The sequence below is a fragment of the Ochotona curzoniae genome, unplaced genomic scaffold (genome assembly GCF_017591425.1).
Source record: "Ochotona curzoniae isolate NIBS_2020 unplaced genomic scaffold, NIBS_Ocur_1.0 scaffold_4701, whole genome shotgun sequence".
Classification (NCBI taxonomy): Eukaryota; Metazoa; Chordata; class Mammalia; order Lagomorpha; family Ochotonidae; genus Ochotona; species Ochotona curzoniae.
In genome coordinates this window covers 72,462,834-72,533,077 of record NW_024467122.1, presented here as the reverse complement: position 1 = coordinate 72,533,077, position 70,244 = coordinate 72,462,834, and the positions used below count along the sequence as shown (strand labels likewise).

Here is a 70,244-nt window from a genome sequence, read left to right as displayed (position 1 = left end):
TCACTGGGAGGGGCTGGCAGATCAGTGGCCCTGGAGCCAGCTGCCAGGATCTCCAGGGACAGGAGAGAGGAACCTCATTGGGGGAAGGAGAGGATAAGGACAGGGTAAAGAACTTTCTGGGCTCAGACATTGCCCATTCACACCCCAAACCTGTGGCTTCCCTCTGCTTAAGCTGCTCCCCAAATCCTACCCCTTCCTCAAAAAGTCAGCACACCCTGCCTGCCGCACGTCCACAGTGCCACTACCAGCATTACGGAGGAGCCCAGGGCTCAGCCCCAATCTGCCGAACTTCGGTCAATGACACTGACAGATGCACCTGCCTCGCTTTCTCACTCTGGATCCATCAGGCTGAGTTCAGGACAAGCGGGTGTGTAATCCACAGAGCATATCCGAGCATATTCAAGTCCTGGCAGGCTCCTGACCACAGCTTCCTGTGTGAGAGGGTCCTGGGAGCAGCAGTGACAGCTCCATGAGGAGACCAGAAGTGACAGGAACTGAGTGCCCAACTCCTGGCTTCACCCTGGGGCAGTGAACCATCAGATGGGAACTCAGTCTCTCTCCCTCCCAATAAATAAAAAGTGCAAAAGGAAAGGGGGAGGGGAGGAAGATAGGGACAAGGAGGAAGGGAGGAAGGAAGGGACAGAGGAAGGAAGGAAAGGAGGGAGAGAAGAAGGAGGGAAGGGAGAGGAAGGAGGGAAGAAGGGAGGGAGAAAAGAAGCGGTAGCCACAGGGCAGCTTCCTGCTTTTCCCTGGGCTGGTGATCTCACCCCCACTGAGAGGTGGGGGGCTCAGCTTCTGAAGCAGTTACACCCTGAGGAAGTGGAGGTGGAAGCTGTAGAAACGGGGTAGAAACCCAATGGGACAAGATGGTGTTGGCTGAGCCATGGCCTCCTGCAGGGCCAAGGAGCCTTGGGCTGCAGACAGCTCAGGCCCAGGAAGCTCACTGCTTGAACTCCGAACATTGGCAAAGGACCTTTGAGATACGTGCAGAGAATGGAATTGAGTGCTAAGTTTCTTTTCAAGATTTTTTTTTTAAATTGGAAAAGCAGATTTACAGAGAGAAGGAGATACAGAGAAAGATCTTCCATCCGATGATTCACTCCCCAAGCAGCCACATCGGCCAGAGCTGAGCTGATCTGAAGCCAGGAGCATTTTCCAGGTCTCCCATGCAGGTGCAGGATCCCAAGGCTTTGGGCTGTCCTCTGCTTCTTTTCCAGGCCACAAGCAGGGAGCTGGATGGGAAGTGGAGCAACTGGGACATGAATGAGCGGCCATATGGGATCCCAGCAGGTGCAAGGTGAGGACTTAGCTACTAGGCTGCTACACCAGGCCCATTAAATTTCTTTTGGTGAAAAAAAAATGCTCGCCATCCACACAGAATCCTATTTCATAATATACATTTTCTGGGGTCTTTCTGGAGACCCCCTCATATTTGGGGCCACCTGGAGGACAGCTGAGAGGAGCCAGTGTTCCCAACTGCCCAAGAGTGGCCGGCTGGGAATACATCCCTTCACCACGCTAGGTAAACCCATCATCTCCCTGGAGGGGAACACAGCTTGAACCCTGACCACAAGCATCCAAGTATCCAGCCACGGTGGCACACAGGGCTTCGTCTTGGTCCTGTCATTGCAGGGTAACCTTGGCAACTCACTGGATCTGCCACTCCCCCCTTTCCTGTGCTAGATTGAGTTCCATCTCTATACCATCGCTCTCTGCGTCTGGAGCAAAACCCTGGGCTCCCATTAGTCTACCTCCTTGGAAGCAGCAGTACAAAAGAGAGCCACTTGGAACTGGAGCCCGGGTGGCGAGTACCAGGAAACAGGACTGGGCTCCGTTCCCACGAGGGGTGCAGCCTGCAGCTGGGATTACGGGCCGCCGCTGCCGCCTGCCCGAGAGAGGCTGCGCTCTGGTCAGAATATTAACACTCTGCCTGCGTTTTGGCGTCACTCCTGATCGCGACCAGAGTTCCAGAAGGATTATGCAACATGCATATTTATGAGACCAGCCCAGACAGAGACCACCACATTTTAAAAGATGCAATTATCTCTAAAAAGTTCAGCTTTATTTTCATGCTAATGAATACAATATTTTTAAGCAAACCTAATTGGTTTGCCTGGGCTCCTGTAAAAGCTCTCAACTCATTAAAGCTCTGAAGTCCCCCTTCAAAAGGGGCCTTGGAGGGACCTGGGGAGCTGGGAGGGGCTGGCGCCCAGGAAGCCCAGGAGAGAGGTGGTGGGATTTTGCAGGCTGTGTGCACACCCACCCCCTCATCCCAAGCCCTCTGTGAGGCTGCTGGTTGACAGAGGTGCTGCCGGGGGGCCACCCACCCTGCTGGTCCAAGTTCCTTCCACTGGCACACTCCTGTCCCCACACTCTGGGATTCCTGGTAGTTGCTGCAATTCCACCCAGAAAGCCAGGGGTGGCGGGGGCTGCGGGGGATGGTCCTACAAGTACAGCAGGGTGGGCTTTATGCTGGGGCAGGGAGAGGGGCTGCCTGGGCTGCGACCCCTCCTTCCCAGACAATCCCGTGCTCTGCTGTCACCTAGTCTGTGGCTCCTGCTTGCACACTCTTGTTTTCTCGTGAGGAGCCCTTGTGCGTTCTAGTTCATAGGTCTGAGAGGTTCACCAAGACAAGTCCATGGACACCGGGCTTTCGGGAACAAAGGGCCACCTCTCTGCCTTCTGCCACCTCCCCGCTGTTTAACCTGATTCCTCCTCTTTCATGCCCACCCAGGGTCTCCCTATACAGTTCCACAGGTTGTACACTGTGCAATGCAAGGACCTGCAAGACTAAGAACCTTGCCTCCCACACCTGGGAGTTCTGCAGCCCTGCCCTGCGCCTCTGCCTTCTACAGAGCCATTTGGGGATCTCAGGGCAGACTTTCTACAGGAAAGGTTTCTGGGGTCCAATCTGAACTTTTTTTTGCTTGACTAACTCCGTGTAATCACATCCACCGGCTCAGAGAGGATCAAAGACCAGTTGAAGCAAAACAGAAACCAGAGGGAAACACGAGGAGGGGCTGAGCCCAGCTACAGGTGGACAGGTAGGCGGTCCTGTCCTGGCTCAGCCTCTTCGTGACCCTGCCCATGGAGGAGGAAGTTGGGCTGCTGATCTCTGAGTTCTGCCCTGCTCAGGCATCTCCCCAGAGAGAGGACCACAGAGAAACAAGCCTGTCACTGGAAGCCGCTGTTTCTGCAGGCCAAGCTTGTGGAGCAGGGCTGCACACATAGCTCTCCCACTGCCAGCCGCCAACACCTTGGCAAAGGCGTTGAGGGAAGGCAACAAGGAGAACCCTAAGACCCATGCCAACTGGGGCAGGTGTTCAACACAGCATCTCTTCTCAGAGAGTCCATCTCTTCTCCCAGTCCCTGCTTCCTGCTAATGCAGAGCCTGGGAGGCAGCAGGCAATGGTTCCAGTGGCTGCATGCTGCCACCTGCATGGGGACCTGTACTGACTCCTCAGCTCCTTGCCTGGCCCAGCATCTGCTGAGGGAGCCAGCAGGTACGAGCTCACGCTCTCTCACTCTTCATCTCTCTGCCTCTCAAATTCATTATTCTCCAAAAACCTTCCAAGCTGACAAATCAAAGTAGATCAGGATAGGTGTTTCTGGGAGCCAGTCGACCCAGGAGGCACAGGTGCACAGTGGCCAAGCCACAAAAGCAGATCAGCAGCAGAGATCATGGCGGGAGCAAAAGTGAGGCTCTCCCGGGGGGGCGGGGATTGAACCCGTGAGTACCATCACCTGTCTCCCACAGTCCCCACGGCCACCTGCTGTGTCTGCCATCTCACAGGAGCTAAAGGTGAAGAGACTTGACAAAGAGGGTCAAGGTCAGGACTAGTAGCTATGGGAAGCAGGAGTAGAAGCCTGCTGGACACCCACGGATGTCAGTCAGCACCACAAGGTAACCGGGAAAGGTGGGACCAGCTTTACAGGAATTTAATCTCAAGTTCAGCAGAAAGGTAAACAAGCTGTCTTGCAGAAGCTGGCTCACATGTTCTCCTCTGGGGGTCCCCCAGGAGGATGACCCAAAGGGCTCAAGACCCCATCTCCTGACCCCTGGATGGGACAGCCCTAGCTTCACTCCCACCTAAGTGGCTTGAGAGTTTTCTGAGTCATTTTTTTAAGATTTTTTTTTAATTGCAAAGTCAGATATACAGAGAGGAAGAGAGACAGAGAAGAAGATCTTCCGTCCAATGATTTATTCTTCAAGTGACTGCAACAGCCAGTGCTGAGCCAATCTGAAGCCAGGATCCAGGAACTTCCTCCAGGTCTCCCACACAGGTACAGGATCCCAAGGCTTTGGACCATCCTCGACTGCTTTCCCAGGCCACAAGCAGGGAGCTGGATGGGAAGTGGAGCTGCCGAGATTAGAACTGGCACCGTATGGGATCCCAGTGCGCTCAAGGTGATGGACTTTAGCTGCTAGGCCACATGCCAGGCCCAGCCCCGAGTCATTTTTAAGGGGGAATTTTATATGAAGGTAATTATCCTCAGCTGATGTTATTAAATAATGCTGCCTAGTTGACAAACAACTGTTAGTAATTTGTCCAGGGACAGCTATTTCATCCCATTCGCAGTGACACTGATAAGCCCCACGGCCACTGGAGCCCAAGTGAGGACCTGGCACCAACGCTGCCCTGGACCCACCTATCTCTAAAATGAAGGGCTTGAACTTGATAAGTCCTGCTGGAGAAAGGAATGCCCCCTTGGCAGTCCTGGGGCAGCCGGGAGCCCGAAAGGGCTTGCAAGGCCGACTGTAAGCCTCAGCTTTCCCATCTGTAGAGTGGGGATAATAGCAGCATCTCTTCCCCATAGGACAATTGAGTGGATGAGTGGAGTTACCACAAGTAAAACACACAAATAACAGAGCCCTGGATTAAGACTGCACTGAAGGCTCTCAATGGCTCCTGTTGCACAAAATTCCCAAACAGGCAGCTCAGGATTGACTGGGCAGCTCACTCACATCATTAAGAATGCCACGCAGGGAAGTCTCTGGGCCTTTGCAGAGCTGTCCCTCCACAGAGGCACACTGCAAGTGTCAGCTGCATAGGCTGTCACACATAGGCAGCTGTGATTTGTCCTCCCCAAACAGACGATGCTGAGGAGCTCACAGCCGTGGAGGAGACAGGTGGGCTCCTGGGTCCTGCCACTGCCACCCCATGATCCTGGGTACCCTGGGGTCCCTCCCATCCCGACTTTGTAGCAGGATGAAACAAAGTCCTGAAAAGATGAGGAGAGCCCAAGGAATGGAATCCCAGCCTTGAACTTGCCCTGAGGCTCCTGTGGACTCTGCCTGGGCTGCCGCTAGCTCCCCACTGTGCCTGTCCTCCCTGCCCTGCTGGGCATCCCAGGAAACAGAATCAGCATGAGGCTCTGGGATGTGCCCGAGAGTCAGGGTGATCCAGACAGTCCATGGGGGCCTGCTGTCCCTGGACCTCACTCCCAGCATCAGTACCACTGATTCCCCCTCGCAGGTGTGCACTGGGGTATCTTCTCTGGAACCCTGCAGGACACTCCACACCCACTGGCTCTGTGGTTTTCCTATGTCTGTGTTGCAGGGGTAACAAGGGGTAGTTTTTACAAGATTCATTTGCTCAATGTAATGGCCCTGGCCCCCGATCAGCGATCCCTTGCCCTTTGGAATGCCAGAGCACAAGTCTGGGCCTTGCCAACAGGAGGTCCTCAGAATGCACCTGCTGTGGTGGATGCTCTGCAGGCTGCCCAGAAACATGAGCCACTTGAGTCAGCTTTTCAGCAGGTGGCTATTAACGTCAAATCAGTGCCCGGCTGCAGAGTAATCACTGACCCACGGTCACAGCACCCCAGCCCTATCACAGTGCTGACTTCATGCAATCAGACTCTCAGATTCAATCAATCAGATGCAGGTACTGTTTCCCCACAGGCCTCCCCGAAGTCTCAACACACAGATGCACGGACAGCATTTAGCTGCTTGGCAGGGGTCTCCCTACCTCCTCTCCCCGAGCGCTGCCATTCAAATCACACTTTGTGACTGAATTCCCACCTTCTCTTCCCAGAAGCCTTTGCGTGTCCCTGTGCATTTCCCAGCATCCTTTCTAAGTGGATGGAGACCACGTGACCTCCGCTGACCAATGACATGCTGATTGGGAGCACACAGATTTCCTGGAGGCTGAGGTGGCTGGAAGCTGGCTGTGAGCAAGAGAACCCTGGATTAAGACTGCGCTGAAGGCTCTCAATGGCTCCTGCCGCACAAAATTCCCAAACAGGCAGCTCCAGGATTGGCTGGGCAGCTCATTCACGTCATTAAGAATGCCACCCAGGGATTGGTCTAGATAGTGCCTGGCCCCTTGCAGAGCTGTCCCTCCACAAGAGCACACTCCCTCCGAGCAGCCCCAGGATGTCACATAGCTTCACACACCTTCAACGGAATCAAGCCACCAAGCCCAGTAGCAGTCAAGACAGTACAGGGGAAATGGCCCCCCTCTGACAGCTCTGCCAGAATATGAGCAGGTGCAGTTTCAAAGCCACCGCACAGTCACTGCACTGGAGCAGAAGGCTCCCTCCCCGCCCCACAGCTCTCTACCATCAGAGAGAAGATTGTTCCCACAAGGCCCTGCAGCCTTTCGTGTAAGTCTTACTGGTCACCTGCTTGCCTCGCAACCAATCACTGACAAGGGAAGCAGAATCCCGTGACTAGCTTAGACCAATCGCGAGTGTTCCTCTGACACCAGGCGCAAAAGCTGCTTCCTGCCCACGAGGAGGCAGCGAGGGCAGCAAGCGGGCTGGCCAACTAGAGGGTCCAAACGAAGGAAGCCTGGTCCCTTTATCACCTGCTTTGCACACGGTCAACTCTAAATGGTCCGCATGGCTCTGAGAGGTGTGCTCGCCTTCGGCAGGGTCGCCCCCCAGCCAGGTAACTTGGCTTCAGATGCCGAAGGCCTGGCTTCAAGCAACCGCCCCACCATGCACATCTGAGCAAGTCCAGTCGCCCTCTCTGGACCCCAGTTTTCAGCTCGACCTCGAGGGGATGCCAGTGCCAGCTTCCCAGGGCTCCTAGGGCTGGCGGTTGTGTCCGGTGTGATCCATCAAGCTCTGCAAGTGTGGCCTGTGAGGCCTTCCCAGCACCGCAGGTTGCCCTGAGTTTCCATGAGAAGCTGGGAACCCCTAGGGACATCCTGTGCCTTTGTTTCTTTGTATCTTTAATTCCAACACAGAGTTCCCCCAAAGAGAAGAGCAAGTCCCCAGCGCGGACACAAAATCCCCAGCTCAGCCGAGGGAGCCCCACACCGGACGGAGCCTGCTCTACCCCGCCCAGGCTGATCTCATGGCTCCGGCAGCCAGTTTAATTTGCTGGAAAAGCTGGTTGGTGACGTTCTAATAATGCAGAGCTGCAAATAATACTGAAGAGGGTTTGCATTATGATAACTTTTCAATTAAAGCGGATTAATGGGGGAGAAAGCATGGCACAGCGTCTAGACAACACATTACTGACTCCTTGGAGAGGGAGAGGGAAGGGGGTGGGGGAACAAGGACAGGAAACAAGCTAAACACATAAACTTTGCAAGTCATGGAGGCACGCTTGCGTGATGAGATGCCCTCTCCCCTGTCAGGTCCCTGGCACGCCATGCCTTCGAGGAGCCTGGAGATGGCCCTTTGGAGAAAATTAGACTTCTAGGACCCAGGAATCCTTGAACTCTCAGCTCCTTGTTACAATGCAAATCGCACCTGTGTTTCCGGGTTGGCTTTGGAGCCGGGATTAGCCTGCAGTTATTGGGGAGCCTGTCATTGGTGACCTTTCCGCTGGCCACTGCTGAGTGACCCCTGCACATCCTCCCCAGCTCCTCTTGCCTTGGAACCTGCATTTTACACATGATGCATCCAGGGTCCCGGTGGGGCTGGACCCTTCTGGGACAGAAAGAGCCACTTGCTGCTGAGGGTCTTGAGCTGTCCTAACAGGGCCCGCCCACATTAGTGAACTCTCTCCTGGATGCCCAGGACCGTTGCTGCCTGTCCTCTGCCTAAGCTGACCTGTCATCTTCCTCTCTCATCCACAAGAGAACGTTCATGTGAGTACCTCGCTTGGCATCGGAAGGTCTAGGGGACACTGACTCCTGTAAGATGCTGGCACACATCCCTGCCTCCTGTGTGGGGGAAATGACACGAGAGCTAGGTCACCAGGTCCAGCCCCTCTCTTCTCAGAGGTTGGGAGATTTTGGCAGTGATCTTGAGAGCTCAGGGAAGAGCGTGGCTTACCCAGGAGCCAGGAGCCCAGGAGGCCCAGGGACCCTGGTGTTACTGGTGTCCCTGACTTGCAGTGAACATATCAGTACCCGAACTGAAGAATCTTCCAGACATCTTTGAAGTTTCCACGGGGCCTGGGAAGACTGTAATTTTGTGCAAAACCCAGGGGCTGGTGAGGCAGGTTTGCATGGGTGCAGTACTGGCCCTGTACGCTGCAGGCCTTGACTGTTCATCAGACAAGCGAAGGTCCATGTACCTGAATATTGTTGCACCTGCAGTCCTTAGCATGAAGATTTCCCACTGCAAAGTTTTTCAAAGTATTTTATCTGAAAGGCAAAGAAAGAGAGAAAGAGAGAAAAACCTTACTCTTTCCTGTGTCTAAGCAATACCGGGCCATCTTATAGAAGGAACTTAAACAGCTGCAGATTCTGGCTTCTCCAGGTGATCCTGGAACCAACCCACCACAGAGCACTTACAATGCTGTGACTTGAGTGTTAGTTTAGGAGTCCCCCAGAGGCCCACAAGATGGGCCTAGTGGTTAACGGATCAGTGTGTAGGGTCAACAGGTAGGGTCTGAATCCACTTATGGAGGCTGAGGGAAGTGTTGAGGCTGGCTTAAGTGGAACCCTGAGGTGGAACCCATGATTGGATCACGGTGGCTTTGTCAAGACAGACACAGGCACGTGCAGAAGGAGCAAGCTTCCATGTCAGTCCACTTCCCGGTCATCAGGGGCTAGTTCCCCTGCATTTGTTCAACCCCAGCCAGGCCCCTTCTGAAAGCCACAGCAGTGTCCTAGCTTGGAATACAAGCCTCCACAGCTGTGAGCCAAGGGAAGCCTTCTTCCAGAAGTAGTTAATTGCAGGTGTTTGCTGCAGGGACAGAGCTCACTGGGAAAGACCAGGCTCGAGGGGAATGAGAACGTGTGCCCACATAATCACTGAAACGCACGTGTTCATGGCCCGGCTGGCTGCGATAGGGAACAGGGTGTCTCTCTGCCCATTCTCTGTGGCTAAAACGAAGCACTGGGTGATGTAAGAAGAGCTCAATTCTTTCAGACTTGCAGTTTCAAGGGGAACTCCACGGGCATGGTTGCTGTGTCCCAACAGCATTGTCACCCAGTAACAACAGGTGCAAGGAATAATGTGAGGTGGCAGCAGCTGGGATGCCCATTCCAAGCTGAATAGGTGCACAGATCGCAGCGTGGGCGTGCAGTGGGGCAGTCAGCTCTGAAAGGGGGTAACGAGTGGTTCAGCACAGGTGACTGTTACAGACGTGATCTGCGGCTACTACTGTGTCCTTAGGAAATCCCTAGAACAGGCAAATCCTTGCAGGGAGCACGTGGGCTAATGATCGCCAGAGGGTAAAAGGAGGAGAAATAGGTGAGCATCCACTTTGTATACCCTGAGTGTCTGTGCCAGCGTGTTAAGAACAGAGCAGCATAGGGAGGGGGCACCAAGTGACCCTGGACTGGACACAGTAAATGGGTTTGTGGGGGGCAGGTGTGTGGTGTAGGGCTGAAGATGCCACTCGGGACGCCTGCAACCCATCTATGAGTGCCTGGGTTCAAGCCCTGGCTCTGCTTCCAGCATCACTCTCCTGCTAACATGTACTCTGGGGACAGCAGGTAATGGCTCAAGAATGTAAGTACTTGAGTCTCTGCCACTCACAAGGGAGACACAGACAGAGGAGTGGACTGCAGCCTGGCCACCGTGCTCATATAGAAAGTAAGCCAGTGAATGGCAGATCTCTGTCTCTCTGTCTCTTTCTATCACTCTGAATTTCAAATAAATAAATTTTTTTAAAGATTTATTTTTATTATTTTTTCATTGGAAAGGCGGATATACAGAGAGGAGAGACAGAGAGGAAGATCTTCCGTCCGATGAGTCACTCCCCAAGTGAGCCGCAACGGCCGATACTATGCCGATCTGAAGCCAGGAGCCTCTTCCGGGTCTCCCATGCGGGTGCAGGGTCCCAAAGCTTTGGGCCGTCCTCGACTGCTTTCCCAGGCCACAGGCAGGGAGCTGGAAGGGAAGCGGGGCTGCCGGGATTAGAACCGGCGCCCATATGGGATCCCGGGCGTGCAAGGCGAGGACCTTTAACCACTTGCGCCACCGCGCCGGGCCCGATAAATAAATTTTTAAATGACTAATTATGGGGTCAGTGCCATGGTATAGTAGGTTAAGCTTACACCTGCAGCACTGGCATACTATGGGCACCAATCGAGTTCCAGCTGTTCCGTTTCTGATCCAGCTCCCTGCTTACAGCCTGAGAAAGCAGCTGAGGACAGTCCAAAGCCTTGGACCCTGTCACCTATGTGGAACACCAGGAAAAAGCCCCTGGCTCCTAGTTTCAGAATGGCTCAGCTCTAGCTGTTGCAACCACTGGATGGAACCAGTGAACCAACAGATAGAAGATCTCTCTTTTTCTCTGTCTCTCCTCTCTAAAACTCTGCCTTTCAGATGAAATAAAATAAATCTTTATAAAGATGACTAAAGGTCTCCTTAATATAAAATTCAATTTGAGGGGGAAAAAAAAAAGCATCAGAAAGAACAAGGCCAAAACAGTAACAGGAACCTAGAATGATGGAGAGAGCTGAGATGGAGCCGTCAGGAAAACCTGCGGCCCATTATGAGGAATTGATTAGTGCTGTTCGGTCAGCAGGTTGCCAGCTAAACTTAATATGGATCTATATACAAAGAAAAGGAAAGGCCTCATTCTACAGAATGAATATTTAATCATGTACGGCCAGGCAGTTTCACAGAAGTAATTAAAAGCAGTCTTTTGTTTATTACTCAAAAATGATGGCGACCCGCTGACCACAGCGACACATTGAGATTGTCACCTACTGACAGATATTATTAAAGCAGAATGAGGGTTGTCTTTCTTCCCCTCCGCATGGAAGCTGTTCGTGCCGAGCCCACACACAGAGTATGGCTCCAAGAGGAAGCTGGGGATCCAGGCCAGCTTGCCCTGATCCACAGCCTTCCCCAATCCTGTCTGTGGGAAGGGGTGACGTGGCCATTTGCAAGACCACGGGGATGCATGTTGTTCATAGAAGGGTCTCCCCTGTCATGCCGCATCCGGCCTGTTACACAGACTTGTCACTCTGACTCCTTAGCCCCTTCTCAAGGTGCCATGCTTTGTCACCAGGACCCGCCCACCTAGCATGCCCATGTCCCCATGGCTGTCGACTTCCGCTGCCTAGCCTGACGATTTTCTGCCTGCATCTGCAGACCCGGCTCCCCATGGCTCAGGCGCCTGCCAGGGCTCCTCACGGTTCTCCTCTCTCAGGCATCAAAATCTCTCTCACCTCATCCGAGCTGTCCATTCCACAGCTCGAGGTTGCCAGCAACAGGAAATGACTATAGCTGTCAGGTCAGCCTAAGAAAACAACTCCCTTTCTTTTTTCCTCTCTTCCTGCTTCTCATGCTCAGTTTTGGAGAAAGACGCTTCTTGTGAGTGCAGCCCCCAGGGGCTTGGGGGGCACAGCACCTGGGAGACCGCGTACCCACTCTGCCCGGTTCAGTGTTCTCTCCGGCATCAAATCTGCCCACGTTGCTAGCCTTCCATGCACAGTGTGCAGACCTCAACCCCACTGCTTTCAAAGCAATGGACTCAAGCAAAGAGACCCCGTGAGTGGCAGCTTTGAGGTGACTACAGTTCATGTAGGGAGAAGGGCTTTCAAAGCCAGGCACACAGCAAATGCTTGAAAAATGTTGCTTGCGCTGACTGGTATTAGCTACTTCTCTTTCTGGAGTAGAACCGAAATCCCCTCCCCGTGAGCAGGATGCAAAGACTTGCTTCTGCAAGCAATGGCGGGGCTGCCATCAGGCCTGGAATGACGTTACCAGCTCTGCCCTGGGAGCTCTGGTGGAGGCTGGCCACCCACCAGTGAGGACACTCCTGGCCAAGGAGAGACTGTGTGGGAAGGACTGAAACCTGCCAGCAACAGGTGCCGATGAGCCAGCTGTATGGGAAGCTGATGCCCCCAGTCCTGGCTGACCACGGAGAAGTAGCCCAACCTAAAAGTCCCTAAAAGTACCTTCTGACGTAAAAGTCTCATCTACAGAAACCGGGTGTTACCCATGCTCCATGCTGTTCTAACCCACTCAATTTTAGGGTGATTTTTATGAGCAACACAAGTAATTACGCCAACGCTAGTAATGGCAGTAGTATCAGTAGGAGTAAAGGCAGCAGGAGAAATTACTGACTTTTGTCCTTCAGTCCCCAGTTCATGTCCCACTGCCTCCTGCACTGCATTCAATTCAAGAAACATTTATCAAGAAGGAAGGCAATTGGACCTGCAGGTGTCTCCCAGTATCTACTTCTGTCTGTTGTTAAAGTCTCAGAACCCCAGATTTGAGCTGGTTCCCCTGGATTCGAGCCTATGCATATTCCTCCACCTCCCTTGCAACTGCCTAACTGTGGCTGTAAGATTTTTTTAACTGGGGGGAGGGAAGGTTTGGTGCTGTGGTTCAGCAGGTTGAGCCCCACTTATGAGGACTACATTCCCAGTGGGCACCAGTTTGTGTCTCAGCTGCCCTACTTCTGATCCTGCTCCATGCTAATGCACCTGGGAGAGTAGTGGAAGATGGCCAAGTGCCTGGATCCCTCCACTCATGCGCAAGACCCAGATGAACCTGCTGATTCCTGACCCCTTGGTTATTGTGGCCAGGAGAACTGAGCCAATGGTGGGAGACCTCTCTGTTTCTCCCTCTTTCTGCAACTCTGCGTTCTGAAGAAATAAATGGATAGAAAGACGAAAGAAGGAAGGAAGGAAGGAAGGAAGGAAGGAAGGAAGGAAGGAAGAAAGAAAGAAAGAAAGAAAGAAAGAAAGAAAGAAAGAAAGAAAGAAAGAAAGAAAGAAAGAAAGAAAGAAAAGAAAAGAAAAGAGAAAAGAAGGAAGGAAGAGAGAAAGGAAGGAAGGAAGAGAGAGAAAGGAAAGAAAACAAAAGAACAATAAAGAAAAGTTGAGTCCTGCACAATGCTCACTGGCTGATCCTCCAACTGAAATGTCGCCGGGATGCCATATGGGCACCCGTCTGTGTCCCCACTCCTCCACTTCCCATCCAGCTCCTGCCTGTGGCCTGGGAAAGCAGTCGAGGACAGCCCAAAGCTTTGGGACCCCGCCCCCGTGTAGGAGACCCAAAAGAGGCTCTGGGCTCCTGGCTTTGGATTAGCTCAGCTCCAGCTGATATGGCCACTTGGGGAGTAAATCAACGGACAGAAGATCTCTCTGTCTCTCCTCCTCTCTGTATATCTAACGTTCTAATAAAAATAAAACAAATCCTCTTTTAAAAAAAATAAAAATACACACTGGACACAGAGTTGCAGTCGTGCACAGCAGCATGGCCGTGGCACTGAAACACTTCCACAGATTTGATAAATGGTAACTGGTACTAGGGGTCCCTCCAAATCCCTCCAGCTCACTACCCCACCGGCTACCATTTTTTCTGGTATGGGGGCCTGTAGGACAGCCACACTGCTCACCACATTATTGTTAATCATGGTTTCCCAATGTTTGGAGTGTTTGGTAGCTTCTTAAATATTCCACTTTGTCATAATGCACCATCTTATTCTAAATAAGCATTTATTTGATACCTAATCTTATATTCGTGAGTGTGTATTCTTCTTAAAAGATATAGATATAGATATAGATATAGATATAGATATAGATATAGATATAGATATAGATATAGATATAGATATAGATATAGATATAGATATAGATATAGATATAGATATAGATATAGATATAGGTAGATTTGAACATCAGAGTGGCAGAAACAGAGGGAAAGACAGGACCAGGATCTTCCATCCACTGGTTCACTCCCCAGATCTTCCCAGACAACCACAGTTGTCAGGGCTGAGGCAGACCAAAGCCAGGGTCCAGGGGCTCCATCAGGGTTTCCCATGACAGCACAAGGGACCCAACCACTTACACCATCTCCTGCTGCTTGCCCAGGTACATCAGCAGGGCAAGAGAAATGAAGCAGCCAGGTTGCGAACTGGTGCTCCAAGCAGCTCAACTCACCGTGCCACAACATCAGATCCCATGACCACGTGTCCGTTTTCTTAAAGAGGCTCCCAGCTGCACGTGCCTCGAGCCCTACTATCCTGGAGCACCCCCGCCACTCTGTGATTCTCAGGTCCGAGCGTAGAGTATGAGGAGCAGAAAGATTCACAGATTCTGGGCGCAGAAAAGCCACCCACCCTCTCCCCCATCCACTCAGGGGACTCCTGCTTGCTGTTGGTCACAGGTAAAATCATCTCCCCAGAAACACACTGAGCCCCCTCCCCAAACACTGGCAGACTGAAACGCCTCACCACCAGCCAAGAAGAATTGAACATAAAAAGAAATGCAACTGATTGTCCCCTCAGTCCTTCTAAGGAAGCAAGGCCCTGCCAGCCCCTTGACCTTGGCCTTGTGGCCCTCAGAACTGTGAAGGGATCCATTGCTGTTGCTCTTGCTCTCTGCCATCCTGGCTCTGGTCCCCACACACAGCAGCCCTAGGAACTGAATACCCCACCATGGGAAGCTGCTCCCAAGATGATGTTTGCCGCGACCCCATCTCTCCCTGCCCAGAGAAACGGTGCCAGCATAGATGACAAAATGGGCAGAACAAAAAAAAAGATGACAGGCAGAACTAGGGCAGTGGGCCTGGGTAGTGACGGCCTTCCCCCACCCCCAAACCCAGCCCCACAGCTCAGCGTGCCAGATGCAAACGGCCTGCCAGCGTGGGGGAGACTTGCCTCAGCAAACCCTAAAAATAGCCCATTGTGCTTGATGGAGCTCAGCAAGGCAGGGAGTGCTGGCTCTGGACCAGGTTCCTCCTCCAAGGGGCTCCAGGCTTGCCCAAGATCAGGCTGTACCCCATGGCAGCAGGAGCAGCCTTGTTCCTCTGAGGCTGAGTCCTCACAGCAAAGGAGGTGCCAGGACCCGGCAGGTGAAGCACAGATGGCATTCCACACCTCCGCTCATCCAGAACCCAGGAGCCCTTGGACAGAGCAGTCAGGCCACGGAGTCTGCACTTGACAGGGGCACCATCTGGCTGGCCTTTCCACTACTCACGGCTTTCCCCTCTGCCGGGGACAAAGCGGTGCGGCCCTGAGAACAAAGGAAGGTGCCAGGTACATGCCACAGGAGGAACTTCCGCGAGTGACACCTAGAGAGCCTGGCAGGCAAGGCGTTCTGGCCCCTTGACAGCGGTGCTGGCCCTCAGCCCACTGGTCCTCAGGCTGAAAATTAAAGAAAGTAACTCAATTGCCTCCATTCTTGCTCACTACATGAGCCCCAAACTCTCCTGGGGGGCCTGAACTATACATCCCAGCCCTTCATACATGCATCCCAGACTCCCCCTCTTCCAAGCCCATGGTGAACACTTGCAGTGCCCCAAGCCTCGGGGAGAGCAGGCAGCCATTCATCCCCATGGGAGCCCTCACGCAAGAGACAGAAACTTACTGACCCAATGTCCAAACACAGCCTCCAGCCAGTCGGAAGGCTTGCACAGTCGCACGCACTGCATACTTTCTCAACCATCTGGAGATAAATATAAAACAGCCCCATGAGTGGGGGTGGGAAAGGGCAGGAAGGACCAAGCTGGGGAGTCACTGTGCAGGCCGATCAGAGGGGAGCCAACTGCCAGCTTGTGTTGGCCATCAGCAGGGAAATGACAAGTGGGTTTCCTTGCAGCAGGAGAAGGAGGAAGAAGACAACTGGTTCCCCATGGTCTGGTGTCCCAGCACCTGCTGTCCTCAGAGGTCAGGGGGCTGAACTCCCAAAACCCTTCCAGGCCACCTGGAAATGGGGGCAAGGGGTGCGCTCGTGTGCACACACACATATGCACACACATGTGCATGCATACAGAGACACATACACATGCGTGTGTGCCCTCAAGACAGTGTGTTCAGAGGGAAAAGCTCTTCTGCAAGCAACAACAGCAACAACAACAATTACATTTCCTGACAGCAGCATGGGTATCTGGATCCCCTAGCCACGTGGCTGTGGCTGAGGGAACCAGCTTCCTGCTGGGGATCATAGCTTCCCATCCACTGCTGCCAGGTAAGGGGTGGGTCCTGGGCTTATGGGCAACCAGAGCTCCAACTGGCACCATGCTTTGCCCACTTGCCACCCGGTGGCAAGCTCTGGGGTCTTGGGGCTATGAAATTATTTCCTAGGGACATCCATGGATCAGGCCACTGTACATGTAGGTGAGGAATGAATCCTGAGGGACACCCAACAACAGGGTCACTGTACTGACAGGTAAGTGAGGGGACTGAGACGTGGGGGTTTGGAGGGGAGAGACCAGAAGATCTGTATGGGTCAGACTGCTACACCAGCCCACATGGGAGTCCTGGGTTGGGCTTGTTAGCATGGAACATGGCTGACCACCACAAACCAGCACACATGTAAGCTATGGCAGGGGGCCTCTCTGGCAGGGCTAGATTCTAGTACCTAACAGTGTGAGTGTCAGATCAGGGGACGGGTCACATTAGACTGGGCCATGACACCAACCAGGTCCAGGGGTGGATTCTATAGGGGATATGTGGGCCCAACCCTATGGAAATAGAAGTCCCACTGATTAGCTTGAGAGTTGGGATGGTGATGGGCTGAGATAGGCATAACCATGGAATTCACTGATGCTCAACAGTACTGGGGCTGGGAACAAGCAGGGCAGGTCCAGGCTGCAGCACCCAAGGGAGCACCCTAAAACAGGGTGTGGGGTGGGCCAGATTGCACCAGTTCAAGCAAAGGCCAGGACAGATGGGGCAGGCAGTGATGGATAAGAGCCAAACACCTGCTGGCACTCGTGAGATCTGGGTCTGGGAGTGGCCTAAGTGGGAGAATCTGGGAAACTCCCCTAGAGGGTCATACTCCCACTGATGAGTGGTCCAGGCCTGGGTGTTGGGTAGGCGGGGCAGGGTAGCTCCATCCATCGGCAAGTTTGCGAGTTGGTTTTGGAAGGGGGCAGATTGGGCAGAGCTGAGCAAACCATAGCCCACTGGCAAGTGCAGAAACCAGGATAGAGTGCAGGTCATGCCAGGCTAGACTATCACACCTATCAGTTTGCATGATCTAAGGATGAGAGCAGACTGAGCAAGGCCAGGTTGTAGCACCTGCCAGTGAGAGTTAGGACTAGAGACAGGCTTGGCCAGACTCCAGCATCAACTGGTGATCATGAGAACCAGGATGGGTGTATGATGGGCTGAGCTGGGTCTCTGCCACTGCTGAGCCATGCATGAGCTGTGTCTGGGTGTGGACTAGGTTTGACTGGGCTGTAGCACTCAACAGTAAGAACCAGAATGAGTGAGGACCAGTCAGGAAAGGCTACTTTCCTGCTAGGACAGGAGGTGGATTAAGTAGGGCTGGCCCATGGACCAACCAGTTTGCATGAGATCTGGCATTGGGAGAGGTTCAGATGGAAGGGCTCCCTGCAGGTGAGCACAAGAACCAAGAAAGGGAGCAGCGCAGACCAGGCCAGGCAATGGTACCCATGTCTTTGGCTCATGTCTGGGACAAGCCAGGCTGGGACAATTCATATCATCTGCTGGCAAATCCAAGAATCAGAATAGTATGTGGGTCATGCCAGATCAGTTTGCAATACCAGTCAGTTCACATTAGGGCTGGAACTAATGGCTGGCTAGGCTGGCTAGGCTGGCTAGGCTGTAGTCCTTACCAGCGTAAGCTGGAACTAGGGGTGGGTCAGGCCAAACTAGGCTACAGCACCACTGGCAAATGCTGAGGTGAGGAGGGCCATGCCAGACTGGGGTACAATGCCCAACCAGCACATGTGAAACCTGGGGGAGAATGGGCAAACTCATTAGGAAACTCCCCTGCTGGGCCACTATTCCTACTGCTGAACATGAGAGCTGGGATCAGGGGCAGACCAGGCCAGACAAGGCTACAATACCTGCTGGCCTGCATGTAAGCTGGATCAGGGACAAGCAAAGCTGAACAGACTGTACATGCATAAGCCAGAGGTGATGAGGGCTGGTTGGGTTTTGCCGCAGCATTAGTTAGCAGATGCTAGCACAAGGGGCAGGGCAGGGGGAGAGGAGAACTTTCTTGAGCTAAACTGCACTACCACCTAGAGAGTGTAAGATCTGGGAGTGGGAGTGGACCCATTAGGGAAACAGTGGCACCTCCCTCTTGGGTTGCCACTCTGACTGGTGAGAATGAGAACCAGGACTGGGACAGGCATGGCAGAATGGCACCCAACAGCACGAATGTAGGCTGGATAGTTGGGCTAGTTGGGTTGAACCAGGCTTCAATGCCCATTGACATGTACAAGAGCTAAACGGGATGTGGGACAGACAGGACCAGTCTGCTGTACATACTGGCAAGCACAGGAACCAGGGCAGAGGGCAGGCCTGATGGGAGTTATTGTGAGTCACTCCGCCTAGGCTACAACTCCCACTAGTTGGTGTGTGGGCTGAGTGTGCGGTGATCAGGAGGGGGCTGGACCGAAACACCCATTAGCTTGTGTAGAAGATAAGGCTGGAGACAACTGACCCAGCAACTGCAACTAACAGTGTGAGCGAGGCCAATTTGGGCGATGGACTGTGCCGGACCCTATATTGGCATGCACACACAAGAATCAGATCTGGGATCACCTCAGATGAAGTTTCTTTGGGAATTTCCCCAACTGAACTACTAGACTCAGAATTCCAACCATGAAGAAAATTGCAGGTTCCATGGTCTGACATGGAATACATGTGTCAGGGCCGCCTCAGTGGCTCAGATGGAACAGTGGACAGCATAGTTGGATACACATGCAGGATATGGCAGTACACTGGAGCCTGCAGAGGACACTTGGCACCATAACAGAGGACAGCAGGCAGAAAAAAAATTGATCAATTACCCCAGCCAGGAGTTGGCAGTGAATACCTGGGCAAACAGAGACTCTAAGGTGGAATATGTCAACCAGTGGATTCTGGAGAGATTTCATCGTGATTGGAACGACAAGATCGACAGCAATGCACAATTGTTGAACTATCAGAACTACTTTAGCAGGACCCTGGGAGCATGCCACCCATCGGGGACCCTGGATCGTTGGGAGACTGGGTGTGGCTTCTCTCTCTCTTCCCTCCCCCACCCTCCAGATACAGGAAAGAAAAAAGAGAATGTGGAAACAATTATCTCACCCACTTTTCTCCCCTTGACCCTTCAAACCCTAAGCAAATATGTAAAAATTAGCAAAAATACAATTTATACAGATTTTTAATACTTGTATTTCCCAAATAATGTCTGAAATGCTACAACACAGTATTCCTCGGCATCCCAACCACGCTGCACCCCTAAACTTATGGCATGTTTAGATCCTTCATGTACTCATTTATTTTCACTTTTTACTTGAAAACCATGGAGAAAGAGAATGGAATTTTCTTTTTTCATCCATTGGCTCATTTCTCAAATGCCTACAAATAGCCAAGGCTTGGTCAGGCTGGAAGCCCACTAGGTCTCCTGGTAGATGGCCGGGACCCAAGCATTGGAGCCATCCACCTCTGACACTCATGATGTGCCTTAGCCGGAAGCTGCGATTGCAAGCACAGCCAGGACTCCAGCCCGGGTTCTTTAACTATTACGGATTGAGTGAGACTTGTTCCCCACAAAGCTCACACAGTTGTTCACACTCTGACGTCTTAGTGTCAGTGGTTGATGGATGTAAGAGCGGAGACTTGATCTACAGGTGGGCATGGTGAGACGGCTTTGGAGAGTGGTTCTTACTGATGTATTTTTTGTGAGTTCCGGTTCTGCCTTGCACCTCTCTCTCTCTCTCTCTTCCTGGCTCATCCCTTGATCATTCTTCTGTACCCACCACGAGCAGAACTCAATCAGATGTCCAACTACAGAACCACTTGATCCTGAAATGTAACTGCCAGACTGTGAGCTGAGCATCCTTTTCCTTCTGAGAGCTCCTTTCAGTTAATCCAGTCAAGGTAGCAAAAAGCAGACCAATCAATGTGCTGACCTAGATTGTGGATTTGGGGGCCAGCGCAGTGGCAGAGCAGGCTAATCTTCTACCCATGCATCCACATCCCATATAGATGCTGGTTTGAGTCCCAGCTGCTTCACTTCTGATCCACCTCCCTACTTATCACCTGAGAAAGCAGTGAAGGATGGTCCAAGCGCTTAGGCCTCTGCACCCACATAGGAAATTGGAAAGAAGCTCCTGGCTCCTGGCTCCTGGCTCCAGATCTGGCCATTGCTGCCTTTGGAAAGTGAACCAGCAGATGAAAGATCTTTCTGTCTTTCCTTCTCTCTCTTAAAGTCTGCCTTTCAAATAAAAAGAAATAAAATCTTTAAAAATAGGTAGAGTATGGGTTTCATAACCACTACACCAAATTCATTTCCCTCTCTCCCTTCCCTTTTAAGCTTTAGGGGAAAACTGGGAGTTGTGGGGGAGCATAAATGGGGAAGGAGAAATCCTTGAGCCTGTGAAGCTGTATCATGAAAAATAAAAATTAGCACAATAACCAAGGCAAGAAGCAGCCCAGACTAGGCCAGGTTATAGTACCTGCCAGCACACATGTGGCTCAGCTCTGGGGTCAGGCCAGGCTAGGCCAGTTCATAACTGGCAGATATGAGAAACAGCATGGGGTACAGGACAAGTTTGTATAGGCCGCAGCATCAGCCAGTTAACATTAGACCTGGGACTGGGAGCTGAGTGCGCTGGGTTGGGCAGCAGCACCCACCAGCTCGAGCTAAAACAAGGGACAGACAAGGCGAGGCCAGGCTACAGCATCCTCCAGCAAATGTCTAGATGAGATAAGCCATGCCAGACTGGACTACAGCACTCACCAGCACACATGAGACCCACGTGAAGAGGTGTAAGCCTGGTAAGGGAGCAATGGGGACTCCCCTACTGGAGCACTGCACCTGCTGGTGAGCGTGAGAGCTGGGACTGGGGACAGACCAGGCTGGGCAGGGCTACCACACCTGTTGACCTATATGTGAGCTGGGGTAGGAGGAGAGCCAGGCTGAGTTAACACTGTATCCACTATCCACTGATGCAGGTACATGAGCCAGAGTAAGGGCAGAGTTGGGCTTCTCCACAGCATCAGCTGGCAAGTGCTAGGACTGGGGGCAAGTCCTGTCAAGCTAGACTGGAGGACCACCTGGAGAGTACAAGATCCGTGGCAGGGAGTGTGTCCAGTAAGGAAACCGAAGACACTTCTCTGATGGGCTGCAGCTCCCACCGGTAAGCATGAGAACCAAGACTGGGGGCAGGCCTGGCTAGACAGGTGGTGGCACCTGCTGGCATGAGTCATGTGCAACATAAAAAAGATCAAGCAAGCATCTGACAACAACAGCATGACTGGTGTGTGGGGCAGCAGGTTAAGCCTCCTCAATGAGCACTGGTTGGAGTCCCGACTGCTCCAATTCCAATCCAGCCCCCTGAGAATGTGCCTGGGAAGACAGCAATAGATGACCCAAGTACTGGGGTCTCTGCCACACCTACATAGGAAACCACGTTGAAGTTCTTGGCTCCTGACTTTGACCTGGCCCAGTCCAGGTTATTGCAGCCATTCAAGAAGTAAACCAGGAAATGTAAGATCTTTCTCTTTCTCTCTCTCTCTCTGTTGCATGTCTGTCTGTTTCCCTCTCCCCCAAGATAAATGAAATAACAATAAATAAAAGTAAAATACATAACAACAATAATTTTTCAAAATAAGTTAAAACAATTAAGACTTCAAATGTGATTTTTGAGCAAATACATAGACGCAACCAAACTGCATAGCAAAGAAAGTGAGAGAATGAACATAAATTCAGAATTTCAGACTGATGGCCCCCTCATCCTGGGGGAGAGTCACTCACTGCTGGGTGTGTCCGGTGATTAAGGTTTGGTTGCAGTCGCAGGTTCTCATTACATGAAAGAAAGAAAATCAGGGGCCAGTGTCATAGCTAAGCCTCCACCTGCAGCGCTGGAATCCCGTATAGGCACCAGTTGAAGTCCCAGCTGCTCTACTTCCAATCCAGCTCGCTGCTAAAGTGCCTGGGAAAGCAGCAGAGGGTGGCCCAGGTCCTGGCCCCTACACCCACGTGGAAGTTCCAGAAGAAGCTTCTGGTTCCTGGATTAGCTCTTTTCCTGCCTCTGTGGCCATTTGCAAAGTGAATCCGCTGATGGAAGAGCTCTCTCCTCTTCCTCATACTCTTTCTCTTCTCTATAAATCTGCTTTTCAGATAATAAAAGCAAATTTTTTTTAAAGAAAAATATTTAAAAGAAAACTAAAGGAGAGCCCAAGGAAAGAAGAGAGGGAGGGAGGGGATCGGTTGCATGTCACATGAAACCATATCCTGCTTAAGGGCTTCAGTAATCCAGTCCTGGTCACCTAAGGTCTTTGACATTAACGGCCAACTGAGTAGCACAGCTCATCAACGCCCAAATGAAAAGTAAAGAGGTGGGGCCCTGCACGATGGCCTAGTGGCTAAAGTCCTCTCGTTGCACATGCATATGGGCACCGGTTCTAATCCCGGCAGCTCCACTTCCCATCCAGCTCCCTGCTTGTGGCCTGGAAAAGCAGTCAAGGACGGCCCAAAGCCTTGGGACCCTGCACCTGCATGGGAGACCCGGAAGAGCTCCTGGCTCATGGCTCCTGGCTCCTGGCTTTGGATTGGCCTAGCTCCTGCCATTGCGGCCACTTTGGGAGTGACTCAGCAGACAGAAGATCTTCCTCTCTGTCTTTCCTTCTCTCTGTAAACCTGTCTTTTCAATAAAAATAATAAATAAATCTTTAAAAATATTCAGAGGAAACCATTGACTTTTCTTAGTTATCCCCAAGTCCCTGCTCCCCACGACTACTGAAGAGAACAAACAGAGCCGTGTGCAGAGCCACCCATCATGTGTGAGGGGTCACAATCCTTCCCCACGTTTGGCCACAGTCCACAGTCTCCCAGAAAGGCCCACAGACTGAACCAGAGAGGGAAAGCAACACTCCCAAGAGCACACAGCCCAGGGGTGCCTGAGCTCCATATCCCCCTACACCCCCAATTCTGGCTCCCTCCCAGAGCTCCCCAGTGGCCGTGAGCCAGACCAAAGCCGGCGCATCCTGGGAGTGGTCAAGGCAGACAACACGGCCTTGTTTCCTCCAACTGTCTCCAAGAACTCCCGTCCCCAGGAAGCGCATTTGAGTCTCTGCCAACGTGCTTAGGACCAGGCCGGAAACGAAATCAATGGGCTTTTTCCTCCCTGCTGATGAGTGGCACACAGAGCCTCAGGCCTGCGAGAGATGGGCTGCAGGGGTGTTTCCGGCCCAGACCGCAGCCTAGTACCCAAGCTCTCTGTCATACTTGGAAGTCACATGGCTGCATGACAGATATGTCCTCGAAACTTCCTCAATCAGCGCTGGAAATTCTCTCTCTCTCTCTCTCTCTTTTAATTTTTATTTGGTTTTAGAAGCAAAGATACAGAGAACTCCCAGCTGCTGATTCACTCCCCAGGCCCCTGGAAGTTGGGACCCGAGAATCCCATCAAGGTCTCCTGCATGGATGCCAGAGGCCCAGTGACTGGTGCCATCCCTGCTGTCCCCCAGGGCCTGCTCTGGCTGGGAGCTGGAGTCTGGAGCCAGAGCTGGGCCTGGAACCCAGCCCTCCAATACCACCTGGCCATCTTCATTGGTGTCTGATTGCTAGGCCAAATTCTTGTTCTTCTCTGCAAATCCTTTTATATCTTTTTTTTTTTTAAACTCCTTTTATCAGTAGTCACTATAGGAATCACATTTATTGCTTTGCAAAATAGCTAAATGATTTAATCCATCCATAATACAGTTCTTTGAGAATGGGAAAATATTGGGGATTCACATTTTGGTGCAATAAGGTAAGCCTCTACGGGGGAAACCAGCACCCCAGACAGGAGAGCTGCTTTGAGTCCAGCTGCCCTGTCCCCAAGGCTGGTCCTGGCAGGTGTACCCAGGAAAGCCACAGAAGACAGTTAAGGACTTGGGCCCCTGCCACAGCTCCCAAAGTGAGCAACACAGATGGTCCTCCTGGCCCCAGCTTTGGCCTAGCCCAGCCCTAACCATTGCAACCATGGGGGCTGTGAACCAGCAGACGGAAGAGAGAACTTATTCTCACTCTTTCACTCTGTATTTCAAGAAAATAAAATTAAGTCTTGGGGAAAAAAAAAAAAAAGAAGAAGAATGGCAGGATGTTGGTAACCATGATATTATTCTCACTATTTTACAGACTTCTAAAAATTCCACAACAAAATGTTACAGCTATATAAATGTTTCTAAAAGTCTGCCTCTCAAATTAATATGTGTCAAAAGCAAGGATTTGCATGTTAAATGCACTCCCGTTTGGTTAAAAAAAAAATTGTTATCCACAAGATTCAGTGTGTAGACTTGTGCTGGTGTCAAAGCTCCTGTGCATAAGATATGAAAATTCACACAGGGTTGGGGGGACTGGGGGTGGCGCGGCATGGCGACCCTGAACTCAGGCGGCCACACAATCGGACAGCTGTGGCCTCTTACCGACTTGTTCACACTCATGTGGCACATGCATGGACACACGCTCACACAGGCACACTCAGGAACCCTGTGGAGGTGTGGCTGGATCGTGGGCCAGTGCCATACACTTCACCCAGCTCCTCGCTGCTCCCTGGACATCCAGAAGTCTCTCAGGCCCTCAGCTTGGCCGCACACAGACGCATGGCAACCCGGGCTCAGAGCCAAGAGTGAGGAGGAAGGCAGGAGAGAGATAGAGTGTGCCCAGGCCCCCGTGCCTTTGTTTAACAACAAACAGGGTTTCATTCCAGTCTGGCCTAGTTTGAGTTGCCCAAGGCTTAGCTCGAAAAGTGGGTGAAGGAGCCCAGAGCTGTCCTGTTCTCCCACTACCACCACCCCTGCCCATTAGAGGATGTGCCCGCATCTTCGCCAGCCTGGTACCTCCTGCTCCCTTAGCATTCAGCTCTGAGCACTTGACTCTGTCCCGGGAACCATGAAGAAGAGAGTTGCCAGGGGTTCAGGGAAGCGGGAGGAGCCCTGCTCAGGTGGTGGGCCAGCTCCCAGAACCCACCTGCATCTCACTGAGCCTGTTTCCTGCCCAGAAGAGCAAGCATGCTCACCTCAAAGGGGGCTGGGAGAGTTTATGACAACATGGTGTAGTGGGTAGAGCTGGCTCCTACAACACTGGCAGCACACGTGGGCATCAGTTAGAGTCCCAGCTGCTCCACCTGTTAACAGCCTGGGAAAGCAGCAGAAGATGATCCAGGTCCTGGAAGCCCTTGACCCACATGGGAGACCTGGATGAAGCTCCAGGAAGTAGTATTCCAGGCTCCTGGCTTCAGCCTGGCCCAACCCTGCCTACTGTGGCCATTTGGGCAAAGAACCAACAAAGAGAAAACATCTATTTCTCTTTCTCTCTCTCTCTCTTTGTTTCTTTCTTTCTCTCAGTAACTTTAACCTCTAAATAAATAAATCTTTAAATTAAAACGAGGAAATAAACTCAATGATTTCTACAAATGAAAAGTGAGCTGCACTTGGGAATCAGGCATTTACTTGTTTATATCCTGTTCTGCCCTGGTGCTCACTGCAGCCTACACTGCTCCGGAGCCAAGACCACTGCCCCTCCCCGCCCCCACACACCCTCCAGCAGGGGCTGCGGTGTGGTCAGTGAGGGGGACACAGCCAGAGGACAGAGCCAGAAGACCAGAGCCAGCGAGCAGGGGCCCTGTGTCCCGCTGTGGGAGCCATGGAGGTGAACTGACCCCTCAGGGCCCTTGGCTTTCTCACGTCCCTCCCTGTTCCCACTCTGAATTCTTCAGGACCAAGTCTTGTATTCACAACCGTGCACTCTTGCTCCACCAGAGCGTTTTGAAAGTCGCATGCCTGCTTCCAGTCGCTGCAAGCCAGCTTTGCTCCCAGACCCTTAGAAAGGCCACTCTGAGGAAGCGAAATTTCAACAGGGAGTAGAAAAAAATAGAAGGGAACCACGTTTTACAGGCTTACTTATTTATTTATTTGAAAGGCAGGTGACAGAAAGAGAGTTCCCATCGCTGGTTCACTCCCTAAAGGAACACAATGGCCGCACCAGGCCGAACCAGGAGCCTAGAACTCCACTCAGGCCTCCCGCGAGGTACGGGGCCCTTGGGCCATCTTTGGCTGCTTTCCTAGACACATCAGCAGGGAGCTGCATGGGAAGTAGAGCAGCTGGGACTGAAACCTCGCATTGATATAGGATGCCAAGGTTGCAGGTGGCAACTTAACCCACTGCATCACAATGGCAGCCTCAAAAGTAAGTGCTTTTACATGAGCGCACAAGAGGTTCTGGGTCTTAAGAGGGAAGGCCAAGAGAGTCTCCCCGTCTGCCTGCTGTGTTGAATTGAAAAGTGACCACTGACCTCGGGCCAGGTCGCAAACACCTGGTCACTCTGATGTTCCAATCACACACATTTAGGAAGGCCTGAGCAAAGCCGGGCAAGCAGGGCTGGCAGAGGGCAGGAGAGCTGGGGGGACGAGAAACCCTGAGAGGTCCCAGGGCAGACAAGAAGATGGGGGAAGTAGCATCCCAGGAGGATATGGGACGACTCGGCTGTTATCTTTACGTTCACACCACAACCAGGAGGAGCTATGTTCATACCAGCCAAAACCCATGGGAAAGCCCGACAGCCCCGCTGTGCAACAGCTAGTGAGTGGCTGAGCAACTCTGCTTAACCCCTGCAAGAGACATCCCGCCCACACCTTCTACTGCAAAGGCACAAATGACTGGCCCATCCAACCCCACGCGCGAGTCCCAGACAGAGAAGACATATCCTGCCAGCTCCCACGACAGGATTATATCACTGGGGGGCCAGAAGGATGGGGGCTGTGACTACAGCGGGGCACTGAGCGCATGGCCACTGAGACCTTGCATCCCGGGAGGGTGATGTGGGCGTTTATCAAAAACACAGTGCATGGTGATACTCAAAACGGGTGCACTTCATCACACGTGAGCTAGGCTTTGATGAAGCTGCTCTGAAAGCCGCATCGCACCACAAGGCCCCATGGAAAACCCCTCCTCGAGCTCGCTTACCCACTCCTGTCCTCTCACACAACAGCAAGCTAAAGCCCAAAGAATGGAATTACTCTTCTAAGGTTCAAGGTCACGCAGTGAGTGGAGGCTGTTAAGTGAGCCCCTGCTCAGCCAGTTCAAGTCACAGCCTCCGTAACTCCGAGCTCACGGCCACTTTGTGCCCACAAGCGTGGGAAGACATACTCGAGGCCGTGCAGCCAGCTTCACGTAGTTTCCCAAGTCTTCGGCTCCATGCAGAGGAGAAGTGAGCTGTACTCCTTTCCAGAAGCCCATGGGCTCTGCAGCGCCTGGCAGTGAGCAAGCAAGGTGGAAGGAAAGGACAGTGTGGAGAACTCGGGAGCCTGAGACACTCTGGGTACCACTTGCAAGCACCTGCTTCTCCCCCGGGGACGGGGTGTGGGGAGACAGCCTGCCCTGACTTTGCCTAAAAAGATCTCGCTCTCCCTGGATGCTTCTTCCAGCAGGCCTGACAGGACAAAGATAGCCAAGAGTCACTGGATGCTGCTGGCAAAGATGTGTGGGCCCCAGCCGCCCTGAGAAAGGTGGCTTGAGATCCAACTCCACTCCACCACGTGGCACCACGCCAGGTCCCACTGGAGCTGACATGAGTACAGCGCAGGTCCTAAAAGCAACCTGGGAGAGACCAGGGCTCCTGAACAGGACCTCAGGGTCCCCAGAGGGTCATGGAGTGAGTGCTGGGCTCCTGGGTGAGGACAGACCCCTGGGTCCGCGGGAAGCCCACCGGCCTTGGAAGAAGCCAGACAAGACATACCCCAGGACCTGCAAGGGGGAGGGGCAGATTCACCAGCTGGCCTGGCTATACAGAAAGTCAAATGTGGAACCAGAAATGATTGTGATATGACCTCTGCACGCAGCCCTGTGAGACAGCTGCTGGTGACCCGGTAACACATCTACTTCCTATGGGGACTCCAGAGCGGGAGGCGGGAGATAAGGCCTCCCAAGGTTGAGGCAGGGACCAGAGCGGCCAGCAACAGCAGGCGGGTGTGGGCAGCCTGTCGGGTTCTGGCTTGCCCTAGCACGGGGAAGGAGGGCTCTATTCCTGTTGCTCAGCTCCCCAGGGCTAGACACGCTGACTGGCAAGCGAGCGGCCACATGGGCTCCAAGAAACGGGACAAGAGGTAGAAACGGAAATGGCATCTCATGGCCTCAGATCACCCTGTGTAATTCAGCAGAGAGACCGGCTTGCATGTGGGAGTGAGGCAGACGTGTGGCACAGTGGGACGACAGCATCCCTCTCTGTAGTGCCTGGGACGGAGTCCTGCCTCCGCCTCCACTCCTCCACTTCTGGTCCAGCTTCCTGCTCACGCAGCTTGCAAAGCAGCGGGTCGTGGCTCACACACGTGGCCTCTGCCATCCACAGGAGAGACCAAGAGCGAGCTCCAGGCTCCTGGCTTCCTCCTGGCCCAAACATTTGGGGAGTGAACCCTATGGATGTAAGATCACTCTCTCCCTCTCTCCTTCTCTCTTTCTGACTTTGTAGCAGATGAAAAAATAATTTTTTGAAGAGTCTAATGAAAGAATAAAGGGAGTTGTAGAAGGATGTGGTGGGAGAGTGAAGGTGAAAAGTGGGAAGGGAGAGAAGAAGGGAAGGGAAGTTTTGCAGACGGCAAGGCAGGACAGAGCCTGGATCAGAAGTGGAGCCGCAGGGACCTGCACCGGCACTCCGGGATGGGATGCTGACGTGGCTTAACCCGCAGGCACCTCTATGAGCTTTGGAATCTGTGTCCCAGCTGCCGCACATCACCACGGAATGGAGGCAATACCCAGCCGCCGGGCCTCTTGCCCAGATTCCATAAACAGAGTTTAATTCTCTCATCAGAAACCTCCTGCGTGAGTTCAGATGCCCCTGGGACAGATAGCAGCAGTCCCCCCATCATCCCTGTCTCGCAGGAAAATTTTTCCATCAGCTCCTGTTCAAACTGCAGGACCTGGATGTGTAATAGGTCCAAGGTGCTTAGCAGGACCTTATGCTTAGCAGGTCTTGGGTGCTTAGCAGGTCTTGGGTGCTTAGCAGGTTCTGGGTGCTGGGAATGTGTGAAGAGTTTGGACCTTAGATCCAACAGGAATAGCCAGACCCAAGTGGGCACGGGGTACAGGAGGGGCAAGTCAGACAGGGAGGAGGACTCCATCACCTGGTCATCCCTTCTGTAGGCCCTTAGCCTGCCCAGACCCACCCCAGCTGAAACTACCAGCTGAAACCAGACCCAAACCCAGCTTAGGCTGGAGAGGACCCTGTTGGAGTGTGCAAAGCTTTCCAGGAGGGAAAGCTCAGATGATATCCCACACGGAGCCACACCTCCCCACCCACTCCCCACCCCAGCTCTGTCTGGAGAAGTTCAGACAGTGCCAGGAGGTCACCCCAGACCACACTGGCCCAGACAGCATTGCAGGATCACACTGCCCTCCTCCCTGCTGACCTCCAGCAAGCACATGGACCTGGACGGGATTCATAGCGACCCAGGGAACAGAGGGCCTGCAGGACATGGCCTCACACAGGTCAATGTCACTTGCGCAAGGGCAGCTCCACGGGCCAGCCACAGCTGCGGCTGAGCCTTGGAGCTCCCTGCAAACCCCATAGCCGTTAGTGACATCCTCGCCACTCCGCTGAGAAATGGACATGCGTCATTGCATCATCGCATGGCTCTCCTGACAGTCCCAGGAGACAGCGATGAACACTTGTCCCGGGAGCCTATAGAGGCACCCAGAGGCACCTTACCGGGGCTGGGCAGGATCCAAGGCTGAGGACTGCCAAGCCAGCACTCAGAATGCCCACGCTGACCCTGACTTCTGGAGACCCCTTTAGTTTTCAGCCAGAGGCCTAAGCCTCCCTCTCCCCACCCAGGGAGCAGTGGGCCCCTGCACCGAGGTCCACCTCTAAGCCAGGCAGAGCTCTGCTCAGGGCGGGTCTGAGCTGGGGTCTGTCTCCCCAGGGAGGCCGCCACTCTGCCGGTGTCACAGCTCCCCCTGCTGCCCACTCCCACTCCCTTCAACAGAATCGCTGATGTTCAAGGACTCCTGGTGGACACCTGTACCTCCTGGGAGCTGGAGGAGACACAGAGAGAAAACTCAGATCTCTTGACAGCCTTGTGGGACCCCCAAGCCCCACGTCTTCCTTGCTCCTGTCACGAAACAAGAGAAGAGGAACTTTGGCTTTAGTGTCAGGCACAGGGGCCTCCCAGTCCTGCAGTCCTGTGTAAGCGCAGTCTGGGTGCCCAGTGGCTGATGTCTGTGTGGTGGACAGGCCCAGATGCACACAGGGGACATGACAGCCGGCTCATCCAGGCCAGCAGATGAGCTTGTCAGTTGCCTCGTCAGAGGACAGGAGGCAGAACAGGTTGGACAATTCTCCTGGCCAAGCTTGCAGCATGTTCTTGGGTCTGTGGCTGTAATGAAGGTGGACCTTATCAACCAGTGGACCTTGGAAAGATGTTCTCAACCCTGGAGCAATGGAACCGACATGTCAATGCTATCAAACCACTCAGGTAACACTGTCAGAACACTCTTCCCCACTTCGGGGTCTCCAGGGCGTCATCACCCCACCCCTGGGTGCTCATCATGTAGTTTGATAGCAAGGAGCAGTCCTCTCCTCCTCCTCCCCTGCGGGCTGTAACATGTCCCACCCACCTTCCCCCACCCTTATCAAAGGCCCACATGGGTATGTGTCTCTCTCAACTACGTAAACAATATTAAAAATAAAAATTTTTAAAGGAATTAATTTCTCCTGGGAGAAGTCAAACTACACAGACAGCAGAACAACAGTTCCTGGGGTATGAGGCCCAGGCAGAGGGCACAGGATGTGCGGGACAGGCAAGCGCCTGTGTGATGTCACAGGCACAGACAACTCTCCTGACACATGCTATAACCCGGCAGGACAGACAACACTGAAGGCCTACAGCAAGCTCGGGACACTCGGTGATAAGGAGAACGTAGGTTCATCACCTGGGCACAGGTACCACTCTAGGACAGGTTGAAGGGCAGAGACAGACAGAGACACAGAGTGGTCTTTCGCCCACATGGGATTCACTCCTCCAATGCCCGCAACAGCCAGGGCTGGACCAGGCCCAACCCAGGAGCCAGGAACTCCACCCAGGACTCCCATCCGCATGGCCGGGCCCTCAGCACCTGAGCCACCACCTGCTGCCTCCCAGGATGGGCACTAGCCGGGAACTGGATCAGAACCAGAGCCAGGACTGGAGCCAGGCACCCTGGCATGCAACCTGGGGCATCCCAAGTGGTGTCTTAGCTGCTGTTCCTCCTGGGAAGGTGAGAGGTGTATGGGAGATTTTTGAACTTTCAGCTCGGTTTTGCCGTGAACCTAAAGCTAATCTTAAAAAGGCTGATTTATCATTTAGAGAAAAGGAGACACACAGAGGAAGAGATTTTCTATCTGCTGGCTCATTCCCTCAAAAGGCTGCAATGGCCAGAGCTGAGCCAATCAGAAACCAGGAGCCAGGAGCCTCCTCTGAGCCTCCCATGTGGGTACAGAGGCCCAGGCATTTTGGCCATCCTCCGCTGCTCTCTCAGGTCACAGGGAGATGGATGGGAATTGGCACCACCAGAACCGACACCCCATGGGATGCGGACACTACAGGTGACTACGGCACACAGCAACTGCTGAGTCCAAGAGTCAGGGGACTGGAGGCTTCGGGGTCCGATCCGCCACAGCCGATGCGGTACTGCCCAGGCAGGCCCGGCGCCCTGTAGTGAGGTATGGGATCAGCTCTGGGCACAAGGCGGGTCTGGAGCTGGGGCCTGGCAGAGCGTGAGCTCAGGGCACCCTGGAGATGCCATCTCCTCCCTGCCTCCCTGCGGGGGGACCGATGGCTCCAGCCCAGAGCCAGGATGGCTGCAGGAGTGGTCCTGGGGGCCCGAGGTCGGGGACCTGTGCATCTCACTGTCACCTCCCCACCTCACCCCTGGAGCTCTTTCTCGTGAGCTTCAGCCCTACCGAGCAGCCAAGCCTCCCTGCTCCCCACGTGTCCTTCAAATATTTTTTTCCTGTTTTTCATTTTCCTTTCTTTTTTTAAAAGATCTGTTTCTTTATTTGAAAGGCAGATTTACAAAGAGAGAAGAGAGAAAGATCTTTTCATCTGCTGATTCACTCCCCCAAACGGCCTCAACGGCCGAAGCTGAGCCAAACCAAAGCCAGGAGCTTCTCCCGGGTCTTCTATGCTGGTGCAGGGTCCCTAGGACATGAGCCATTCCCAGGCCACAAGCAGGGAGCTGGATGGGAAATACAGCAGTCTGGACTAGAACCAGTGCCCATATGGAATGCTGACACTGCACGGTAGAGGATTAGCCTGTTGAGCCACTGCATCAGTCCTAGGTCCTTCAATTCTCATCTGTATCTGTCCCTTCTGCTGAGTGCCTGGGGGACAGGAACTTTTAGGAATATATCAAATGGAGAGACTTCATGGCCACTGGACATTGGGAGCCAAGGCACCAAGCTGTGTCTCCTCCACCCAGCCATGCAAACGTGACCGTATCACCGACCCACTGTGAGTGTGAAGAGCAGCAGGGGCTGGGAGCTCCGTGGGGTCCCTTCTAAAGCTAACCCTGTGTGCTGTGCTTCTCAGGCAGACCCTCCGCCTGCCCTCCGTGAGGGCAGCCTGCCTGAGTTCCAGCCAAGGCAGAAGTGGAGGAGTGTGGGAGGGGTGCTGTGCATGGCAAAACTCTGCAGACAAGAGAGGAGGAGCTGCAGAAGGTTCTGGAATGGACAGAGAGGCCACCTCAGAGGCGGGCAGTGCCATGCTGGACTGGGCAAAGGCATTCACTTAAAATAACAGAGCATGAGACTCTGTGTGGGCCTCCCGCACGCAGACCACACACCTATCTCCACATAGCACTAAGCCGGCGGTTTGAGAGAAAGCCAACAGCTTTTCACCTTTTTTAACCCCAGGGATGGTTCACGTCTGCACAGAGAAGGGCCCCTCACTGGCCTCCTCCCTTGCCCACGGCTGGAGCAGCACCCGGAGGGCTCCCTGTGTTGGGGTTAGCGTTGCCCGGTGAACGTCGATGGAGACTGGAGCATCAGTCAACACGGGCCTTCGCTGGAACTGCCAAGGCTTGTTAGCAGTGTAAACCGTGCGCTTGCTTAGCCTGTCTTGGAAGAATCTTCGCTGGGTAAACACGCGAGAGGCTTTCCTTGAAAGTAAACACAGAGCCCAGAGCCCTGTGGGCTGGAAGGTGACGCGGGCTGCAGGGAGGACAGCCGGGTGCGGCCACGCGGGAGCTCCAGCATCGTCCTTGAATGCCCTTTGCTCCAAGGGGAGGGCAGCGGCTCCTCCAGCGCCCCGGGACTTGCCTACCACCATCCCCCAGCAGCCTCCGCCAAACTGGGGCTGTCTCTCTTGATGAGGAGAAACCCAGAATTTGAAAGACCTGAGAACTGAAAGACCTACCCTGAGCTTTTGGGAAATTCTATGAACCTCCCAAGGCAGGAAAAAAAAAAAAAAAAAAAAAAACAACTTAATTCTTACTGATTTATTTGATTTATTTGTGAGAGAGAGGCCTGATTCCCACCCACAGGTTTACTTCCCAAGTGCCCCCAGCAGCTGAGGTTGGACAGGGCCAGGGCTGGGAGTGGGGAACTCGCTCTGTCTCCCATGTGGATGGCAGAAACTCGGGGATCCATCCCCACTGCCTCCCAGAGTCTGGGTGAGCAAGCAGCTAAAGTCAGAAAATAACATGTCACAGGCCTCCCTGTATAGATAACGAGACGGCGTGCGGTGCGGTGCCTCAGTAGGCCAACCATTCACCTTTGCAAGGCCGGCATTCGTTACAGGCACCAGTTCTAGTCCCGGCAGCTCCGCTTCTCATCCAGCTCCCTGCTTGTGGCCTGGGAAAGCAGTCGAGGACGGCCCAAGGCCTTGGGACCCTGCACCTGCGTGGGAAACTTGAAAGAAGCTCCTGGTTCCCAGCTTCTGATCAGCTCAGCTCCAGCTCAGCTGTTGCAGCCATTTTGAAAATGAACCAGAGGATGGAAGATCTTCTATCTCTCCTTCTGTCTGTAAGTCTGCCTTTCAAATAAAAAAGAAATCTTGTATAATAAAAAGGACAGTTGAAACGGAACCCTAAACAAGCCCATTAAGATAATGAGTCACAGATTGTAATCTAGCAGCTGAAGTCCTCAACTTGCACACACCAGGATCCCATATGGGCGCCAGTTCTAATCCTGGCAGCCCCGCTTCCCTTCCAGCTCCCTGCTTGTGGCCTGGGAAAGCAGTCGAGGACGACCCAGAGCCGTGGGACCCTGCACCCGTGTGGGACACCAGAAAGAAGCTCCTGGCTCCTGGCTTCAGATCGGTTCAGCTCTGGCCATTGCGGTCACTTGGGGAGTGAATCATCGGATGGAAGATGTTTCTGTCTCTCCTTCTCTCTGTAAATCTGCCTTTCCAATTAAAAAAAAAAAAATCTTAAAAAAAAAAGAAAAAGAAAAAGAAAAAGATCATGAGTTACAGCCAAAACAAAAAGAAGCTGGATCCGGAACCCAGGCACGGCAGGGCAACTACACAGCTCCTCGCGGCCTGCTCCCCGGCTCCCTCAGGGCAATTTTTCATGCCTAAGGAACAAGGTGTCAACAGTGGGAAAATGCCATTGGTCGCAGAGGTCACCCACTCGGTGTGTCTGTCCACCCTGATCCGTGTGCCCCTCGGCAGATGCCGGCACAGCCTGAACGCCTTCAGGCCAGCGCTCCCTCTGTGCCCTGTTTGCACGAGCTTCTCATTCCCCCAAGAAATGCCACCTGACGTGCTGCACCCACAAACTCGGAGTCTCAGACCCAAGTACTGCCACAGACTCTCGATCGTCTCAGATCAACTGTTGCCACAAAGCAACCTTCATGTATGCGCCTGATTGTCTTTTAATTTATGGGTTGCTTTCTTCTTTAGGACATGAGTGCATAGCCAAAGTATTAATACTCAGTAAAGTTGACACAGCACCAGGGAGACAAACGGTGGCAAGCAAAGGGAGGTTTCTCACTGCAGGGAGGAGCAAGGCGTTATAAAAGGGGATGGTTACAACGAAGCCCTTGTAACCTATTAAAATGATGACGGCAACAAAGGAGGAGAGAGGGAAGGAGGGAGAGAGTGAGCGCGAGAAGAATGTGTGTGTGTGTGTGTGTGTGTGTGTGTGCTGGCCCTGAATTTCACAGGAATTTTTCACAGGTAACTCTCTTGGAAACGTAGTAACAGCAAGAGCCTCCGCAGGTAGGTCTGGCCAGAGCAGAAGTGGTTTTCATCGTGGCCGTTTCTTCCTTGGAGGAAGGCCAAAGCTGTACCAGACGGCCCGGAGTGTATTGAAGAGGAGAGTCCGGTGTGCTAAGCCCTAGGGAGGCAGGGCCCATAAAGTGCGCTTGGTGTCCTCTTGGCGCACGCAGGGATGCCGTCCGCCCAGGCGCTCCCAGGGCCGGTCACCGGGGGGCAGCACCGAGCCAGCAGCTGCTAAACACTCAAAGCCCTCCCTTGCTTAGCCTGTACACAATTCTACCCATCTACTCATTTCATTAATCTGGAAAAAAAAAATCTAAGATCTGAACTTCCTCAAAAGTACTGAAAAACTTTAAAACAGTTGCTCCAACAGTAGAAAACATTCCTACAATTCCCTTCTTTAAGTATCGTAGGAGGTGCTGCCCTTGGGGAGGGCTCACGCAGAGGGCCTTCGAGACCCCCCAGCTTGGAGGCTCTCAGGCCTTGGTGCAGGACCGAACAGCGGAGCACACTGGCTATCTTGGGAGAGGAAGGCTCGGCGAGCTGCGCCGGGGCGCACCCTCACGGTTAGAGCGTCCTGATCTACAGGGGGACGACGGGATCGCACAGGTGACAGGGGGAGATGACCTGTGATTTTTATGCCCAGGTTAGTAATCACAGCTGAGGGGCTTCCGCTGATAAGTCCACGCCATGTGTATGTATGTAAGGGACCCACACCAAAGTGGTTTGAAGGAGAGAACGAGAAGTTGGTCTGTCAGCAGAATCTGTGGGGCTCATGCGGGCTCACCCTGTGGAACCGTCATCTCTGCAGGCTCACCCAGAACTGCGGAGGGGGTCAGGCCTTGCGGGAAGCTAAAGGGGCCCCCGGTTGGGTTGGGATTTCCAACAGTGAGAATGAGAGTAGGATTGAGAGCAGCAGCCGTCGCTGTACATGGTTACAGCCTGCACCGGCATGGGTGTGCACTGGGACGATGCAGCGTCAGATCAGGCTCGACTCCAGCCCCAGACTGGTACTCTGAGAGCCAGGTTGGGTGTAGAACAGGCCAGACTAGGTCTTGACTCCCGCTGAACGATGTGAAAGCTGTGTCTGGGGGCAGACCAGGTATCACTGGGCTACAACAACCAACAACAAGAACACAATGGATATGGCCAGTTGAGCGAGGCCACTGTTCTCCCCAGGACAGGAGGTGGACAAAGTCAACCTGGGCCAATGACCCACTGCTGTGAACAAGAACTGCCACTGGGAGGAGACTAGACGGAGGAGCTTAGGAAACTCCTTCACTGAGATACAGTCCCTGCAGGAGAGCACAAGAAACAAGGCAAGGGCCAGCCCACACAACAACCAAGGGCTCTGGCACTGTGAGTTAATCCACCACCTGTGAGGTTGGCATTCTACATGAGTACATGTCCCAGCTGTGCCACTTCCAATCCAGCTCCCTGCCAAGGTGTCTGGGAAAGCAGAAGATGGCCCAGTACTTAGGCAGGCTCCCACACCCACACAGGTCACCAACACGGAGCTCCATTCTGGTCCTGTGTGTGAGTCGTTTTCTTTGCAGTGAGCCCAGGCAGCCCTCGGGGTCACCACGGAATCCCTCAGCAGCCCTGAGGGCCGCACCCCTCCAGCCTGCCCTACTAGGAGCTGTCCCTCACCCAGCTCGCTTTGCAGAGCTGCAACCATAGCTGAAGGGCAGATGTCCAGGGAGACACCTGCGTGTTCCTCACCACCCCGAACCAACAGAGTTCACACTTGGTCGCCATTTGGCCAGTTTCGCCGGTTTCCAGACGTCCAGTTTTCCTCCCTGGGGAACGGACTGGCATTCGCCCATCACACACCCACTCCTCTTGGGCAGCCCGAGAGCGGGAGGCTGCGGGGCCGCCAGGGGAGAACCGCCTTCCCCCTTCTTTGGGAGATAGGGAAGCAGCCTCGTGGGCACCAACGGTCTCACCTCTCCCGCTGGCCCCTAGTCCACCGCCCTAAAGCCCCAACCAGGAGCACACCCGGTCCCTCCTGCCCGCACTGATGCCCACTGACAAGGACCAGGTGGGCCCTGGACAGCTCTGGGCACAAGGCGGAGCCGGAGCAGCCAGGTGGGCTCAGCCTCCCATCTGCCCCCTCCCGGGACTGGACACCAGGATGCCAGGCATGAGGGTTGCAGAGCCAGCAGACCACAGTGCCTGCATGCCACCTCGCAGCCCCAGCTGGGAGGGACTCCCACCTCCCCGAACTGACACTTGATCCAGGACAGTGGCTCTTCTCGATCTCTTCCCCCACACCCAAGATTCGACAAACCACTATGGCCAGAGCCAAGCTGATCCACAGCCAGGAGCCTCCTTTGGGCTGCACCGCTTTCCCAGGCCACAAGCGGGGCTGCAGGGACACTAACTCTTGGCCTTATGGGATCTAGCTCACATAAAATCCACTTGCCTTCTTGCTTGCACAGCCCTTTCATTTCTTTTCAGGCCTTATGCTAACACTTTAACCATACCCAGGCTTGCCTCAAGAGCTGGGTGGGTGGACGCTCATTCTGCATGTCCTCTGCAATTCCTCAGCTAGTAAGTGGGCAGTGAGCACAGCACTGCCTGTGTCCAGCTGGCCCACACCTGTACCCACCTCACAGCACCCACCCTGGCACTGCCACACAGGAACCTGGCACTGGTACTTGTCTTACCCCTGGCTTCCCATCCTTTTCACGCTGTGCTGACAGGCATGCCTAATGTATTCCTGGGCCTTGTACACAGCCATGAGGACACTCAACCCTACAGGATTCTCCTCTTTTCCAATTGGGTACAAAAAAGCACACGGTCATATCTGACGTAAGGCATCCTACAACTAAAGGAAGGTCTTCCCTAGGCTGTTAACCACTTAAAAACACTTTTGCAAATGTTTCTCTAACTTAGAAAGTTACTTAAGAACTCGCCAGCCAGTCAAGTCAGCTTCACCTCTGCTGCCTCAGCAGAGGGCCCCTACTGAGCTCCCATCCTCCCCGCCGTAACAGGACCAGGACAGGACGGCCCACCACCACAGCACCTCAACCGACCAGCAGCAAGAGCACAACCTTTTTTATTGACAAAAAACAGACTTAGTCAAACAGCCCGAAGCCCATGTCGTCGTCAGATTCCTCCGACTCTTCCTTCTTGGCCTCCACCTTCTTCTCCTCAGCTACAAAGGAAGCAGAGATGAGTCACTCGCAGCAGGGACACCTGGGCCCCACAGGGGAACCCGCCCCGCAGCGGGACCAGGGCCATCCCCGTATCCCGGGCCAGAGGCTTCCTACCTGGAGCGGCAGCTGCGGCGGGCGCAGGGCCTCCCGCGGGGGCAGCACCTGCTGCGGGAGCCGGTCCACCAGCCCCGACGTTGCAGATGAGGCTCCCGATGTTGACATTGGCCAGGGCCTGCAGTGCACAGAACACCCAAGTCTCAGAGAAAGCCACCGAGGGACCCCTCCCGCCTGCCTGGGACACACTGCTTGGCTTCTGCGTGGACACACACACACTACTGCATCAAAGCAGTTAGCCTCCCCCCCCCCCCCAAAAGAGAAAGTCACCTCTCCTACTTGGAGTCTCTCACGCGGGGCTGGCAATGCTTTATTTAAGTTATACAGCAGAGTTTGCTAAGCTTTAGCATCTGACAAAGATTCGAGCTTCCTGAACATAGAGACTGTACGGTGGATCTATCTCAATTTCAACTTTCAAAGTGCCCAGCCAAGTCAGCACTTGGCTATGTAAAGCTGACCTGGCTAGAGCGTCCTCTGTCCTCGGGGAGGCAGGAGGGACCGTGCCCAGGGCTATAATTAGGCTCCGCAGCTTGCCCCGTGGCAGGTGGCCCAGGGACCCCGTCTTCTCCCTCCCCCGTCCCTCCAGGGACCCTATCTCCTGCTCAGGACCCGATTTCAGCTGCAGCACCCACAGGCTGCGGGGCGAGCAGGGGCCATCACCTCCCAGGCCCACGGTCCAGCGCCACTCACCTTGGCGAACAAGCCGGGCCAGAAGGGCTCCACGTTGACGCCGGCCGCCTTGATGAGGGCGTTGATCTTGTCCTCCTACAAGGAAACGCAGCGCCCCGAGTGAACACCCACGTGCCGGCCGCCTCGCCAGGCTCGCCCGGGGCGCTGACTCACCGTGACGGTCACCTCGTCGTCGTGAAGAATGAGGGCCGAGTAGATGCAGGCGAGCTCGGAGACGGAGGCCATGGCGCTGCCGGGCGCGGTGCTAGTCGCCGGATGAAGTGAGGGCCTCACCCCAACGCGGCCTTAGCTCCCTCGGAAGGACCGAGCACCTTGGCGGCAGCTGGGGAAAGGGGCCCACACGCCTGCGCGCCACTTCTTATAGGGCGGCGCGGACCAATGGGCGTGCGCCCCTAGCGGAAGAGGCGGGACGGAGGGGGACGACGGCGCGGACCACGGACGCCCGCCACGACCGGAAAAGCCTGGAAGGAGTGAACAGGCGGCAGGGCTGACCAATAGGCGCCCGTCGCGAACGGAAGAGGCGGGACAGAGGAACAGGCGTCGGCCTGTGGGAGCCCGCCCCGAACGGAAAAGGCGGGACGGAAGTGGGGGAACGATGGCGTAGACCAATGGGCGCCCGCCGCGAGCGGAAAAGGCGGGACGGAGGCGCCGATGGCGCCTGCGCGCTGCGCGGGGCGTGCTGGGCGCGGGGAAGGGGCATGTCTGCCCTCCGGTCTGCGTGTGGGCGCAGCTCCCGCCCGGCTGTGTGTGCTCGGGGCCGGCTCTGCAGGAGAGGCCCGCGGGATGCGGGCGCGGCTTCCCGGTCCGCGTGTCCGCACAGAGGCCCCGGCGGGAGGGACGGGCGCCCCAAGGTCGGTCCTCAGGCTGGCGATTTAAAGCCCGAAAACGACGTGACCGAGTGTGTGGATGCCGAGAAGGGCCCGGCTCCTCGGTCAGGGGCTCCGTCCTCCGTCGGAAGGCTGGAAGCGAAGGAAACGTGCTCTGGCATCACCACGCCGCCCCGTCCCGCACCCCGCGGGAACGGCCGAGCTGTTCCCGCCGTGTTCACCCGCAGGTTCTAAGGAACCAGGACGTCCAGGGTGATGGCGCACGTGGATTACGGGTGTTGTATACACGTATATAAACAAAAGCACTCAGCCAGTAGTACTAAACTGCTGCGCAACAGCAATGCAAGCGGCTGTGCCAACCCCCCGGAGGGCAGCGAGGGGTGGCCGAGTCCTTGGACCCAGACGCTCCCGCCATCGGCCGCTCTGTAACTGCTCTTCAGTGGAAAACAGTGTTAACAGATGAGATCGCAAAGTGGGTAAATCGTGACTAATGCCAGCAAAATTCCATGAGGATTTTTAAGATTTTGACAAGCTGACCTTGTTTTACGTGTAAGGACCAAGCATACAAACATGCAAGAATTTTTTGTTTTTAAGATTTTTATTGGAAAGGTAGACTTAGAGGAGAAACAGATCGTTCATCCTATTTCACTCCTCAAATGGTGGCAATGGCCGAAGCTGATCTGGAGCCAGGCGCCAGGAACGCGCTCCGGGCCTCCACGCAGGTCCAGAGTCCCTGGGACTTGCCCATCCTCTGCCCCTCTCTCGGGCCACAGCTGGTCTGGAAGAGCGGCAGGCAGGACTCGGGCCAGCATCCGCATGTGCCAGCACCTTCCCTGCCACCTGGCACCAACATGAGTTTTTAAAACAATGGTGAGGGCCCGGCGGCGTGGCCTAACGCCTTAAGTCCTCACCTCACGAGCACTGGGATCCCATATGGGCACCGGTTCTAATCCCGGCAGCCCCACTTCCCATCCAGCTCCCTGCTTGTGGCCTGGGAAAGCAGTCGAGGACAGCCCCAAGCCTTGGGACCCTGCACCCGCGTGGGAGACCTGTAAGAAGCTCCTGGCTTCTGGTTTCAGATTGGCTCAGTTCCAGCCAATGAGGCTGCGTGGGGGAGTGAATCATCGGACAGAGGATCTTTATCTCTTTCTGTCTGTAAATCTACCTTTCCATTGAAATAAATCTTTAAAAAATGATCTTTAAAAAATTATTATGAAACACTAAAAAGGTATTGCCCATATAACATCAAGTTAATTTCTGGAGTATTTTCCCAGTGGTTTTTTTTCACTCACTCCAGAGTGCTGGTGTGCACTCAATGAATGACCATCACAAATGTTTGTGTTTCTTACTGCTCTTTTATTACAACTCTTTTGGCATATCTAAATGTCAGAAAGTGAATATATACATACAAAATGCAAAACACCTCCCGAAAATGGTTTTATTATGGACCAGTCACTGGCATCTTTATTTCAAAAGTCAGATATGTCTAAAGTGCACTCTTGCAGCTAATTAATAGCAGCATTTGTTTCATTTATAAAACCCAAGAAATACTCAGACCAGAACTGGAGAAGTCACCATAAAAAAAAAGTCGGATCTAGATATTACTCTTCCTTAATTATACCAAGACAAGTACTTGTGGGATTAGTTATAAAAACACAATATACAAAGACTTGCATTATAAAGTCCATCAGCAGTGGGGCAGGGTCTTCCTTTGCTATGAGTATTAAATACGACAAGGCACATAACACGCGTACTACAGGTGGGCAGCCTGCTGTGTATCTTTGGGATCGTGGGCGAAGCTCCGCCAGAGGCCAGTGTCTGTCACAGCTGAGGTCTGTGCTGTCCCCCGAGGCCGGAGGAGCCAGCAGGCTGCTCAGCGCGGCTTGGGAGAGTCGCCAGCACCGGATGTTCTGCTTGTCCCAGGGCTGTCGCAGTTCATGGCTTCTTGCGTCTAAAACAGAACCCAGCATTTAGTATTGAATGTTGCAACTGGTGACCACCCCTTCATAACAAAAGAAATTTTAGAGTGACTTTGAGAATTCCATTTTTAATGTGACAAAGCAAATGACATATAAAATATGCTTATCTAGTATTACATTTAGAAAACAGGACCCCCCATCTTTACCCTGCAGCAACAGTTTTGCAAACTGCCTAGGGAATGCAAGTGCACCAGGGGCTGGTACGGTGGTGTACCAACCTAATTCACCTATGGCACTGACATCCCATATGGGCACTGGTTCTAGTCCTGGCTGCTCTACTTGATCCAACTCCCTGCTTATGGTCTGGCAAAGCAGTAGAGGACAGCTTTGGGACCCTGCACCCACGTCAGAGATCCAGAAGAAGCTCCTGGCTCCTAGTTTCAAATTGGCTCAGTTCTAGCCATTGCAGTCATTTGCAGAGTGAACCAGCAGACAGATCTTTCTGTGTCTCCTTCTCTCTGTAAATCTGCCTTTCAGATAATAATAAATCTTTTTAAAAAATGAATGCATAGGTATATATTTTCAAGGAGTGTTTTTTTAAAACTGTATTATGGAAACCTTACATATGCACTTAATAAAAGGCAAAGTGTGATTCCATCCCTATCGTAAGTTCTGCCATTGACTTTCAGTTATTTTAATGAGCACTTAACGCTATGCTAAGGCCCAAAGTATGGCAGATCAGGAAAGTTACACAAAGCTATCCAGCTCAACTAAAGCCGCCAGCTGTGCTGCCTTGCAGGTGCTCAGAGTGCTATGAGGAACCAGAGCAGCCATTTTCTATCACCTCTGATCCTGCAGCCCGACTGGCCCAATGCTGCAGCTACCTGCTGCACTCTGCCAGCAGGCCCAGGCACTCCAAGGGCAGCTCCATTTGCTTCCACTAGCCAATGGCTGACAGTGGGAATGCTAAGAGGGAACACAGGGCAGACCCCATCACGGTACTCACTTGGGCTGTGCATGATGCTGGTAGCCAGGGCCCAGCTGCGATCCCGCTCTCATCTCCACAGCCACGGAACACTGAGAGGAAAACAAGAGAAGAGGAAAAGGTCAGCTCCTCTGGGCAGCCTGTGACCCATGTCTGTTCAGACGGCTCTCCCAAGGTGAACTCCATGCCACTTCTGTTCCAACATGGCTCAGGTACCTGCAGTCTCCTCCTGGCAGAGACTGCACCCACTGAGAGCTAGAAAGGTCCCTAAGGTCAGCCAGGACCCTCTCTTGACATAAGGAAGAGTTCTTATGGAGTTCTCACCTTCCCCCTTGCTTTCCATAGGAAACCCTCCACAAGGGACCTGTCCTGAGCTGCTAGAACATTCCTCGGGGCTCTAGGGAAGCCTGGTTATCTAGCAAGATCCTCTTTCTCCATCCCTGTGCCCTTCCCCTGCACTAGACACATGGCCTCTGAATCAAGCAGCCCAGGCAAGCCCAAAGCGAGGGCAGAAGACCCTGGCCAGGCTGCTTGGGCGAGCTGGCTGTGGGAGGGCCTACCCCAGCATTCTCAAAGAGCAGTCGGGGCCACAGCTGTGCCAAGCCTAGTTTCTGTCAAGCAAATATCAGCCTTCAGCCCTACCCTTGTCTCTACATCGGTCCATTCAGACTCTGTGCCATCTGGCTGGGCAGGTGCTACTGTGGATGATCTTCGTTTCCGACTACTGAAAAAGGGAAGACACGATGCAGCAATTATTTTTTGCATCAAAGAACAGGAAAGATATTAGGGAGGACCCATGCACACCCCTTGGGAGAGTTAGTGATCTACTTCACAAAATATTCTGATCGTCACAAAAGAACAGCTAAGAAAACACTTTAAAAACACTCACCCACTTGGTGACTCCTGTTTTAAAGTCTCAATCTCGGTGAACTGAACAGATTGTCCACCACCTCTTGTCTTAAAAACATCACCCTAAAGCCAAGAGTAAAGGGCACTGTTAGGCTTGCGACACACGTAACTGACAAATGCACATATAGCAGATTCAGGCTGAAACAGGATTCTACTGCTTTATGGGAACTCCCACCCACAAACCAGATGGTGCTTGGGACTGAGAGTCAGATCCGGAGGCAGATTCTCCAGTGAACAAAAACAGCCCAATATGATATAATCAGTAATATTCACAAAGGGGTTTAAAAGTAGTCCTTGTTCCACTTGTAATTTGAAAGCTTCACTAATGGTCAAGACACCTGGCTGGACTTTGCACACCTTCTCTGGGGCCCCTCCATATCCAGTCAGAACAGCTGTCGTGGTTGGGAGCTTACAGGTGATGAAACAGGGTTACCTGCTCACTGGTCCCCAAAAATCTTATAAAGGACCCCAAGTCTGACATTCAGGTGTGTAACTACTTTGCCCTGGTGATGACTGTCCTCTCATCTTTATAGAATGAATCAGACTAAACATTTCCTAGCAGTAGATGGTGACTTTTAGTGGAAATTCCTAATGTCATTCAAAACAGGGACGATCTTCAGGAGTTAAAATCTAGAAGTATCCTCGAGGTGGAATTTGAAGTGAAAAACTAGCTTTGCCTTTTCGTTTCCTGATTAGTCAAGTGACTGCTTCTGAGCAAAGGAACGCTTTTCCAGACAGCCAAGTCCCAGAGGGCTACGTCCGAGGCATTTTCTGTGTCAGATTTTAATTTGGGCTTTTTACCTTGAAATTCCAGAGCACAAGCAGGGGTTCTTGATTTAGGTTTACTTCTTAAGTAGGGGGTCAAAACTAAATAGTCAATAATGAAAGCTCATTCCAGATCTGGAGTTCTCAGCGAGCTAAGAACCTGAGCTGTTTCAGTTCAAGTCTCAGCTTAGTGGATCCCTGACCTAAGCAACCGCTTCTATTTTGTACTACCAGAAAGGTGACACCATTCATTCTTGTGCCTGTGGGACATCAAAGGTTTTTAAAGTATATTTTTGTCTCCTGTGTAAGTGAGACTTTACCTTAATTAGTTTAGTTTCAATCTCCCCATCGGAGGCTAGTTCCTGGTGGGTCAGCATGTACTTCTCACACTTAGCTAGTGCCTTTTCGTTTGGAACGGCTACTGTGATGGCATGAGGGACATGTGGCTGCATGACTGTTTCAGTTTGCACGTTAGAGGCGGGCTTATGATCTACCCATCTGTCTCCCGCAGAGCGTGACCGTCTGTGTCGGAGACGAATTGGTGGTGCGTTCTGATCAGGTTGAAAGAGGAATCGAGAAACAAGCATAAGCCAGAATTAATTGACAGGCATTAGAAGTGCAGCAGGTTCGTTAAATGATGTCAGTATCAAAACAAACATTTCCAAAAGCTAAATAGGTGATTTAAGTAACTCAAACATTCTCTTTGTATTGAAACATGAAACCAACAGACAGCTTTTTAACACCAGCCACGATATTATACCTTCAACAGAGGATGAAGCGACAAACTCTGATAATATCGCTTATCTTTGCTTAGGTGCTAGTTCAAAACAGTTCATCTTGTATTTCCAATCAAAAGCCACTATTTAAAACTGCTTTTGTGATCTACAATTTCTTGTAATCTACAATTAATCTCCAATAAGATCACTGAAAGCCTTCTGCATGTCCAAGGCTTCAAACAAAAAAACACATCTTATGTAAAGGCAGAAGCAAAAAAAAAATTAAAAGCTGACAAAGTACAAAACTTTCAAGAAAATAAGGATGAATAGCTGTATGTTAAAAACAAAGATTAAAATAATGTTAAGTACTTGTAAGTACTTTCAGTTAAGATATCCAGATCTCAAAACAAAACTCAATGAAAAGTCCAAATGTAATAATGGCTAAAATATTTCAATTTTTTCCTCCCAAATACATCAAATCAGTCTCCATCATACAATGAAAACTTAGTTGCTTAGAATCAAATCCCATAGGATTCTGGGAAAGTTAAATGTAGCACAGTCAGCTTCAAAGAAATTCTTTTTCACATACATGACAGTTAATAGTATGTAAAACCGATGACAAATGAAAGTTGATCACATGCCAATCCTTCAAGCTAGTCAAGCATGACCTCCTTGGTTCCAATGTACGTTTCTCTGGAACTGTATATATCCAATCATATGAAAAAATGAAGCCCCAGTGACAGTGCAAAGCAGTATACCACGAACCTCAGCCACCAAGAAGCTGAGACTCAAGGCAGCCAGAAAATCCCCACAGCTTACGTAATGCTGAAAAAGGAAGTCTGGCCCTCACCCACCATGCAGCAGAACAATAATATGTTCTGAAATAAGCTTTGGCAAGATGACAGTCTGTGCACCATTCTACCAGCATTGATGACATGAATAAATACCTTCGAGGTACAGATTCAGTTCACCTGACAGAAGTTTTGACCAACAAACACACAGATACTAACCTTATGGTAACTTTTCTGCTGCACTTCTAAGAGATTCTGATTTCAAGTGGAAGCTAAAGTACCTCTAGCAAATCCTCTTACATATGTCAGAGCCAAATTAGGGGCTGCAGTACTGCTGACCAGGGACCAGCAGGCCTGGAGCGTTCCATGGAATAGGGGGATTGACTAGAGTTGATCAGAAGGACCAGTCACCACAATGTGCAAAGGAGACAGAAGCTCAGCCTTGAGTGAAAACTGAGCTGGTGGCAGATGCCCTGGGAGGGCAGGCCACCTCGGCGGGCACCCATCTAGCCCAAGTTACACAGCGAGAGAACCAAAGGCAAATAGTCACCACAGATTCATTGGTTTCAGAGAAAATTTCTTAAAGCTCTATGTTAAGATTAAAGGTAACTTCGTCTGTTTATTCTGATTCACAGGAAACTTTACCTTTATCCTTACATAAAGGAAAGACAGTGAATTTGTTTTGATTATTTTACTTAGGTTTGAATGCGGTGGAGCCCTTGTAAGCTAAGAAAGAACAGAAGGCTCAAAGCAATTTGTAGGCCATGCAGCCCTGCAGTGGTTTCAAAACAACTGGCCTGGACTCTTCCAAAATCAATGTCATGAAAATTGAAGGGGGCAGGGGTAGACATTAAAAGATTAAAAAGACAGGTATTTGCTTTGATGAGATGGGTCATGGACTGAAAAATGAAAAGCCATTTGGGGGACAATTTGGGAAACTGGAGGGTATTTATTTTTAACATCAACTTTCTCAGCTGTGACAAGCACTGCGGTTGTGGGGCCAGCATTCTCATTCCTAGTGTGAGTGTCCGAGAGTCTCTGCCTTACTTCCAGAAGCTTTAGGGAGCGAGCGACCGCACAGCTTCATCAAGTCACAACTGGCAACTCTAGTGGAGGGGAAAGAAGCTACTCCATTCATGTTTAACTTTTCTTTGAGTTCTCAACTTTGAAAAAGTGGAATTCAAAATCAGAAAAACAAACCAAAAAACCCTCTAATTTGGAGAAAGGGAGTGTGTTCTAAGGCGCTCCATGTCACCGACTGTGTGTGTGACTTGGCAAGCACAGCTCCACGGGCTCGCGCCTGCCCTGACAGGCACCTGCTGCCGTGGCCAGCCTTGTCTGGGCTTTCTCACATCAAGAGTGAGTGAGGCCTCAGTTTCACGGTGGGTCAATCTTCTCAAGTAACCCATCAGGGTAGACCTTGTTCATATTGTTAGTGAAGCCCCTCCATCTCCTGCCCCCCGGACATTTGGAATCAAGTTACAAGAGCAAAGCTACTGTTACTACAACGCATTAGAAATCACACTGGCACTGACCCTGAAGCAAGGATCCTCTTCTACGTCTAGCTCGTTCCTGAATGTCGGAACCACCTCCCTGCCTTCGGTCCAGCACATCCCTCGCCTTCTGTCTGACACGATACAAGTTTTACTTTGTCCTGGCTCCCGCTGCCTACGCCTTGCAATGGATGTGACACTGAGAGGAGTGTTGTACGGAGGAATTTTCTGCTCCCATTCCGAAATACAGGAAGCTACAGAAATGCTGCTGCAAGAGTTAGAGCGCCTATGGAGTTGTGGCTGGCTCATGAGTTGCTGGCCGTTGGGGATCTGAGCAATAGAGTTACCAGAAAGCTAAAAAAATCGGAGAAACATTAATGAGCAAGACTGAAAAACAGAGACATGATTCATTACTTATCAACAATTTAGCACATCAAGACTAAACATTACACGCAGGCATCCACACTGTTACTAAACTGATGTACTAACTTGTGTTTCCACTACCTTTAAAGGTATCCCAAAGTTTCAGAAACATACGTAATCTAAAACATAAAACCTCAGTCTCACAAAAAGCCATCCAGTCTGAAGGACCGTTTTCTAACACTAAGCCACGCAGCACCAGAGGTGACTCACCGGCACCGGAGGGGGAGAAGCGGATCTGGGGATAACTTTTTCTCGGTCACGCTCTCGTGACGGCCTTTCCGGCCTCTCAGTTTTGGGTTCAGTGACAATGGCCTTCAGCTGCTTCAGTTTTTCATCTTTGACCCAGAGTTTATTCTGCATCTCCAGCTGTGTGGCTGCCACTCGGCGCTCCTGCAGGTTTTCAATGACAATCTCCATTCTAACTCCGTGCCAACTGACCACCCACGCCAGATCACCACAGTTCCTAAAAGCCAAGGTCTCCAGCTCCGCCAGGAACCCCAAGCACAAGGGCAGGACTGCAGAGGCTGACGTGCACAGCAATGAACGACACTCACACATTCTTTCTGCCATTTCATCGACGTCTCTGTCACCATGCCTTGCAGCCGAGCTTCCAGCCTGCGCTTGTCAGAGAATTGTCGCTGGAGCTTCTGATTCTGCGTCTCGAGCTCCTGCTGCAGATTGCGCTTGTCCTCTTCGTAGATAGTAGTCGTCTTCTCCAAAATCTCAATCTGGAAGGGCAGACCAGTTAGTTCACACTGAGTATGCTCATGCTGTGTGTACCTGTAACATCTCTCTCCATTTCTGTGGAACGAACAGTCTTGTATAAAGCATGATTAGCCTTTAAAACTTCTCAATTGCTACCTTCATTCTCAGAAACAGAAGCTGCTAAGCAAGCCACTCAAAGAAAAAGTTACAGCTGATTTCATGTGAGAATGACTTTCCTCTGAACTAAAGCCCCTCTCCACAATGGACACGTCTCCCCACGTCTCCCGATGGCCCCTGGTTTGACAGCACGGCCTTCTGCTCCAGACGAGATTCAGGCTGAGCGTGTATTCTTTCATAGTCTCACCTAGAAACCAGAAATGATCCAACTAGCACGTGGGAAGGGTCTTCATAGAGTTCATGGAGTATGTGCATTATGAAAAAAACTAAGCATGATTTTCAAAATATTTTGTTCCAAAATAAACTGATTCCACTTTTTCATGAACTTTCTAAGTACCCTGATATCTGCTATGTCAAAGGCACTATGCTACCATTAAAATGTTCTCAAAATCATTTATGCTATGTGATAATTGGAAAAAAGAGAGAGACATAAGAAATCAGAAAGCAAAGAGAGGGCATATGGTTTAGCTGGTCAAAATTCCTACATCCCATAATAGAGAAGCTGGGTTCGCATCTGGACTCCAGATCCTGACTCGAGTTCATCACTAGTGTAGACCCCGACGCAGCAATGAGTAACCAAGTTCCTGTCTCCCAGCACCGTCCTCAGCCAAGTCCTGGCCGTTGATGGAAGTGAACCCAGTGGAGCCCAAGTCCTGGTCATCAATGGAAATGACCCAGTGGACAGGTGCTCTCTCTTACCTTCAAATAAACACATCTTAATAAACAAAGCTTCCCCCACCCCAAAGCAAGCTATCACCACAGCTAAACCCTAAAAGCCCTCCAGGAGGATCCACTGTTTAGGCCAGTGACCAACAACATTTTCTTCAGCTGCCAAACCGTAATTCATAAAACTAAACACGACTATGATCCCTTTGCTCCTGTTTATGCCTGTCTCTTACATTCCCTTTTTTGGCTAAAACGAAGATAAATCAATGACCAAGTGATCACTTAAACAGCAGTAACAGGGACCACAAACCAAACATAGAGCAGTGTTACCAGGCTAAAGGTATACACACACTCCAACTCGAAGCCAAACAGAGAGCAGTGCTAGCTGGGCCACATGGCATCCCTACTACGCCCCAACTCGAAGGCCACACAGCATCCCTACTACGCCCCAACTCGAAGCCAAGCAGAGAGCAGTGTACCCCAAGCACACCCCAACATACCTTATACTCTAAAGTTTTGTTCTTCTTCTCTAGTCGTTCTATCTCCAGTTTCTGTCCCGAGATCACCTTCTCTTGGTCGTTCAGTTTCCCATGAATGTAGTTTTCTTTATTTAAGACAGCAGTGCTACACTCTTGTAACAAGGCTTTAAAAGAATTGGCTGGAAGAAAAGCACATGTTTTACTCCAATAACCGACCAAAGAAACAGCTTTTATTAACCAACATGAAACACAACTAAGCACATCTCTCGGTGTGAGTCAGTCCAGCACCAAGAGAACTGGTTGGGAAGGGGACCAGGAATCTGGACCTCAGTGTGCAGACATTCACAGAGGCTGTGGGCGCCGAGTCCACGCGGCCTCAGCTCCTCTCCCAGGCCCCACAGAGGCTGTGGACGCTGAGAACACAGCAAACACACTGCCTCCGGGGAATGATGCACCGCAAGGATGCTTCAGACTAAGCCAACTCAGACCTGAGCTGGAATCCTTGGTACACTGATTAGTTAAGACTTGAGCAAGCTATTTACTTTTTCTGAGCAACTTTCACTCCTACATGGAAATTGAAATATTACAAATTTTTTTACTTTCTTAAGGTACAAAAAAGAGTTGTGGGAAAAACTCCTTGTCCTGCTAACTACGCAGGGTTGAAAACCACAAAGAACCTCCTTATTGTGGTGCACTCCTCCCCACGTCGGGGGCTGAACAGACACCCTTACCTTGCTTGTGAAACTCATCGATCATCATTTGCCGAAGATGATGGCGCTTCTCCAGGGCCTCGATCAGCCTTGGCAGGGTCTGCTCATCATTGATGTCCAAAATCTCACACGACGGCAAAGGTGGGAAACTCTGTAAGACCACGTTGGTGACAGGGGGTTCTGCATCGAATTACACAACAGTGATGAGTTAGGCCAGAGAGAAGGTGCTTAAGGAAGTCAATTCAACTCTGTGATTCGAGCACCAGCCCAATTAACTAGGTAGCTTCTTGAGCTGTCACATTCAATTTCCTTAAAACTGAGAGCACAGTGTGCAAGAAATTCCATTTATTTTTAGGTTGAAATTGCCTTGCACTTGGTTCTTGAAAAGAAAGGATATTAAGGATATAACCAGTTCTTACAGGAAACTTTTCCTCTTTAAAGAACACACAGACCAAGCAACCAGCAGGCAGAGGCCAACAGCAAGCCTTACCATCCCCAACCGGGCCTCCTCGCACGTGGTTTCTGAATCGCCTCCCAGGTGTTAGTCCACAGATTGCCTTGTCTACTGGCCTCGCCACTTCTACTTCTTGGGTCACTTCTGCAAACCTCATGACTTGCTTTAAAATGCAAAGAAAATGAAGTAGTTAATTACTCAGACAGAAATAATTAAATGAGGCAGAGAGAGTGGCCATGAGTTCATTTGTCCACCCCAGGGGCTCAGTATCACACCCTAAAACATTCATCCTGCCACCAGTCACCTCCACAGGGGTGTTTTCCCACCACAGACTCAGGGACCTTACAGGATAGTGACATGAAACTTACCAAGCTCTCTTCATAATCTTCAGCCTTTGGATTCACACACACGATCATTCGCACTTTCCCTTCCCCATCGAAGTAATTCTTGAACAGATGTGTTAACTTGGAATCTCGATATGGGACCATCTGTAAGCACATTCAGACCCAAGCACATCAGACAACAGAGCACACCCAGGACGCCAGCGAGATCAGGGAAGGCTGCTGCTTACTTTGTTCGTTCCATACATTTGGTTCTCTCTCAGGACTTCCATGCAGGTTCTCAGCGTCATCAGTGACTGATTTATGTTACCTGACAGAAAAATATGCACAAGAGATTTGAGAACAACGAGGTAGAGAAAGTGGTCCACTTGTCTTTAAAATCTCAACTCCACATAACTTTCATATAAAGAACCATTTTTCATGGCTCAGTTTCAAGAACTGCCCATACCTGATACAGGCCGTCTCTCAGTATTTCTGGAGAGGTTAAAGGGCCATCCCTCAGACAGAACAAATGCACCATTACACTTAAGGACCCATAAAGTTTTTCCCAAATCCTAAATTCAGTGAATCAGTAGACTAGATGCAGCTATTTAATGTCCTCCAGTTAAAATATTTTCTCTAAAGTCTGTCCAGTTCAGGGTACAGTCATCCTGTTCAAATCCACCACACCAGAGGGCCTGTGCCAGTCAACAGGCAGTGTTCACATGTCTCAGGAACCACTAACTCTGTTCCCTCCGCAGATCAACAAGGCCTGCCTCACAGCACATCTGTTGCTTCTGAGCACGCCTTCCTGGAGACAAACCTGGGTTACAGTTCCCAAACCACAGAATTCAGCACGGCCTGCTGCATGACCATGACCTCGGGTACCCCCTCTCTCACCTTCTTGTCCCACCTTGCGCTCAGCAATGGAATCAGGTTCCTTTGCATCCCTAAACCTCTCACAGAATAAGGTTCTCAACCTGGGGCTTGTGTTGTCCAGGCATACATTTCAGACCAAGTGTATTCAGAGGGGAAGTAAATTACAAGCTTGTTTTTACTAACTCGTAACTGGAATTCAGCAGTTTCTTCAATTAAGAACCTAAGCCAAAAACACAGCAGTATGCGGAGTGCCCGCTGTGTCTTTTTATTAAAAACTACAGATATTTTTAAAGCATATTATAGTTTGCTCCTGATCAAAATATTTATGCTCACAATTACAGTGTGGATTGTTTAGTTATGAGACCTGCTGCTGAGTTTCTATTTAAGACATTAATAAAGAAGTACGTAAGTTAACATGTGATAAATTTAAAATGCTTTGTTAAACACATTTCAATGTAACTGGCTTTCTTTCTTATCCTCTCTGGGTTACACGTTCACGCTGGGAAGAGGCCATAGCTTCAGTGCGCACTGACAACCCCAAAATCTGTCACCCAACAAGTAGTGCCACTGGCCCCTACGGCCCTTCAGCGTACAGCTGCTTGTTTTCTGAAGCCAGCACTGCCCAAGGATGCAAGCAGCCCTCGGCCACTGCCAGCAGGACAGCAGCTCTCACACATGCGCTGCTGTCACAGGACCCCATGTCCTCCACTGCAGTAAGTCTTCATTCTACAGCACCTGCACAAACAGGCCCAAGAACCACACCTTATCACTCACAGGAGCAGAGGCCACCACTGTGCCTTACACCCCAGGACAAACGTGTGCCACACAGCTCCTCACTCCATCACCCAGGGGCCTTTCTCCTTTCTGCCACCCATCAGGACCCTCAGGCTCTGGGCCTTTTTACCAAGCCAGTTTAAACTCCATCCAGCCCATCCAGCTTACTCTAAACCCTTCCTCTGCCATATTCTTCTGCCTTTCCTTGGTCCTTGCTTCACCAGTCACAGCTCTCACATTCTATACCAGGCATTGGGGCCATAGGGTCACAGCGCAGACTCAGAAACGATCCACAGTCTGAAGGCTCCAGTGACACAGGTGAGGCTGGAATCCTTGGTGCAGGCAGCAGGAGGCGTTAAGACTCCATTTCACGCCAGTGGGCCTAAACTGTTTCATCTCTTCAGCCCATGAAGAAACTCAAATCTTTACTATTTTCTAAATCACTAACATCTGTTACACATGGTGTACATTTGTACATTTTCAATCACTCACAAACCTGCCAGTCTCCTTTATACAAGTGGCTGCCTCCTCACAGCGGACGATGCCTTCAACCCTGTCAGAAACACAGCCCACTCTGCTCCTCTGCAGTGGCCATCTCATATGATCTGTGTACCCACAGAACCTGGACTCCCTTCTGACCCCCACCCAAACAGCCCACCTCTCCTCAGCCTTTATATCTGTGTTCAATTCCTAGCACACAGCAGGAACCCACCAAACGGTTATCAACACAAACCCCAATACCCACGGCTACACCAAAGGGCTAATCTCACTCTTTCTCTCTCACACAGAACACTCTCTCTTTCTCTCTTTCCCCCTCAACTTCCCTTCCCTTCTAGGATCCCCCAGAAGCTGATACGAATGCAGGAATGACTGGTTTCAAGGACTAGGAACTGCCTACAATACCAGCAGCCACAGATAACTTTCATATGAATGAATATCACTTACACTTATTTCAGCCATTCTTCCTCATTCACAAATAAATCACTGTAATATAATGATAAAACCTTAGCTTTCGAATTATTTAAACTAAAGACAATTATGGGTAAGTGAGTACTACACCGACATTCCAAGCTGAAAAGCAGTAGCAGTTAGTAACTTGTGTTTACTCACCAGCTTCACGCAATCGGTTCCCTTCTGCTTTGGTCCGGTTAGTTCTTTCACTTCCAGCAAGATCCACTAAGGATAACTGGCTTATGACGATTTGTTCTTTCTCCTGTGAGGACAACAAAGCCAAGGACCTAAAGCTTTCATTGGTTCACACTGTTCTTGAAGTAGGTTCAAACAGACAGTTATTAAGTCTTAATACAACACTTACACACCAAACAACGCACAGGAGGGGAAGAGGCTACCTGTAGCCTGCAGACAGCATGTGTCTAGTCCCCCTCCTAAATCTGTCAAATACCAGAGAATCAAAAATGAACCCAGGACAAGTCTACACTAAGCTCTTCTATGTAATCAAGCATCTAATTTTGTATAATAACCTAATAACATCATACTCTAAATGATTTTTTAAATATTTATTTATTTTTATTTGAAAGACAGATCAGATTCATGAACACGAAAGACAAAAAGAAAAGATTTCCATCTGCTGGTCTACTCTCCAAATGGCCACAATGACCAAAACTGTGCTGATCTAAAGCCAGGAGCCAAGAAGCTTTTTCCAGGTGTCCCATATGAGCGCAAGGTCCCAAGGCTTTGGGCCATCCTCTGCCGTTTTCCCAGGCCACAAGTAAGAAGCTGTGCAGGAAGTGGAGCAGCTGGGACACAAATGCAGCACCCATATGGGACCCCGTAGCTTGCAAGATGAGGATTTGGCCATCAAGCCATCATATCAGGCCCTCTAAATAATTATGATAACAACAAAAGAATTTCCAGATACCTAAGTGATATCTTAACAGTAGACAGAAATCATGCAGATGTAGGTTAGCTTATAATCACTCTATAACTGACATTAATCGGGCACTGTCAGCCGTGCACAGGATGGAAAATTTGAGGCATACTGCCTCCTCTAATCATGGCGCCCGCAGGAGAACGCTCTGCAACAGTGAGGCTGGCACACTGCTAATCAGGTAGAAACCAGAATTCTTCAGTCCCATTTCCTCCTGCCATTAAGAACCTTCAGGGTTCCAGGATTTCATGTTATGGTACAAACACAGCCGCAGTTTAATAGCTTCAAACCATCAAACTACGTGTACTCAGCCACAATGCCTGGTCAGCAACGCAAACCCATGTTAGCACAAAGTCTTGGCAGAGAACAGCGTTCAGCAGATGGGGGCGCCCTACTGCCTATCCACCAAGAGTCAGGTGCTAAAGAACCACTCTACCCGGGAACTCCACTGCTGCTGCTCAAAAACCATGGCTGGAATCCACAGAGTGAGCTGTCAGAAGATGAAGTATACACTACTATCTCCTCCAATGAAGAGATAGATCATTTTAAAGATCTGCAAGCCTTTTTTCCAGTTTTGAAGATTCTGTACTCAAGAGACCCGAAACTTCAATATTTAATGGGGGGTGGGAGATGGTTAATGTCATCACATACATATATATTGACAGAATAATTTAATTGCAGAGAAACCTCACTCATCTAACTAATTGCAAAGCTAAGGATGGAGTGACACTCAGCCCAGCCCAGCCTTACCTGTAAGACATTGTCTCCATCTGCATCCAGCGGAGCCTGCACTAACCTAATGTTGAACACACTGTGCGAACGACTGGACTCACGGTTCAGGTGGGTGTTAGCAATCCGCCTCTTTTTCTGGCCTGGGACAACAGAGAAGTCACTGACTCCAGGGAACCCAGCCACTTCACACACACACACACTCTCTCTCTCTCACTCACTCTCTCTCTCTCACACACACACACACACACACACTGCTGTCCTATTAGCACAGCAGCCTTCAGCTTCCACTGTTCTACTTCACTTCTGGTCTAACCTCTCCAGAAAACCTCAAACGCCTCTTCAGTAGACTTCACCTCCACCTCTGTACATCCTGCAACATACATGTTGTGGTTCTTATCTTCACGAAGCATTTTAGACTGTGGAAGTCTATGGGAAAGAAAAAAAGAAAGATTAATGTCCTAAAACTCAGAGATACTGATCTCTTTCTTCCCTTACGATTAAAATGCCAGCAACATGACACCCATTCTCCAATGGAGCCAAGTATACGTAAGACTCTAAAGAAATACCAAGCTAGTTATCATTAGTGGCCTACTTGAACAGGAAGCAATTTTATTAAAAACTTTGCTCTATTTCTAATAAAGTACATAAAACAACATAAACAACCAGAGACCAAAGCAGTAAAAGCAACATTGCATGCACGGGTTAAGCATCAAGATCTAGCATTTTCCTAATTTAGCAAAGCAACATACACAACTAAATCTAATTTGGACAAGCAAGAGCAAAACACCAATTCAGAAAGAGCTTGGTATATACCAGCAGCGGCAATCCTTTCAAAGTGGCTCATGAGCTTTGATCTGTATGTAGGATGGACAAAGGCACTGCCTGGTCGGCCTCAGCCCTATGAACCATAGAGGCAGACATTTACCAGCCACCATCACCAAGAGTATGGCAGCCAGCCCAGGGCCAGTCAAAACCTGCATACAGATATGCCACAGATGCCAGCCACTAGTATACCTACACCCTTCTCCTCAAGACAAGAGACAACACAAACACATACACAAAATCTGGGTTCCTCAAGGGTGTGCTGCAACTGTTCCACCTACCAAAGGAATAAGGCAGAAGTTACTCTTCTACAGCAGCTGTGCCCAGGCAAAGCGCTCAGTGCAAACATTGGGACAGTCACGGGAATGGTATATTAAAATCCCCCCTCGTGGTACTTCTTCATTATTTTAAAGCCAACCAGCTCAAAAAAAGCAATTAAATTATACCTGGATGCAGTGCCAAAGAGGCACCTTCTAAGTTTATTCAAGGAGTTATCCAGAAAGATTAGAGAGCACACAAGTCACCTTCAGTCACCTTTCACATAATCAAATCAAGATAGGATCCCTTTGAACTAACCAAACAAAAACTAGGCCCAAGGACAGACCGAAAGGAATTTAACTGGTAGCAAGGAATGACTTTACAGAAGTTTGGGGAAATAGGACACAAAACCAGAGTCAAGACAGCTGACATCTTGAAATGAATGGGAAAAAATTGGCTGGATATACAATGTCTCATAAGGTCCTTATTACTTCTCTATAATGCAACTGCACATATTTCTTACACCAGGGCTAAGTCTCTTAGTGAAGTTCTCATTTGTAGAAGGGTAAAAGTAAAGCGCGGCAGACATCCTTCACGTAACTTCCAGAACTGACACTTTTACATCTAGTTTGCCCAGCAACTCGATGATTGCTCTTCTAATCCACGCAGACCTAAATCCAAGGACCGCGCCCAGTGACTCAGTAAGAGCCACACAGACTTTCATCAAGGGTGCTCTCAATCACAATCCACATTTTTGGGGAAATCAAAGTGGAAATTCTGAAATCTGTCCTCAGTCCCATGGTTTCCAGTAATGTTCCATCAGACATACACACAGACAGTAAATACAATACATGCCTCTTCACATTATTTATGTCCTGAGAGGCCCCAATGAAGACAGCCTTAGGGCCAGCAATGTGGTATTGGCACCCATAGGGGTGCCAGTTCAGGTCCTGGTTGCTCCACTTCTAACCCAGCTCCCTGTTCATGCACTTAGGAAAGCAGGGGAACAGAAAGCAAGTGTTTGGGCCCCTGCACCGGCGCGGGAGACCTGGATGGAGTTCCAGGCTTCTAGCTTCAGCCTGGCTCAGCTTTGTCCCTGGCCCCAGCCTCTGCAGCCACTTGGGGAGTGAACTCAGATGATATCTCTCCTCTCCTAACCCCCATAACCGATTTTCAATAAATAAATAAATCTTAAAAAAAAAAAAAGATATAACAGTGAAGACCAGCCTTTAACTTCTTTAACTTTAGAACAAAACCAGCACCACGAGGAGCACACACTTGCATTAAGATACAAGACCGCAGTCAACTCTGACACACATCCATTTATGATGCCAGGTGGAAACAAAGCAAGACTCAGCAAAGCAAGACCCAAGGAAATCGAAGGAGCAATTCTTTCACTCCAACAGCATGTTATCTAGCAACGCAGCTAGCGAGAGAAGGTCTCTGAGCATCACTTGTGCAGACAACAGCTTTCAACTCCATTCTAGTCACCACCATGACGTACACAGATCGCTAAAAAGCTACAAAATGCCCCACGCTAAGTTTCATCTAGAGGCAGGCCCTGGACGCTTCAACAAGGACACTCCCTTATAAAATGCACAAAGGTCCTTTTCATGGTGTGTTCCCTAAGCAACCTCTGCAATGACTGCTCTGGTCATTCTGCTCCTTAAGAGCCTTCACCCCTGGGTTCCCTACTATAGTTGCATCCCAAGCTAACAAAATTCTTGCTAAGCACTAACTACACAATAAAACAATCTTTCATTCTGAAAACAAAGGCGAGTATAGCTAAAAAAAAAAAAAAAGCAAAGATCAGAGCGATGACTCCCCAAGGTTAACAGGCCAAGAGGGCCTCCCTACTTACTTGGGTTTTGTGGGATCAAATGGCACCTCTTCCAACAGGTCATATATGTAATTATTATATATTTCAATGTAAGAGACAAATACGCCATAAACACTATCTTCATCGACTTCTTCTGCTTTGCAGAATTCTCGGACAGTTATCATGTCTGCAAACTCTGGATCTACTTGTCGCCTAAAAATAAAAACAGGAATATCATATTTATTGTGTATTTTGAGTCATTATCAAAAGGGAGTGATCTCAAGAGGAAACTAAGATGACATAAATGGAGGCCAGTGTTTGGCACAGCAGAGCCACAGCCTTCAACACCGACACCCCATATGAGTCCCATCTGAATTCTGGCTGCTCCATTTCTCATCCAGCTTCCTGCTAATGGGCCTGGGAAAGTAGCAAAAGATGGCTCAGGTGCTTGGGCCCCTGCACCCACGTGGGAGCCCCAGATAAAGTTCCAGGGTCCTGGCTCTGGCTAAGTACAGTCTTGGCCATTCTGCCAATTGGGAGAATTAACCAGAATATGGGAAATTTTGTTTCCCTCCTTTCTCTGTACAACTCTGTCTTTCAAAGAAATAAATCAATCTTGAGAGAGAGAGAGCTGACCCACTATTGCAAACAGAAATTCCCAAAGCAACTTTGCTCATACTCACAGCCCACCAACAGTTTCCCTAATCCTCCCAGACAAACACAGGTCCCCTCAATACAGCGACTCAAAGTGTGCTCAAAATCAGAGAACAGCTGAGCAAATAATGCTAGAACATGTCTCAACCTGAGCTTCACAAAACCAGCTGTCAGGCCAACTTCCCCACTCAGCCTTCACCACTCCCATGCCAGGGGAAACCACAAGACACAATCTGGTGAGCCTCACGCAGTACTTACTTGCCAGAGGGGGTCTTCGGGTTGGGCACGGCTTCTCTTTTCTGACGCTCCAGTAAGGCATCAACCTCACACTGTATATCCATGCTGTTCCTGTCATTGGACTTAAAAACCTGAGGGAGGGCAAAACCAGACCATGTGTTTAAAAATCACTTAAAAAAAAAAAACCAAACACACTTCAGAAATAAGAATCGGGAATAGTTCACTGCTTTTCAGCTTTCAAAATTAGTCCAGTGTTTCGGTTCTCCCTTAATACTACTGTGTCCTTAAGCGTTTCAATCCCACACGTACAGTGACAGAGTCCCAACACAAAGAATTCCACTCACATATCGCTTAGCTTGGAATGACCCTATGCTGTTGAAGATCATGTCCAGGCAGCGAGGGAGTAGCCCTCCTTCCCCTGGGGAGCCGGTCATCGTGTGGGTCTTTCCACTTCCTGTCACACCGTATGTAAAAAGCAGACCTACAGTGTAGCAAGTCACAATGAGTTACAATCGCAAAGTCCTCCATCTGCAATATTCGTTCATTGTATTAAAAGAAAAAAAAAATCAAACAGCTGGATAAAGCAGGTTTAATAGCACTCACACACAAACCAAATCTGAATTCAATACCAAACACAAGATATATATATACAGATTTTGAAAGTTTTGTCAGAAGAGAAAAAGGAACATCCAAAAACTCCAAGAGTCATACCATTTTTGCCATGAATGAGGTCATCCACCAGAGGACAGGCCACAACATTGAAGAGCTCCTTCTGAGTGGTATGAGTGCCGAATACTTGCTTAAATGAATACTGAGTCTATAAGGAAAGAACAATCTGCACTTAAATGGCATTCCACTAGAAATACATCTGTTTCAACCTGAAATATTTCTCTATGAACATTTAAGATCTAGACATACAAAGAAAAAAAAAACACCTATTTTTTGAATGTTGGCTGTACTTTAGGAGGAAGAAACACAGCATGAGCAAGCAAAAGCACAACCTGCCATCTGCTGGTCCACCCCGAAAAGCCAGCAATGGCCAACACTGGGCAGCCAAAGCTAGAGGTGGCGAACCCACACAGTCCAGCGCCTCACGTGAGTAGTGGGAACCCAACTGCCTGACCCATCCTCTGCTGCCTCCTAGGAGCCACACCGGCACAGGGCCAGGGCTGGGAGCAGGCACCATGATGCAATGCAGACTTCCTGACCGGCTCCTCCACACACATCAGACAACCACTTCCCATCTGGAACCTGCAGTTTCCAGGTAACCACTAAAAAGTCCTGGCATCCCTAACTCACACTGAATATGATCCAGCACACAGGGGACCTCCTGGTCCTCAGGAACAGATACAAAGGAAGCCTCACTCCAGGGCACTGACTGGTATGGAAGCCGTCCCGAGGGCAGTGCTCACATATTATACGCTGCTGTCCTTATAAGGAAGTGACCATTTTCAATCCGTTTCCTCCCCACCCAGCCTTTCATCTATGCCTGCTTCCAATTCACTACAATGAGGAAGTACAGTCCCACCCATCTTCTTCCATTGTCCCCTGGCCCCAGGAAGCCTCTGCAGGCTCATTCCCACCAGGCAGGGCCAACGGGCTGCAGTCTCCTCTCAGGCTGACATTACAGCGGGGGAGAGAGACAAACAACACACCCATATGTCAAGTAACTGCCACTTCTGATGGGGTGGAGGGAAACGCCCTGAGACGGGCACACTAAGTGGAAACCCAAGGACGAGGGGCCAGCAGGGGAAGTAGTCCAGGCCACAGCAGAGGCAGTCGGCCAGCAATCCGGCCCGTTCCAGGAGCTCCAGAAAGTGCATATGCACTGACAGATGAGGCTGGGTAGAAAGGACATGAAGAGAAAACAACACGCACAATCTTGCTTCAACTTTGAAGGCGCACAGCAGCCAGCAAGCGGGCTCCCCGAGTGTCCGCCAAGACCAGCAGTGCCTGTGGAGGAGTGCTGGCCATCAGTCGGCCTGCCGGTGCAGACGCTTCTGTCGACCACTTGGTGGAGTCACACCAGGCAGCACTACAGGCTCATCCCCCGCGAACAGATCAGAAACCAGGTCTGTGTGCTCACGTGGTTAGTTCCAGCTAGCACCACCTGCAACAGCTGCAAGGAGCTGTGAATTCAAAAAGCCATCCCTTCATGGCAGACACCTTGAGAAACTCTAGTCTCAGTGATGAATAACCAGCTCAGGGGAAGGTGACAGCAGTGGAGACAGACACAAGCAAGACTGACTTTGCAGCAGCACTGGCAACACAGACTCATAAATTCGATACGAAGACAGCCCCGGGCAAAGCGGGTTCCAGGCTGGGGACGTGCACAATGGTGCTGTGCTACAGGACGCTGCTATGCCTCGAGAAGACTGTAGGCTTGAGATCTGGACAAGTCCAACTTCTAGTTGGAGTTCAAAGCCAGAGAACAGGTTTAGGGAACAGGTAAAAACGCCATGGTTCTCATCACACAATCAACATTCAGGCCATAGGGAAGCGCAGACAGAAAACCTTTAGAGGTTGGAAAAGGGCAAAGAGAGTGGACAGGAGAGAACGGGCAGTGCCTCGGGAGGCGTGTCATCACAAGGACAACGCCACGTGCACCCAATTTCGTGCAAGGCCACGTTGGGTCTGCCAGGGGCCGCCACAGGCACAGAGCGCACAGGGAGGGTGTGGAGCCCAAGTCCTCTCCTCCAGCTGCAGCTCCACAGCCCCGCCCCGGCCAGCACCCCTGACAGCTCACGTCTCCCTGTCTTGTTCCACTGACCTAACCGAGTTGTAAATTCCACAAAGGCAAGGGCTGTCCTCCTTGTTCCTGAAAAATCTCCACCCTCCAGATACTAGTTCAGCACAATGTTTGTTAAACTGAAAACGTTTTTGCGCTCACTCAGCATTTTACTGAACATAAGACCATTTTATAAGCAAACAATGTTTATTACATTATGAAATAATAATGTGTATTCATCAACTGCCTGGCACAGTCAGCATCCACATTAAACTATCCCTAATATGTGCTCTAAAACACAAATCACTGATGTTTATACAAGAAAATACCCCAGAAAGCAAACCAGCATATCAAAAGCATGTCTCTACAAGTCTTTCAAAAAAGTGTAAGCACTGTTCAATTTCCACATGGAGGGACAGTTAGCGTAAGCCACCACCTGGGACTCCCAAATCCCACATCAGTGCTGGTTCAAATCCCAGCTACTCTACTTGCAATCCAGTTCCCTACTAATGCACCTGGAAAACCATGATGGCCCAAGTCCTTGGCTCCGTGCCACACGTGTTCCTAGCTCCTGGCTTCAGCCCGGCCCAGCCCTCACTACTGGGGGCATTGAGGAGATGAACCAGCAGATACCTCTCCCTCTCCCTGTGTCACTCTGCCTTTCAAACAGATGAACAAACTTTTAAAAGCTTTACCAATGGAGAAGTTACTGAGGAGACACACAACCTGCCTCCCACAGGAATTACCTCCTTGTAGTCTCCATTTCTGTTGAGTCTGTAACCCTCCGGCGTGTGAAGCTGAACAGTCGTGTTATTGATCACTTCTATGCAACCCTCCTGGTCGGGAAAGCTCAGCGGGCGCACCCTGCAGTACACCTGCAGAAACAGGAAGGGCTCAGCACGCTGATGGCTCACCTGCGTTCTTGCGTTTCCCATTCACTCACTCAACAAGCACTTAGTCTCTCAAATGAAGAGCCACAAACCCTGCTATCAAGGACATACAGTGCAAACTGGCAATGCTGGACACCAGAAAAGGCAAATGCACTCAAAGTATCCAACCACGCAGCTTCTCTTCATTATTGTTGCTATACTAATGGAAAAATCTCTAAAACCCAACAGCCCAGCACACAATATGACAGCTTTCTAACACTGTTAGAATTCTTGGGAACTGAACATCTACTCTAACTTAGCCAGCTTAACCTGATACTTCCCATACAAAAAATAGGAAAAAAGGGAGTGGAGTGGATGGAAAAACCCGCTCTGCTTTGTGTAAGGCACCTGGTTCCTGGCTCAGAGACCCACTGCAGGGGCAGTGAAGGCCAGCCTGAACAGACCCAGGGAAAGCCAGGCTCTCCGAGCTGCCACTGGCCTTTCCAAGAACTTCCCACGCCCACCAACCGTGAGCTGCTTGCAGAGGAGTCTGCGACAGACTGAACATGCCATCCCATGACAGCACCTGGGGGCTAGCCTGGTGACAGGCTGTCAGGAACAGAGTATGCCTCCCCGACCCCCCCATCCCCAGAGCATCTGGCCTGCTGCAGATTTCCATGGTCTATTTTGAGACCAGTGAGAGGATGCACAGTCCACAACGACTTGACTTTAATGAATCCTATATGGAAAATGAAACTGCACGGCTAGCAGCAGCTCCGCAGGGTTCAGTACAACCTGTAACGCCACAGCCCTTCCTGCCCCTCCAAGCACGCACCCACATCCACAGGCAGACCTTACCCCAACTGGGTCTTTAAGGTTCGTCTGGGATCCCTTTTTCACAAGAGGTTTCCTAGGTGTCTTAGCCCTCCTGGTCACACGGAAAAGAACATTTCAGTACAACATCAACATACCAAAACCACACGTGTAATTCATACAAACACAACCTCCCTGGGGTTTATAATATTATCCCAAACAACTTGAATCATCAGAAAGAAATTACACTGGCACCCAAAAGTGTTTGGTTAAGAATACATTTTTGTTACCAAATGTTAATCATTCAGTTTTTGATGAATTCTGTATTTTATGTAGCTTGCCTAGGATCTTCAGTAACAATTTCAGAGACGCTAACATTTTGAAATATCAGCAAGCAAGCGATCACATTGATCCTTCAATTCACTGACACATGTGCATAGCTCATGTGCCCAGTCAGTGTCTACCGACCACAGTGAAATCATAAAAACGCCCACAGAGATCCTCGGTCAAGGTGACGATGCGCAGCGTACTTTCAAGAAAAAATTGCCACAAAAAGACTCAAAGCTGGGTGCCCCAACACATTGGGGTGCTCAACTCCCCCATTCTTTTCCCTCCCGTTTTTACCGTTTCCTCTGACACATAACTTCTTTTCCTTTCACATTTATCTAGAGGTTGAATGAACATTTCCCACTAAAGTTCAGTGGCCTTAGGGCTTAGGATGTTCTCTGCGGAATACTCAGCATATTCCCAGATGAAGCCAGTGCACGTTCGTTAGATGCTCTGTTAACAGGCATAAAGCTTCCGACTTGACCTCTGCAGCAAACACGCAGCCCTCCACCCCGCTGCAAACGACCAGCTCAACGGCTGCTTCTCTAGGGTGGCACAAGTACTTCACCCGGGAGGGCACAAGGGCGTGGGCGTCCGGTCCGAGGCAGCGCCCTGGGCGGGTCGGGACGTCCCCTGGGATGCCCTCCGCCTCCCACGTGAGACGACCCCAGCCTCCGAGCCCACGCCGTGCCAGCCGGGACCCCGGGAACCGAACTCAGGGACCCCCGCCCCACGGCCGTGTGAGGAAGCAGGGCCCGCCGGAGAGGGGCGGCCTGAGGTACCAGCCCCGGGCCCGCCGGAGAGGGGCGGCCTGAGGCACCAGCCCCCGGCCCGCCCGAGGACGGCGGCCCGAGGCACCAGCCGTCTCCCTGACAGAACCCGGACTCACGCAGGCTTCATGGCAGCAGGCGCGGAGCTGGCCCGGAGACCGCGGGAAGCGACGCAGCCGACCGAGCGCGGCGTTCCGGAAAGCCCGGCGGCGTCGCTGCTAGCCCAGGTGAGCTCGCGCCCGGCGCATTTCAAACGGGCCAATCAACGGCCGCCTGAGGCAGGGGGCGTGGCCTCGGCGGGAGCCGCCGCCCTGCCGGAAGCGGTGCCGGTCTCCTAGGCGACCGACGCGGCGTCTGCTTGTGAGCGCTGGAGGGAGAGGAACTGCAGGCCCTTTTCTTTCCCTGATGATTATCGCAGACACTTCTGACAACGACGCTGTTACGGAACGCCGCCTACGGCGCGGCTGCCGAGAGTCCTCTCCTGGGCCTGCGGGATGGGACAGGAATTGGAATCGTTTCTGATACGGACCGAGCTCCCTTGGACCGAGTTAACTTGGGAACACCTCCATTGGTAGGACGCAAGGAAATGGGGAGGATAGATTGCTAGAAGCAGAGTCGCTGGCTGGCCCCTGGATCACAGAATCTGTGGGGTCCCACATGAACTCCGCGGAGGCCCCCATGCTCGGGACTGTCCTTGGGGCGCTGACTCTTCCTTCCCACCACTTCCTCCTGCAGCCCTCGCAGACCGCAGACCGGCAGCTCTGAGCACACCAGGCCCACGCTGCCTGCTCTCTGCAGCCCCACTCTGGCCTCCCCCTCTGGGACCTCACCCCAGCCTGGATTGTCAGCAGACATGCCCGCCCCCTGCTCCCTGCCTCCACGCGCTGCACCTGTTGAAGTGCTCCAGCCCTCACCAGTCATTGTTTATCCCTGTCCCCTCTGCCCACACTAGATGGCATTGTTGCATGTCCAGTGCCAGCCAAGGTAGGAGATGTGGCAACGCGGGGAAGGAAGGAATGAATCACCCCTTTGAAAAGGGTCCCCATACAGGATCCACCATGGTGCACTTTGCCTGGCTTCTACTTGCCCTCTTCCTTGTCTCAATTTTCTTAACACCAATTCATTCTGTCATTTCAAAAATGTTCAAAAGGCAGACGCCCACAGCCACCCCGAGACCTGCATTTTCCTCTATAACTAGAGCTCCAGACGGGACTGGAGGCAGGAGAGGGAGTGGATAGGAGGCCATTTTTTTAGGTTGTCCATCGGGCATCCTTTGCATATTTTACATACAGTGAAGCTCGTCTTTCTCCTTGTGCGGTTCTGGGCAGCTGACAAACAGAGACTGCCAGGATGAACTGTGTGAAACCGTTGCAGCCACAGCCCCGGGTGGTCAGTCCCCTCCTCGCCTCACCTGCTGCAGCGCCTCCCTCCCTGATCCCCGATAGTGTTGCTTCACCAGGAATTCCTGCCTTTCTAGTGCTGAGTCCTTTCCCATTATTCCAATGCAGAAAAATGTATCCATTCAGAATTTTACTTGGTGATTGTGATTGAAGCTGACAGGATAACTCCCTTCAAGGTGTTTGCATGCACTTGTTTCTCTAGGATGGGATTATGGGTCTTGGGGGGGAGTGCAAGTTTAAATCTGCAACAAAGTGTCAGATGGGGGCATGTCTTTTTGTGTGTCTGTGTCTATAGGCTTATTTATTTATTTGAGGTACATTAGCAGGGAGCTGGATCAGCAGTGGAACAGTTGGGATTTGAACTAGTGTCCATATATATGCCGGCAGCACGGGTGGCAGCTTTACGCACTGCACCACAGCACCAGCGCCTGGGAGATTCTTAAGCAAATCACCGAGGAGGAACTGGCACAGCACAGGCTTGAAATCGCTTGTTCATCCAAAACTCACAGCTATGGAAACTCAAGAGCAACAAAGAGAAACTGCTGCCCAGCCCAGTGTTTGCAGAAAAGAAGTCAGCTAGAGACAGGACTGCCCTGGGAGCTGGGTGTCCTCAGCTTTCCTAGTTCCTTCCCTGGCCCAGCCCTTACACCCCCAGATCATGCGGGCCTCTTGGCACAGGTCATTTGTACACTTGATGGTGAGGTATTAAGGTTTAAAAAGACACATAATGCAAATTAATAAAAATGAATCAGGTTGGGTGGGAGGAGCTGCAAAGAAACATGTGACTCAAATCATATTTCAAACAAACGAGTGGCATGCAGAGAGGAAGAAATGACTAATCGGAGTCATTTGGATGATCCGCCCCTGGCTGCAAGGCTCTTGAAACATAACATCGCCATCGTGTTCTAATTAGGAGGCTTCTGTTTGCACCCTGGCACGAGTTAATAAGCCTGAATCAGCGTCCTGAACTTTCTGGGACTGAGCAGGTCAGTACGGATTACTGTAGCTGAGGGGAGCTGGAATGTTGACTGTGGAATTCCAGACCTCAAAGAAGGGAGAATGAAAAGTGCCTGGGAATTCTTTGTACTGTTTTGCAACATTTTTCTGTGTCTGAAATTAGGCTTTAAAAAATGTTGGATTATATCAGTGCTTCTCCAATTCCCTTTTGTTAAAACTCTTCAAAGACTTTTTTCTAAATGTTTGAAATTCCAGGGGTGGCAACTGTGTAGCAGTGATGAAGTTGTGGTTGGGAGCCCTGCAACTCCTGTTGGAGGTGGAGCCCCAGCTCCACTTCATTTGTTATATCATTATGATTATTACTTTTAAACTCATTAGCATTGTAATGCTCATCACAGAGATGAGGGGATAGGGGCTGCAGACTCATGTGGGCCTCTGGGAAGGAGGGAGAGCTGTGTCCAAGGTGGGAGGCCGGGATAAGGGGAAAGGAAGTACAGCTCCAACTTGTCAGACTGTATTAGTCAGGTGGGGGCGGGGCGGGGACCTGGAGTGATACGTAAGTGGTCATTGTATAAGAGGTGACATAATTCACCTGTCCTCACAGGGACTCTTCCTTGTTCACTCTGGATTAAGTTTTAAGGCCTGTTGGTAGTCTGGCTCCCTGATAATAGGTATCCTGCAGATGATGTCACAGGTATCTGGGGCCTTATCATCCGGATAGATACCCAATCGGAGTTCCAGGCTCCTGGCGTCAGCCTAACCCAGGACAGGCTGTTACAGGCTTTTGGGAAGTGAATCTGCAGGTGGATTAAATCAGCAGTAAATCTCTTACCCCTCCTTTTCTCTCCCACCCCCACCAAACAAAAGCGAATAAATATTTTTAAAAAGTAGTAATCCCAAGATTCCCTGTCTCCTCTCTCTTCCTATGGGCGTATGTCAGTGTGTATAGACCTGGTCCTATGGCATTTTACATTACAAAACAAATTTTAGAAAGGCTGAATTAAATGATCTTCGGATCTATGCCCTGGAATAGGCAAAATTAAGCCGGTTTGTATTGTCCTTTATTTCTATTCAGGAGACAGGGAAAAATACAGACAGAGCCCTTCTCCCCTGATTCATTCCTCAAATATCGACAACAGCTACCACTGTGCCAGGCTGAAGCTAGGGGCTGGAGACTCAATCCAGATCTCCCAGGTGGGTGCAGGAATCCAAGAACTTGAGCCAGCAGCCTTGCCTGGCTCTGAATTAGCAGGAAGCTGGAGTTGGGAGTGGAGGCAGGCAGGAACCCAGTAACTCCAATGGGAGAAGGGAGGATCTTAACTGGAGTCTGTAGTGCTAAACCAAACACCTACCCAAAGGCGGTTTTAGGAACCTGAAGAACGTGGGAGTGAGGACCCAATCTGTCTGAGGCACATTCCACACCAATACCCACAGGACATACGAAAGTCCTTTAGGCAACTGTTCTGCAGGAAAGTTCCGATAAATTGCGTAATACTTCAAAAGTCCTGTTATCCAGACATCTGGAGTTAAACAGCTCAGGAATGAGCGCCTGATGTCCACTCTTGAAACAAGACGAAAACCTGCTGGCCTTGGGGCCCCTGTCCTCACTGCTGCCCCAAGCCGACATGCCTTCCCCAGCCACTGCAGGCGGCCAATGTGGAAGCTCAAACACTGGTTTCTCCAAGTAACTGTCCCATTCACCTCCTTGCCGCTCCCCAGCCTCTTGTCCAGTGCTCATCCTGGTCTGGATTTCTCTGGGTTTGTGTGCCTGCCCACCCACAGCCCTGGCTCTCAACGAGGGGGACAGCACAGGCTGTGTCCACTTCTGGATCCCCAAGCCCAACGGTAGCACCTGTCCTATACACGCCGTGCACTCAGTATCACTGCCGTGCCCCTGTCCAGGTGTACAGGGGCCTGTTCCTCGGGAGGCAGGAACACACTTGCCACATGGTAAGTAAAACACAACCAAATCAAGCCAGAAACAGGGCAGTTTTATGACAATAAATACATTCTCTTTATTTTTGTGTCTCACTCAGTTCCAGAAAAGCAGACATTACTGGACGTTGGAAGAACATCTCTGAATGGGCAGGTAGTGCCAGAGTGGACTGTTGAGGCAAAAACATCAGGGGCTGGCATCCAGCAGTAGTAGTATTAAGAGACACCTCCTAGCAAAAGGGAGGCCTTAGGGACACGGGAGGCTCAAGTAAAGGGCTTCTCAAACGTATCATACGGTACCATCGCACACCGCACCGCTTAATCCTTCAATCACTTTGTATTCAAAAGGCCCCGGTTTCCCTGAGCGGTGCACCAACAACTGGAAACTCTTTTCTCGTTAGAAAAAAGATGAAACCTGAGCCACTGGAAAGGAGTCGCCCTGAGCCTGCGGGGGAGAGGGGTGGGGGGACGTCCACCAAGAGCCCATCACAGGTGCAGGGACCTTCAGAAAGGTGTTTCTTCAGCTAGTGAAGGTGTGGACATCCACTGGAAGGGGACATTAGCCCCTCCCAGAGTCGCTTGGGAACTGGAGTGCAAAGTCACTGATGGAAGTG

The 70,244-nt window shown here is 51.2% G+C and overlaps 2 protein-coding genes across 4 annotated transcripts; both read right to left on the bottom strand.

Annotated features, from left to right (window-relative positions):
* Positions 1 to 38,509: 38,509 nt before the first annotated feature.
* On the bottom strand, positions 38,510 to 39,791 carry LOC121148538 (60S acidic ribosomal protein P1). 2 transcript variants are annotated; one of them, XM_040968618.1, is made up of 4 exons: positions 39,583 to 39,791; positions 39,430 to 39,504; positions 38,740 to 38,857; positions 38,510 to 38,624 (listed from the first exon to the last, which is right to left on the bottom strand). In XM_040968618.1, the coding sequence occupies exons 1-4, from the start codon at positions 39,652 to 39,654 to the stop codon at positions 38,545 to 38,547; spliced, it is 345 nt and encodes a 114-aa protein (XP_040824552.1). In that variant the 5' UTR covers positions 39,655 to 39,791; the 3' UTR covers positions 38,510 to 38,544. The 2 variants fall into 2 exon arrangements, with proteins under 2 accessions (XP_040824552.1, XP_040824553.1); XM_040968619.1 differs by lacking the exon at positions 39,430 to 39,504 and having other exon boundaries at positions 39,583 to 39,775.
* Positions 39,792 to 41,692: 1,901 nt separating this feature from the next.
* Positions 41,693 to 65,468, bottom strand: KIF23 (kinesin family member 23). 2 transcript variants are annotated; one of them, XM_040969375.1, is made up of 23 exons: positions 65,458 to 65,468; positions 64,287 to 64,356; positions 63,306 to 63,434; positions 60,543 to 60,648; positions 60,176 to 60,312; positions 59,853 to 59,962; positions 58,983 to 59,153; positions 56,355 to 56,467; positions 56,060 to 56,181; positions 54,532 to 54,634; positions 52,020 to 52,099; positions 51,817 to 51,936; positions 51,485 to 51,611; positions 51,016 to 51,174; positions 50,306 to 50,463; positions 48,812 to 48,985; positions 48,468 to 48,647; positions 47,877 to 48,188; positions 45,155 to 45,385; positions 44,050 to 44,132; positions 43,803 to 43,884; positions 43,182 to 43,252; positions 41,693 to 42,207 (listed from the first exon to the last, which is right to left on the bottom strand). In XM_040969375.1, the coding sequence occupies exons 1-23, from the start codon at positions 65,466 to 65,468 to the stop codon at positions 42,192 to 42,194; spliced, it is 2,865 nt and encodes a 954-aa protein (XP_040825309.1). In that variant the 3' UTR covers positions 41,693 to 42,191. The 2 variants fall into 2 exon arrangements, with proteins under 2 accessions (XP_040825309.1, XP_040825310.1); XM_040969376.1 differs by lacking the exons at positions 60,176 to 60,312; positions 64,287 to 64,356; positions 65,458 to 65,468 and having other exon boundaries at positions 63,306 to 63,400.
* Positions 65,469 to 70,244: the final 4,776 nt, after the last annotated feature.

Excerpts from the sequence above, each read along its gene's own strand:
- LOC121148538 (XM_040968618.1), bottom strand. The coding sequence starts at position 39,654 with ATGGCCTCCGTCTCCGAGCTCGCCTGCATCTACTCGGCCCTCATTCTT. Across the intron at positions 39,505-39,582 it reads ACGACGAGGTGACCGTCACG|GAGGACAAGATCAACGCCCT; the intron begins GTGAGTCAGCGC and ends GTTTCCTTGTAG. Across the intron at positions 38,625-38,739 it reads CGCCGCAGCTGCCGCTCCAG|CTGAGGAGAAGAAGGTGGAG; the intron begins GTAGGAAGCCTC and ends CTTCCTTTGTAG.
- KIF23 (XM_040969375.1), bottom strand. Across the intron at positions 51,937-52,019 it reads AAATGTATGGAACGAACAAA|ATGGTCCCATATCGAGATTC; the intron begins GTAAGCAGCAGC and ends ATGTGCTTACAG. Across the intron at positions 48,189-48,467 it reads CTTCTCCCCCTCCGGTGCCG|CTTTCTGGTAACTCTATTGC; the intron begins GTGAGTCACCTC and ends CGATTTTTTTAG.